General features: G+C 45.7%; 3 protein-coding genes across 4 annotated transcripts; 2 read left to right on the forward strand and 1 right to left on the reverse strand.

Moving 5' to 3' along the window:
* Positions 1–1,196: 1,196 nt before the first annotated feature.
* Positions 1,197–7,568, forward strand: mnx2b (motor neuron and pancreas homeobox 2b). The gene is made up of 3 exons (XM_064970394.1): positions 1,197–2,278; positions 4,153–4,310; positions 5,732–7,568. Exons 1-3 carry the CDS (start codon positions 1,771–1,773, stop codon positions 6,116–6,118), a joined length of 1,053 nt encoding a protein of 350 aa, XP_064826466.1. The 5' UTR covers positions 1,197–1,770; the 3' UTR covers positions 6,119–7,568.
* Positions 7,569–15,305: 7,737 nt separating this feature from the next.
* On the forward strand, positions 15,306–21,480 carry atic (5-aminoimidazole-4-carboxamide ribonucleotide formyltransferase/IMP cyclohydrolase). Its single transcript, XM_064970395.1, has 14 exons — positions 15,306–15,393; positions 15,779–15,905; positions 16,188–16,331; positions 17,109–17,197; positions 17,630–17,781; positions 18,840–18,996; positions 19,186–19,311; positions 19,401–19,594; positions 19,668–19,757; positions 19,878–20,003; positions 20,096–20,188; positions 20,370–20,552; positions 20,726–20,881; positions 21,032–21,480. Exons 1-14 carry the CDS (start codon positions 15,375–15,377, stop codon positions 21,149–21,151), a joined length of 1,776 nt encoding a protein of 591 aa, XP_064826467.1. The 5' UTR covers positions 15,306–15,374; the 3' UTR covers positions 21,152–21,480.
* Positions 21,481–25,074: 3,594 nt separating this feature from the next.
* Positions 25,075–56,915, reverse strand: fn1b (fibronectin 1b). 2 transcript variants are annotated; one of them, XM_064970396.1, is made up of 42 exons: positions 56,562–56,915; positions 56,205–56,327; positions 55,881–56,018; positions 55,654–55,785; positions 54,498–54,635; positions 54,258–54,404; positions 53,501–53,734; positions 53,038–53,220; positions 52,728–52,904; positions 51,941–52,096; positions 50,479–50,607; positions 48,598–48,741; positions 47,100–47,221; positions 45,515–45,683; positions 45,162–45,341; positions 44,503–44,631; positions 41,946–42,230; positions 40,661–40,939; positions 40,167–40,430; positions 38,598–38,861; positions 38,236–38,322; positions 37,532–37,723; positions 35,930–36,211; positions 34,658–34,849; positions 34,401–34,490; positions 33,120–33,386; positions 32,202–32,483; positions 31,668–31,823; positions 31,340–31,456; positions 30,903–31,172; positions 30,636–30,823; positions 30,418–30,505; positions 30,138–30,317; positions 29,588–29,869; positions 29,304–29,393; positions 28,209–28,654; positions 27,520–27,658; positions 27,141–27,305; positions 26,808–26,933; positions 26,237–26,343; positions 26,018–26,119; positions 25,075–25,898 (listed from the first exon to the last, which is right to left on the reverse strand). In XM_064970396.1, the coding sequence occupies exons 1-42, from the start codon at positions 56,707–56,709 to the stop codon at positions 25,809–25,811; spliced, it is 7,479 nt and encodes a 2,492-aa protein (XP_064826468.1). In that variant the 5' UTR covers positions 56,710–56,915; the 3' UTR covers positions 25,075–25,808. The 2 variants fall into 2 exon arrangements, with proteins under 2 accessions (XP_064826468.1, XP_064826469.1); XM_064970397.1 differs by lacking the exon at positions 35,930–36,211.
* Between the last annotated feature and the right edge of the window lie 14,707 nt (positions 56,916–71,622).

The raw sequence follows: 71,622 nt of genomic DNA on the forward strand, positions 1-71,622 counted from the left end.
AGTTAATGCCATGATGACTACGTATTCTGCGTCACCTGCTTGACCTGTTAGAAACGGGATATTTGTTATTTTTTGAAGTGCTTACGGCCCAGCAATGTTCACATGACCTGAGGTGACGACCACCTACAGTAGGACTTTGTCTGCTTTCGTTCACACACCTGCGCGCATTCCTCCTCAGGGGTCAGTCAGATCAGGCAGATTGCGGTTGTTAAAGGTGGGAGACAACAGGGAGATTCCCCATAGTTCACTGACCGGAGCCGGGAGGCAGGACGCAGTGTTGTTGCACCACATACAAACATATAGAGAGCAAAGCAATTGGTATTCTGCTTCTCATTGCTGCATATATCTTAAAACCTTATGACACATACCAATATAAGCCTATTTCTCGTCTAAAACTAACGGTGCTGATTTAAAACGAGTTGTAAAGTCTAACTAGGAATATAACAGACTAATAACTGACAAATTATTATTTTAATCATGTTGTTTTTCTGATTTCCTTAATTTATTATGTTTGTACATGATTACCGATATGCTGTGGGCCTATGTAAATAGGCACAATTACGTAGATGAATAGAAATGAGTCTTGGACATGGAAGATAAGACACCTGGAGTGTGACCTAGCTATTCTATGCTAAATCAACTTTATTAATGGACTATTTTTTTTCCTCTTCGGCTGATGTATAATTCTAGCTCATAAAGATGAATTACATTAGCATTTCAACCTGGAGAAACCCATGGGTTTTAAAATAAGCAAATCGTTAATATTGTGCTAATTGAAATATAAATCTCTTGCCAATATTTCCTCTGAATAGACACGCAGAACAGATAATGATAGCAGGATTTATTTGATTTAGGCTATAAATAGATGTCCAAAATATGGCTTGAGATCCAAATGTGCAAAACCTACAAATCTGTAACATACTTTAATTATTTTCATCATCATTGTTATTATTATAATCACAATGTGGTAAGTTATGTTTAAATAATCATCATCATTATTATAAATATTGTATCAATTTGTACTAATAGCTATGTAATAACTATTACTACAGTATGTGTTCTATTATAGCCTAGACCACTTGTATCTTGTTATCTGATAGAAAAGGCTAATATTGCTACCAGCTCTCACAGTCACACGTCACAATTAAACACAGCAGAAAGTGTTGCTGACAGACAGAGGGAAAGAGGTTGGACATTTCTCACGCAGGAGACGTGTGAGGCGCGTTCAGAGGTTTCTTGAGTCGCGTGGAAATGAGAGAGTAATTAGTTAATTAGAAAACGGTCGACTAAACTCACCCCTCCAGTACCTGCATTAGCCAATCACAGCTCAGACAGCCACAGGGGTGGGGGAGACGGCGTCTGAAGGAGTGAAACACTTGCTTTAGTTGGTTAAATTGCTATTAAACACCAAGACCTGCCTGTTAGTCATCACATGTGATGTGAATACGCGGATAGAGGACTACAGAAACCAAATGGACACTCGGAAAGCATTGCAATTTAATATTTTGTTGTATCATTTTATTTGCTAATAATTTAAGCTCTACAGGGTTCTTCAGAGAATATTTTACCAGAACTGTTACAGGTAGGTGATAGCGAGGGGGTGAGCAAAACTAAGGAGCCTGCTATCGAAACGCATACTAAAAGTACATCCTCTCATGTATCTATCATTGCTCTGACTTATTTTGGTTACGAGAGGGTTGCACTGGCATCCTCAGAGTGACTTTTATAACAAACTGAAACATTTATACAGAAGATTGGAGTTGGAGCTGTATGCGCTCTGACGCACAGAACAAGTGTACATTGGCAGGTCTGACCTTTGAGCAGCTCGCGGCAGTTTTCCTGATGAGAGTCGGTATGGAGAAATCGAATAATTTTCGAATCGATGCTCTGCTGGCGGACGAGACTCACCGGGCGAACCGAGACCTCTCTCCAGGTCTCAGCAGTGACAGCCCTGCGGGCAGCCCTGTGTCCTGTCGGCGAGCGGACACCCCGTCCCCGCGCAGGACGCCCATCCATCTTCAAACCGGGATAATCCCCAAGCCGGGACTGCTGAACCTCCCTCACACGGGACTCGCCTCGCTACCCCAAATGTACCCTGCCCCTATGTACCCAATATCGGCTTTGGGTGGACATCACCCTGCCTTCGCCTACTCCGGCTTCACACACCTTACCCAGTCGTACCCAGACCACCTGAAGGCGGCTGCCATGGCAGGGTCTCTCCCCCTGGAGCACTGGATCCGTGCTGGAATGATGATACCACGTCTTCCAGACTACAGTTGTAAGTATAGTACACATGTGGGCTAGGCAGCACACTCAATAGGCTATACTCTTGTCACAAATATATCAACAAACGAAACATATTTTTAAAAGAGAGGCATTGTGCGCTAGGCCCATGGGGTTTCTTTTAAAATCGGGCATGTAAATGGAGTTGAACTGTCTGTTGGTTATGTGTTTTTGTGCTTGCTCAGAACACATAGGCAATATAATTAATATAGCCAAGCAGACACAAAGCTTAGCCTAATTGCTGTAATCAATCATGTTTTTCAAATAGGTGTGGCGGGTATCAAGCAGAAATGAACTTACGCCCAGATACCGGAGGTTTATTGGTAGGGAAGGGATCGTTTGATCACTTAACAACCACTTCCAAAGCATTGAACCCAACCGCCTAGAGGTGTCGTAAAATCACTTATTGTTCCTCATTGCATGTAATCCAAAGGTGAGGGAAAGCAAATACAGGCACACACACACACACACACACACACACACACACACACACACACACACACACACACACACACACACACACACACACACACACACACACACACACACACACACACACACACACACACACACACACACACACACACACACGGCAAATGTTGTAAACATAATCAAATATATGTTCTAAGATTAGGCTAAATGTTGCAATTAACTTTACCTAGGTGTGCAAAACTTAAACGTATTTGATACCAGTATTGATTACAAAACTCAATATATTATAACATCTCTCATAACACATTTGACAAAAAGTAGAAAATAATAATAATCTGAGGAATAACACCAACAACAACAATAATAACAATAATCATACATTTCAATTTGTAAATAATGAATACATCTAATACGAAGGTTATTGGTTAATAATACGTGTTATTATATATTTATTATAATAATATTGTGTTACTCATTGTATTCATATTATTTATAACTATTGCTAACATTTTTACCAATCAGGAAAGAACAGTTTTATTTAAATATAAGAGCAAGAACAATGGGGATACATACAAGGTATTATCATAGAATTGTAATATTTTCATGTTTATTATATCAAGCTATATATGAATTACATGCTTATATCAATCCACCTTTATTGCAATATTTAAACAAATCTTTTTAACTGCTTTCTGAACAAATAATAGTGCACATTCAATCTTAATGGTAGAACGGTTTTGTTCTTTGTTCAGTCATTAATACACAACGTCTGAAAAATATAGGCTATTTAAGTATCATGCAGAGGTATAGGCCTAAATATTGTCGTCTCGTGAAAAGTCTTCGATCGATTTACTGCTAACTGTAATATCATGTTTTTATTTTTGGCCTTTTCATTTCGCTATAAACGTCAACTCGATGAACATTGTCTTTGTACTGAGGAGCAAACTATAAACAAACACCTAAAACATTCTGCTAGTTCACCAATAAAATCACTAAAGCTTCATCGAATTTTCATTAAGTTAATGGTGCTCGCGCTTTTTATGGTTCTAGCGCCCAGCTTCTGCCGTGTCCTCTCGTCAACAATAAACTGGAGTAAAGCTATTATAGTTAATGATGGCGAGAGAGTGCGGGCATGTGTGTGTGTGTTCCTCCCTCAACATTATATTGGACTTCCTATGTCCTTGGTATTGCAGAAGTAAGACAATTGAAACAGTCTGATCTACTCACATGCATTGTCCAATAGCTTGAATTGACCAGAACACAGGCTTAGTAGCCTACACATCTCATTACATTTGGGAAGAACATAGTTGGGGAGAATTAAGCTATTGCTTAGGCCAGAGTCAGTGTAACTTTCTACCCAGTTGTTCACTAAAAATGATCCACAATGAAGAATATTGTACTGTACTAAGGTCCCCCCCTCTCCCTCTCCCCTCTCAGCACCCCAGGCAGGACTCCTGGGGAAGTGTCGTAGGCCCCGGACAGCTTTCACCAGTCAGCAGCTCCTTGAGCTGGAGAACCAATTTAAACTCAACAAGTACCTGTCCAGACCCAAACGCTTTGAGGTGGCCACCTCTCTCATGCTGACCGAAACACAGGTGAGGGAGAAAAGGTGTCATTCTGTGTGTGTCTGTGTGAGTATGTATATATGTGTCTGTGTGAGCGTGTATATATGTGTCTGTGTGAGCGTGTATATATGTGTCTGTGTGAGCGTGTATATATGTGTCTGTGTGAGCGTGTATATATGTGTCTGTGTGAGCGTGTATATATGTGTCTGTGTGAGCGTGTATATATGTGTCTGTGTGAGTATGTATATATGTGTCTGTGTGAGCGTGTATATATGTGTCTGTGTGAGCGTGTATATATGTGTCTGTGTGAGTGTGTATATATGTGTCTGTGTGAGCGTGTATATATGTGTCTGTGTGAGCATGTATATATGTGTCTGTGTGAGCGTGTATATATGTGTCTGTGTGAGCGTGTAGTGTCGTGTATATATGTGTCTGTGTGAGCGTGTATATATGTGTCTGCGTGAGCGTGTATATATGTGTCTGTGTGAGTGTGTATAGATGTGTCTGCGTGAGCGTGTATATATGTGTCTGTGTGAGTGTGCATATATGTGTCTGTGTGAGCGTGTATATATGTGTCTGTGTGAGCGTGTATATATGTGTCTGTGTGAGCGTGTATATATGTGTCTGTGTGAGCGTGTATATATGTGTCTGTGTGAGCGTGTATATATGTGTCTGTGTGAGCGTGTATATATGTGTCTGTGTGAGTGTGTATATATGTGTCTGTGTGAGCGTGTATATATGTGTCTGTGTGAGCGTGTATATATGTGTATGTGTGTTGATTCCCACCTGGCAGGCTATTCCAGCGCTGGCCTGTTATCCTATGTTCCTCTGGGAAGAACCTGTACAAATGATCCCTGGTGTGTTTGTCCTTGAGATAGACTGTCTGCTATGGGGCGGCAGGGTAGCCTAGTGGTTAGAGTGTTGGACTAGTAACCGGTTCAAATCCCCGAGCTGACAAGGTACACATCTCTTGTTCTGCCCCTGAACAGGCAGTTAACCCACTGTTCCGAGGCCATCATTGAAAATAAGAATTTGTTCTTAACTGACTTGCCTAGTTAAATAAAGGTAAAAAAAAAAGCTCTGTTAGTTACTGGAGAGTAATGTGATGTCAGAAAGGCAGTTCCTTATCTAGCTAATATATTACAGCTCTCTTGTTTCACCTGCCTCATCTAGTCCCAAATACCACCCCTAACGAAGCAGTTGACATGTTGATTTAAAAGATAAACTCCTCTGTGTTGGAACATATTCAGCACGTTTTGGAATGACTTCTTCAGATAAATCTTTCTGCAATTGAGTAACGGTTGTTTTTGACATTTCAGGCCGGTTTAGTAGACAGAAAATGGCATCCCAAATGTACTAAACTGAGTGTGGGATAGAGAGATAGAGACTGCAGGTAAGAGACCTCCTGCATTAGTGTGTGGCTGACAGGCCTGCGTTCTGTCTGTCCTCAGGTGAAGATCTGGTTCCAGAACCGCCGGATGAAGTGGAAGCGCAGCCGCAAGGCCAAGGAGCAGGCATCTGCGTCTGCCCAGTCTGAGGCGGAGCGACTACGCACCGGGGGAAAACCGACCAATGGCAAACCAGCTGAGAATAAACGAGCTTCCACTCAGGATGACGAGGGAGAGCTAGACCTAGAAGAAGCAGAGGAGGAAGAGGAGGAAGAGGAGGAGACGCCACACGAGTTTGATGTTACCATGGGTGGCGCCGTGGGGTTGCAGCGTTCAGCAGACTTTCTGAAGCTGACAGCGGAGCTTGGTTACAACCCTCACAGTCCCTTCTCTGAGGACGATTTAGTGGGGGTGACAGGGGGGGACAGGAAGATAGGCGCAGGGTTGTGAAAAGACAAAGACACACCCAGAAAGGAAAACGCAGGGACACTGCTGCTTGACACTGGCTCTGGGAAAGTGGGGGTCTATAGTGTAAAAAGAGAAAAAAATGGATGTGCCATTTCAAAAGCCTATGACAGTGTTTTCTGTGTACATAATGCTCAACGCAATGTAACATTTCTGTGACCCTGGTGGAGTTGTTTAAGGCAGGAGTTTCCAAACTGTGGGTCGCCCCCCACCCCCAAAAAAATGTTTTAAAGGAACTCAATCCGGCTTTAAACCTATTCTTGAAAGTTGTACTAGTAGAATGCACAAGGTGTAATTTCTATATTGGGTATTGCATCATCAGTTCCTCTTGTCCTGTCAGTCATTACATACCTTAGAGAGCTATTTATAACTTGTTAGAAATGTCCAGATCCACTAGCCCATGTCAGCTAATGTTTTTATTTATTTTGTTTTTCAGCTCATAGATGTTGGAGTCATGTTTTTGTCACCTAAACATCACATGAATACACATTAGGCAAAATGTACAGAATTGCAGGAAATAAGCTTTAAACCTGCAAAATTCTCTCCACCAACAAGAAGGGTGTGAACAGTTTGTCACGAACAGTGCTTGTGCCATAGAAATAGACATGCCGCTCGCGCAGGGGGGTGTGGGATGTTCCCCAATGCTGGAAGGGGTGTTCCCCAATGCTGGTACCCCTGGTTTAAGGTATAGGTGTTCTTTAGGTTGGACTCGCATCTCTAAGGATGAGGGAATATAAAGCATTTTATATTCATCATCACATCAAGTAAGGCTGAATAAGACACTGAACCCTGTCTCTCTCTGCTGTATTTTTTCATGGCATGCAACTCCAAAAAAATGTTTTTACACAGGACATTCACCGGCTGTAAGACTCCTGTGTTTTTCATCCAATTGGACTGAGAAGTATTGTAGCAGCAGTGAAGCAGTGAACACCACTGACCTCTATTACCTTGTCATCCATCTCAGCTAAACCCCGCCCCCTGACAGGCTGACTGACAGATGTGGCTCCTCCCACCAGCAGTGCTAAAGGATGTGATACAACCAAGTTACGTTCAGAACCGTTGGACTGTTGCAAACTGCAACTTACACTGGCAGGAGTGAACAAACCCTGAGCAGTTTGCATTAGCTGAAAATGAAGGGGAAAGTGTTGCAAAGTGTTGCAGAATGTTGCGTGATGTTGTGAATGTGCCCCCATGAATGTCAGATATCTTGGATTTACAGACTTTCTATGATGTCTCATATACTCTATCTTGTGTGTGCAATTGAACATTGTTGTCATGTAAATTCAGATTTCTGTTGTTATTGTTGTTTGTTTGTTTATTGTTGTTATTTAACCACATTTAAATGTATCTAATTTATTTGAATTGAAAAAAGTTAATGTGTTTATCTGAAACTGGTCTGTGTTGATGTCAACTGCGTGAAATAAAAAAACAGAAATGAAAATTGTTCAAATAACTTGAGAAATGTAGGATTTATGCAAAGTTAACTCATTAAAATGAGGGATTGATTTGTGGAGAACATTTAGAACATGTATAAGTAATCTAAAATATTTTAAAAGTGGGTTTAGTGGAGATCAATGAGAGGGAGTTACACAAACACATTGAGCAGGCAAAGCTGAGCATTTCTTTAAGAAAGTTATTAGTGTGTGGAGCCTTCATAATGACCTTGTGAGTCTTCTGCAACCACACAGGGATGGTAACAATAGGGTAGAGAGGTCCAACTATAAATCCAGCTAAAACAGACATATTGGCCAAATTTCTACTTCCAATCCCACTTAATGGAAATCTCTCAAATTGACACACTTTTTTTTCTGTATCACACGTCCTTCCCTTGTTTCGTGTCTATTTCAGCCACCTTGTTGTCACAGATAACAGATGGCAAGATGGCAAAGAGAAAGGAAGATAATCCAACACTGCATATTAAACCAGCAGAGCCCTTTAATTTACAACCCTGGGGCTTTCAAATATGAATTACTCAGGCGGGTTTTACTGATAGTGAAATAATTAAGTTAATGAAGGAGAGGTAAAGGCTTATGTTCCAAGTGGCTCCCTATTACCTATATAGTGCACTACTTTTTAGGGATCTGGTCGTGCACTACATAGGGAATAGGGTGCCATTTGGTGCGCACACAAAGTAATCAGTGCCTGATGGTGATGTCACCCAGGCTACATTTTAATTTGCAAGAAGAAACAGAAGATGATGTGTGTCTGACCGAAACGGGATGTTTTTATTGGCCGTCCAAAGTACGGGCGGTGATTAAAACCGGACTAGAGGACACACGCGGCATAACTCGTGTCCTCCCACCCAGCCGGCCCGCAGGCCCCGGCCCACAACATCATGCTTATATAGTGATTCAATGCATTTTTCACTGGCCGGGTAAGACGCTGGCCTGTCTCTTGAAATGAAGCCGGGATTGTTCTGCTACATGAACTTGAGACAGAAAGGGGCCTTTGTGCACAGCTACAGGTCTGGAGTCAGTTTAGTTTTAATTTTGGTGGTGGTGGATGGCAGTATGGAGTCAAGGGGCACTAGTCCTAGATACGTTTAAGGGTTATTTTCTGTTTGGAGACGGCTGGGTGCTCAGAAACTGAGAGCCGGACAAATGCAGTAATAGATAGTTATGGAACAAGGTGGAAGACAATGATTGGAGTTATTGAATGTGTTTGACAGAGTGGTGGATTGGATTTAGTGTCCAAGGTTTTGCATGTGTTTGACAGTGTGATGGATTGGATTTAGTGTCCAAGGTTTTGCATGTGTTTGACAGTGCAGTGGATTGGATTTAGTGTCCAAGGTTTTGAAAGTGTTTGACAGTGTAGTGGATTGGATTTTAGTGTCCAAGGTTTTGAATGTGTTTGACAGTGTGGTGGATTGGATTTAGTGTCTAAGGTGTTGAATGTGTTTGACAGTGCAGTGGATAGGATTTAGTGTCCAAGGTTTTGAATGTGTTTGACAGTGTGGTGGATAGGATTTAGTGTCTAAGGTTTTGAATGTGTTTGACAGTGTGGTGGATTGGATTTAGTGTTTAAGGTTTTGAATGTGTTTGACAGTGTGGTGGATTGGATTTAGTGTTTAAGGTTTTGAATGTGTTTGACAGTGTGGTGGATAGGATTTAGTGTCCAGGTTTTGCATGTGTTTGACAGTGCAGTGGATTGGATTTAGTGTCCAAGGTTTTGAAAGTGTTTGACAGTGTAGTGGATTGGATTTAGTGTCCAAGGTTTTGAATGTGTTTGACAGTGTGGTGGATTGGATTTAGTGTCTAAGGTGTTGAATGTGTTTGACAGTGCAGTGGATAGGATTTAGTGTCCAAGGTTTTGAATGTGTTTGACAGTGTGGTGGATTGGATTTAGTGTCTAAGGTTTTGAATGTGTTTGACAGTGTGGTGGATTGGATTTAGTGTTTAAAGGTTTGAATGTGTTTGACAGTGTGGTGGATAGGATTTAGTGTCTAGTGACCTCATCCTACTCCTTGTGGCTCACAATCAGGGCCTCAAAAGCAGCTCACTGTAGAGTAAACATTGCTTATAGGCCTTAAAGCACTATGTCTCAGACCTAACCACTATGTATCATACCTAACCACTATGTCTCAGACCTAACCACTATGTCTCAGACCTAACCACTATGTCTCATACCTAACCACTATGTCTCAGACCTAACCACTATGTCTCAGACCTAACCACTATGTCTCAACCACTATGTCTCAGACCTAACCACTATGTCTCAGACCTAACCACTATGTCTCAGACCTAACCACTATGTCTCAGACCTAACCACTATGTCTCATACCTAACCACTATGTCTCAGACCTAACCACTATGTCTCAGACCTAACCACTATGTATCATACCTAACCACTATGTCTCAGACCTAACCACTATGTCTCAGACCTAACCACTATGTCTCAGACCTAACCACTATGTCTCAGACCTAACCACTCATGTCTCAGACCTAACCACTATGTCTCAGACCTAACCACTAGACCTAACCACTATGTCTCAGACCTAACCACTATGTCTCAGACCTAACCACTATGTCTCAGACCTAACCACTATGTCTCAGACCTAACCACTATGTCTCAGACCTAACCACTATGTCTCAGACCTAACCACTATGTCTCAGACCTAACCACTATGTCTCAGACCTAACCACTATGTCTCAGACCTAACCACTATGTCTCAGACCTAACCACTATGTCTCAGACCTAACCACTATGTCTCAGACCTAACCACTATGTCTCAGACCTAACCACTATGTCTCAGACCTAACCACTATGTCTCAGACCTAACCACTATGTCTCAGACCTAACCACTATGTCTCAGACCTAACCACTATGTCTCAGACCTAACCACTATGTCTCAGACCTAACCACTATGTCTCAGACCTAACCACTATGTCTCAGACCTAACCACTATGTCTCAGACCTAACCACTATGTCTCAGACCTAACCACTATGTCTCAGACCTAACCACTATGTCTCAGACCTAACCACTATGTCTCAGACCTAACCACTATGTCTCAGACCTAACCACTATGTCTCAGACCTAACCACTGACCAACCACTATGTCTCAGACCTAACCACTATGTCTCAGACCTAACCACTATGTCTCAGACCTAACCACTGTCTCATGTCTCAGACCTAACCACTATGTCTCAGACCTAACCACTATGTCTCAGACCTAACCACTATGTCTCAGACCTAACCACTATGTCTCAGACCTAACCACTATGTCTCAGACCTAACCACTATGTCTCAGACCTAACCACTATGTCTCAGACCTAACCACTATGTCTCAGACCTAACCACTATGTCTCAGACCTAACCACTATGTCTCAGACCTAACCACTATGTCTCAGACCTAACCACTATGTCTCAGACCTAACCACTATGTCTCAGACCTAACCACTATGTCTCAGACCTAACCACTATGTCTCAGACCTAACCACTATGTCTCAGACCTAACCACTATGTCTCAGACCTAACCACTATGTCTCAGACCTAACCACTATGTCTCAGACCTAACCACTATGTCTCAGACCTAACCACTATGTCTCAGACCTAACCACTATGTCTCAGACCTAACCACTATGTCTCAGACCTAACCACTATGTCTCAGACCTAACCACTATGTCTCAGACCTAACCACTATGTCTCAGACCTAACCACTATGTCTCAGACCTAACCACTATGTCTCAGACCTAACCACTATGTCTCAGACCTAACCACTATGTCTCAGACCTAACAGACCTAACCACTATGTCTCAGACCTAACCACTATGTCTCAGACCTAACCACTATGTCTCAGACCTAACCACTATGTCTCAGACCTAACCACTATGTCTCAGACCTAACCACTATGTCTCAGACCACTATGTCTCAGACCTAACCACTATGTCTCAGACCTAACCACTATGTATCATACCTAACCACTATGTCTCAGACCTAACCACTATGTCTCAGACCTAACCACTATGTCTCAGACCTAACCACTATGTCTCCCTCAATGCAGCATTTAATTTGGCTGATGAAAAATCATATCAATCAATAAGAGTATATTTAGATGTGTGACTAATGCCATTCGGCCTGTTTTATGATACAGGGCCGCCTGACAAACACAACTAAAATCATAGTAAATTGATAAGCAGGCTGAGCGAAATATAGAGATCATTGATTCCGTTTCTCAATTCTAATTTAATCTGAACTCACCTGTCATACGGATAAAAAATGATTGGTGTAAATTCCATCTACTGGTGATAACGCTGTCAATAGTGATTTCTCAACAGCCTGTCAACGCTGTCAATAGTGATTTCTCAACAGCCTGGTCTGACAGAATTGCTGACGGCCCGTATGCTTTTTCTATACCAATAATGTAATCGCCTCATTGTGTGTGTGTTTGTGTGTGTATGTATGTGTGTGTTTGTAAGTGTGTGTGTTTGTGTGTGTGTAAGTGTGTGTGTGTGTATGTGTGTGTGTACATGCATGTCTGTGTGTGCATTCATGTATGTGTGTGTATTTGTGTGTGTGTATGTGTGTGTGTGTGTCTGTGTGTGTATGTGTGTGTGAGTGTGTGTGTGTATGTGTGTGTATGTGTATGTGTGTGAGTGTGTGTGTGTATGTGTGTGAATGTGTATGTGTGTGTGTGTGTGTGTGTGTATATGTGTGTGAATGTGTATGTGTGTGAGTGTGAGTGTGTGTTTATGTATATGTATAACATTTTGTCCTGTCTATTACAGTGTCACAATCACTCAAGCGACTCGCCGAGATATCAGTGCAACCCGCACGAGTCCTCCAATAGGGAAAATGGTTACCAGAAAGGCCCTTTTCATAGTTAAATAAATAAATGCAGTTTTCTTTCACTTTGTCAGATGGTAAATCAGGATCAATAACTTAAGCGGCAAGACCCTGTAAAATATTTACATCCTGTAGTTTAATCAATCAGCAAAATGTCGGCCTCATTACGGAAATATGAACAGATTGTCTGATCTTTTAAAGTAATCACCCATATTGGTTTAGGTTTCCCTTGGCCCTGTCGTGTTACTTAAGCTAATGGGTAGCTAGGTAAGGGAATGAGGGACAGGGGCTGTAAATTCACATCTGTCAGAATTTAACCGCTGTTCAAATGCATGAAAAAGGCCAAGTTTTGGGTAATAAAGTTTATTGAAAAGGGTTGGCCCTCCGTCGGAACAATGGGGAATGTAATCATGAGAGGCTTTTATTGTTGCAGGAAATCTATGTTACAGGTGCTCAGAAAAGCAATGATCGTGACACAACAAAGCTTTGGTAATTGTGCTTGTCCCAATGTCATTCTCCAGACAGACAGACAGACAGACAGACAGACAGACAGACAGACAGACAGACAGACAGACAGACAGACAGACTGTCATGATTACAGACCCGGGGACCTGCCCACCTTTTGAAAAACCAAATTTCAAGGGAAAAAACATGGTCGTGTATATATATAGAACAAACAGCTTAGATAGGCTGGGATCCTATTAATATCTCAAAACATAACCATGCTATAGGCCTACTAAGGCTCCATTATTCAGTACCCCTCCAGTGGCTTGGTGTGTATCAGTACCCCTCCAGTGGCTTGGTGTGTATCAGTACCCCTCCAGTGGCTTGGTGTATGTCAGTACCCTCCAGTGGCTTGGTGTATGTCAGTACCCCTCCAGTGGCTTGGTGTGTATCAGTACCCCTCCAGTGGCTTGGTGTGTGTCAGTACCCCTCCAGTGGCTTGGTGTATGTCAGTACCCCTCCAGTGGCTTGGTGTGTATCAGTATCAGTACCCCTCCAGTGGCTTGGTGTGTATCAGTACCCCTCCAGTGGCATGGTGTGTATCAGTACCCCTCCAGTGGCTTGGTGTATGTCAGTACCCCTCCAGTGGCTTGGTGTATGTCAGTACCCCTCCAGTGGCTTGGTGTGTATCAGTACCCCTCCAGTGGCTTGGTGTGTATCAGTACCCCTCCAGTGGCTTGGTGTGTATCAGTACCCCTCCAGTGGCTTGGTGTGTGTCAGTACCCTTCCAGTGGCTTGGTGTGTGTCAGTACCCCTCCAGTGGCTTGGTGTGTATCAGTACCCCTCCAGTGGCTTGGTGTGTATCAGTACCCCTCCAGTGGCTTGGTGTGTATCAGTACCCCTCCAGTGGCTTGGTGTGTATCAGTACCCCTCCAGTGGCTTGGTGTATGTCAGTACCCCTCCAGTGGCTTGGTGTATGTCAGTACCCCTCTAGTGGCTTGGTGTATGTCAGTACCCCTCCAGTGGCTTGGTGTATGTCAGTACCCCTCCAGTGGCTTGGTGGTGTATGTCAGTACCCCTCCAGTGGCTTGGCGTATGTCAGTACCCCCAGTGGCCCCTCCAGTGGCTTGGCGTATGTCAGTACCCCTCTAGTGGCTTGGTGTGTATCAGTACCCCTCCAGTGGCTTGGTGTATGTCAGTACCCCTCCAGTGGCTTGGCGTATGTCAGTACCCCTCCAGTGGCTTGGCGTATGTCAGTACCCCTCTAGTGGCTTGGTGTATGTCAGTACCCCTCCAGTGGCTTGGTGTATGTCAGTACCCCTCCAGTGGCTTGGTGTATGGTAGTAGTCCACAAATGCTTCTTCACCTTTTCTCCTTTCTTTCATCCCTACTGATCTGTAAATAATGGATTTATTAAAGTAAAATGGTGGATGTCTACTGGGCATTCACTTTAGTGTGTTTAGTTCTCTCAGATCAACAGCACCACTATTTGCCCATATGGTCCTTCTATATTGGTGTAAACTCACCCTCCAGTGGCAGAGCGAGAGTCTAAAATCTCACATTCTTATAATTTCAAATAGCCTAAATCTCTCTGGCCTAATTGTGTGGTGGTGGCATGTGGTCAAGATCATTTGTGGGATCCATTTATACGATCCATAGTCATATCCCCAGCAATTCATTTTTGTCTCAAATGGACATGTGTTTTTGGTCTGTATCTCTAATGCCATACATGCCACTGGGTTAGGTCACGAAGTACATATGAGAGGACATTCTGGGCTTTTCAATGATATCATGTGTGGGGGATGTCACCTTGATAATCAAAATAGCCACCATTCCAATTAGCACATGTTATGGTGTAATTGTGTAATGATCATTTTTAACAGTTTGATATTCAAATAGTTTCTTATAGGTCAATTTTTAGTGTGGTGAGTTTTCAGAGCAGTGTAATAAATACATGAAATAAGAGCTAAATAAAAGCTGGTTAATTACTTGTAATCTGTTATGTTTACTGTAATGTTAACTTTTTATATATTTCCTGTCAACCGAGTTTTAATGGCCACTACAGTCCAGATACAGTCAAAAAAACAATATATGTGTTCACATTTTTTCCTTTGTAACATGTTTTTTTGCACCTCAAACCGTTATCTGATGTTTAAAAAAAAAAAAATATATATATATATAAATAAATAAATATATATATATATATATATATATATATAAGGCAACGAAGAGGTTGTTTGAGGGGTACAAATGGGTCATGGCTAGCAAACCCTAACTATATTTTCTAACCGTAATCTAATTCTAACCTGCACGTTAATTCTCCAAGCCTACTGCGTAAATTCTCCGAGACTGCATCGAAAAGTCACATCTGACAAAAGCTGTATCCCGTTTAGTCAAAACCGGTCAAAGGGGCGGTCCTGTCAAATCACAAAGTTCCCATCATGCCATAAATTGATACAACCATACACATGCTTCTCGTCTCCCATCCCCAGACAGAGAACGTTACCCAAAACCATGGCCTGCTCAGAACTGGGTAAACCTTCTTTAAAAAATATATATATATATATATATTATTTTAACTAGCTTTAGCTAATGTAGTTTAGAGACTGAGTAGTCTATGTTGAAGCATAAGTTTGAGCGTAGTGCTGTATGCTGCGTGGTCAATATCCAATTCAATAGTTTCTTGCGTCGTGCTAGACAGGCTAGGTAGGCTAGCTACAACTAGCATGCCACGAAAAACATGCTTCCATTTTAGTTAGCAACGGGTGGCTACAAAGGAGCAATAACCTATCGATGACGTCTCAGTGGAGTCAACATATTTACCGATATTTGAAAAGCAAGTTTCTTTTCACAGTGGTGCCATTCAATCAATCTCTATAACTTTGTCACCGTTGTGTCTCTTAATTCTACACACACAGCACTGTTGAGTGTGTCCGACAAGTCTGGACTTCTGGACTTTGCCAAAAGGCTGGTGAACGTGGGACTGTCACTCGTTGCATCAGGTGGCACCGCCAAAACCCTGCGCGATGCCGGACTGGCTGTTCGGTAGGTGTAACCGTTTGCATACATTTCCAATATCTCATCTATCCTTGTTGATAGTGTTCAGCCACCAACGTTCTCTTGCGCTAATGCTCAAACGATTCAATGTTATGCTGATAACAATGTATTCCTTTAAGTCACCTTACTGTTTGGAACTTCAAAGAGTAGGTCTGTCTAGTATTCTGCAGTCATTGACCACCTTTCAGATGAGCGGCATTCCCAGCCTCTAAATGCAATTGAGAATGTGTGCCACTGAATCACCTAACATCCATCTCCCTTTTGTTCCAGGGATGTGTCTGAGCTGACTGGCCATCCAGAGATGCTTGGTGGAAGGGTGAAGACCCTGCATCCTGCTGTACACGGGGGCATCCTGGCCCGGCACACCCCTTCGGACAAGGCTGACATGGAGAAACTGGGCTACAGTCTGGTTAGGTAAGAGACCCGGGAAGTGGGTTTAATTTGGTTCTAGACATTGATCTAAGCTCAGATCTGTTTTCCTCAATAGTTTTTTTTTTTAAGAGTAGGACTTGTCCATCTGTCAACCTTTCTATACTTTTTTTCCAGAGCCACTACTGCTTTAATGTGGTTTTTAGGTGTCTTTGAAAAATAGCCTTTTTGTGAACGAGCAGACCTAAAACACAATGCATGTGATCGGGCACAAGACTGTATTAGATTTGGCCCTAATGCAGGGCAGTAAGGTTGTAAAGTGGGGAAACTTCGAAGTATGCGTTGCTAATCTAATAACCGGCTGACTCAAATGCTGCTGCATCTGCACACATCTGATCATGTTACACACTTTACATTTTTTTTTTTTTAGCCCTGGGAGTCTGATTGGCTGTTTAAGCTGCCAATTTGACATTCATGGAATGTGATTGGCTTTGAGGAGAAAGTGTGCAATGCATACAGCCTCTGAAATAAACCATGAATTCTCTTTGGCGCCTATGGGCACGTATGTTTAACAATTTGGGTTCAAGGCTGCAAAATGTGACCTGCTTAATTGACACATGTTCCCATTTACAAAAGTCAAAACTTCATCCTTTTTTCTTTGTAAGATATTGTTTCTCATTGAGTCATCTAGGGCACACGCAATGTGGGGGATTAAACAGCCACGCTACTCATTATTTGAAATTGCCTAGATGGTTAGAGAAACATAGTGACATGCATTGCGTTTCTTGACTTGTATTGCTTTCCTTTGCCGGTCTTTACCAGGGTGGTGGTGTGTAACCTTTACCCGTTTGTGAAGACTATCTCCAACACTAATGTGACTGTGGAAGATGCAGTGGAACAGATTGATATTGGTGAGTGGAATGTTAAAGTTGCAATAACTGACCAAATTCACATAGAATTGTTCTCATTGAAAGCAAGTATAAGAAGCGGTTGATCTGTTCTATGTGCACTATTTCTATGCTTTCTGTGAAGTTTAGTTTTTGCTGCTTTTACTTTCAGTTTTGTACGCCAGCTGAAAATACAATATTTGGGGTTATGGAAAATAATTCACAGCGGTTTAGATGGTACAATGATTCTCTACCATATACTTGCTTGTTTTGGCACACAAACTGAATTCAGGCGAACAAATAGAATTTTAGCCACCAGGAAATGGTGGTGCAATTTATTCATATTGCACCTTTTAAGGTCAGCTCTACATTTTACTTTCTGAAGTCTGTTCTACAACCTGAAATGCTCTAGGTTGCCATGGTGATTACCCGGTTTGACCCTGGCTGTGTCCTCAGGTGGGGTAACCCTGCTCCGAGCAGCGGCCAAAAACCACGCCCGCGTAACCATTGTGTGCGACCCTGCCGACTACCAGCTGGTCGCTGTGGAGATGGAGGGTTCCGAGGGTAAAGACACGACCCTGGACACCCGCAAGACTCTGGCCCTGAAGGTAACTAGGGTGACTTGAAAGCACGGGTTGAAAGTGGACTTTTTTTTAACATGGTCCTTTGTCTCGTGTATATCAATCTACTTTCTGGACAAGTTGGGAATGGTGAGATCTAGTGTAACTTCCATGTGCTCTCCTTCTGCCTTTCTGTTGAGACATGTCTGTCAACCTCAACAGTGAACAGAGAGGATATTGAGTAATAGAGAAATGATGCTATCAGGAACCAAACTGTACATAGACACAACTGAAGTCTTAAGAGATTCTTAATTAGTAGCAAATTGGACAACTGGGGAAGGCCTCATACTGTGTATTTGACAGATTATTAAAAGGATCAATGTGTACAATTGCAGACCAGATACCATGGAGTCTGTATAGTCAAAAAGCACAATTGCAATCAGGTCATTGGGTTTTTGTTTAATTGATTGTTTGTTGGTTAATGCGAGGTAAAGTTCAGAGTCCACTACCTCCCATGTTGCCCTCTCTTGTCCTTGGGGCCATGTTGTTCAGGTCAGCCCACAGTGTTCTATTGATCCAGTATCCCTGGACATTGTAAATATGCTGCTGGAACTGCCCCTTTATATAGTTTGCTTCCTTGATTGTTTTTGTTCTACCTTGTTGTTTTAATATTACATTGTTATTGATTACTGCATTGTTGGTTAGCTTGCAAAAAATAATTTCACTGTACTTGTGCATTTGACATTGAGTCTTGAGACTACATGGAGTAGAATGGGTACATTTAGCACATGTTGTCCCTTGTGAAGGCATTACAAATCTTACAGTGATAGTTTGTATTAAAGCTGCCTCCAGATAAAACTATAGAAGCCCATGTTGGCTTTGATCATGGAATAGGTTACAACGCTGTCTGGTTCAGCTATTTACCCTGGGCTATGTTCATTAGGGCACACTGTAGAAAAACATTTTGCAGCAGTAAAACAGATGTGCATTTCCTATTGGACATCAAGGTTTTCCCTTCCTGTTTCAGTCCCTTTTCTTCCATATGTTGCCTAATGAACGTGATCCTGTTGTCTATGCTATCTAGTTGTCCTCATTCTCTCCCCCAGGCCTTTACTCACACGGCTCAGTATGATGAGGCCATCGCGGACTACTTCCGGGGCCAGTACAGCCGTGGGGTATCCCAGCTGCCCCTGCGCTACGGCATGAACCCCCACCAAGCCCCCGCCCAGCTCTACACCCTGCGCCCCACCCTCCCCCTCACAGGTAGCCCCCCCCCATCGTGTAGCCAGCAGTCTCAGCAATTACAATAGGGAAACATTGTCAACCCTACATTTAATTGGTGTCATATGGTCAACTGAAACCGTCCAGGGGGACTTTGGGGACCTTTTCCTGTCTAGGTAGACTAACTGTATTGATCCTCCCTTCTCTCCATTCCATTTCTGCCTCTGTCAGTGGTAAATGGTTCTCCTGGGTTCATTAACCTTTGTGATGCCCTGAACGCCTGGCAGCTTGTCCGAGAGCTGAAGAGTGCCCTGGGCATGCCCTCTGCCACCTCCTTCAAACACGTCAGCCCTGCAGGTCAGACACACAGAGCTTCCAATGCATATGCCAACAAGATTGCAAGGAATCCCAGTAACATTGACCTAGGCTGTCTTCTCCCTCTCTAGGGGCTGCGGTGGGTGTTCCTCTGAGTGATGAGGAGGCCAAGGTGTGTATGGTGAATGACATGCTGAAGAACCTGACCCCACTGGCTACAGCCTACGCCCGGGCTAGAGGGTCAGACAGGATGTCCTCCTTCGGCGACTTCATCGCTCTGTCTGACGTGTGTGACGTCCCCACTGCAAAGATCATATCCAGAGAGGTAGGGCTTCCCAGGTGTCGTGTGTCTGTCCTGTGTGTTGCCTGCATTTCCAACCCCTGTCTATCATCCTCAGGTCTCTGATGGCATCATCGCCCCTGGTTACGAAGAGGAGGCCCTCAGGATTCTGTCCAAGAAGAAGAATGGAAACTACTGTGTTCTCCAGGTATGGTTGGACATGGAAAAGCAGTTGGTGATCAGCCTATGTTGCAGCCTTTCCTAGAAAAAATAAGTTTGAAGTTGTTTTTCTCACCGGTTGGGGGTGGTGAATGTCTAAATCTGTCAGATGGACCCAGCCTATGAGCCAGATGAGCCAGAGGTCAGAGTTCTCTTTGGCCTCCACCTCAAACAGAAGAGGAATGGAGCTGTCATTGACAAGGATCTCTTCAGCAACGTCGTCTCCAAGGGCGCGGTGAGTCTTTGTGGTTTGTGCTTGAGTGTGTGTGAGATGCTCACTGATGACCTGTTCTGACCTTTTGTCCTCTTGTCGGTCTCCTGTTTAAGCTGTCAGTGGAGGCGCTGCGTGACCTGATCGTGGCCAGCATCACAGTGAAGTACACCCAGTCCAACTCTGTCTGCTACGCCAAGGATGGACAGGTAACCAACCTGGAGAGGGAGGAGACATGGGAGGTTCCTGTTGAAATAGTGTTTGGGCACAGTTTCCCCTTGTTGTCGCCTATATCCTTGTTTACCTTTTTCAGAAGTAGTGTTGAATGTTTCAAAATGATGTAGAGTGTTTTTTCTGGGTCACAATCTGTCTCCTCTCCCTGTGTACCAGGTGATTGGGATCGGTGCGGGTCAGCAGTCTCGTATCCACTGCACACGGCTGGCAGGGGACAAGGCTGATAACTGGTGGCTGAGGCACCACCCGCGGGTGTTGGGCATGAGGTTCAGGAGTGGAGTGAAGCGGGCGGAGATGGCCAATGCCATCGATCAGTACGTCAGCGGCACCATCGGAGAGGTGAGTGGGTCAGAGGTCAATTAGGCACATGCACTCTACGCATCTGAAATGGGTGTTGTCAGATGTACAGTTCTGCTGTATGTTTTGTGTAGGTTCCTACTGTAGGTGTCTGTCTATTTAAAAAATCAAATTCCAGATGAGTCTGTCCTGCTCTCTAACTCCTCTGTGTTCAGGGTCCAGACCTGGCAGTATGGAAGGCCATGTATGAGGAGGTCCCAGAGCCTCTGGATGAGACTGAGAAGAAGAACTGGCTGAGCTCTCTACAGGCTGTAGCGCTCAGCTCTGACGCCTTCTTCCCCTTCAGAGACAACGTGGACCGTGCCAAACGGGTAAACACTGAATTATTACTTTTCACTAGTCTAAGATGGCCGACTTTCTGCTTTTGGTTCTTTAGTTGGTGTCTAGACTTCTAGTGCCTTCCAAGGTCTTTTCTGATGGTCGCCCACATGGACTGATTATTCTGAGGTGTCTCTCTGTAGAGTGGTGTGGAGTACATTGCTGCCCCGGCTGGGTCCACAGCTGACGAGGTGGTGATCAATGCCTGTAATGAGCAGGGCATCACCCTGGTGCACACTAACCTGAGACTCTTCCACCACTGAATACCTGGAGTGGCTGTCATACAACGCTGCCTGACACATTTGACACCACACACCATTATGGCCCTGAGTAACATGTAGCCATGTCTGTCTACATGTTGGAGGTCCAGTAACTGCTCTAGAATAGTGATCAACAAAGGTACTAACATAGTATTATGTACACTGAGACATTCCCGTCCTACGGTTATCATGCATAAACAGCATGAGTCATGCTGAGGATCATTCACATTCCGTTACATTCCGAGCTTTCTTTCATAGTTGTATCTAAGTTACAATGTTACTGTCTGGAAGGTCACGTTTTACCATGAAATAAACTGTTTCTTGAGAAATCCTGTGGAGTGTGTGTGTATGCAAACACTATTTTACGTTATAGCAATATTAAGCTGAAAGTCAGACTGACTACTACACTAACATGGAATTGTTTTATGATGCTCATACCATGGACCATTTAGCTATTTGAATTTTAGAATGCTTCTAGGTATCAAAAATATTTAAAGTTTTGAAATGCCCCTTACTATTATAGCTCACAGAAACACATTGAGTAACACATAAATGGCATAGACGGTCTTAGACCGTTTTCATTGTTGGCCAGAAGACCGTAAAAACACCAGAATCTGCTCCAAGTGATTTTAATCTAAAATGTTTCCAAGTACTCCCACGCAAAATAGAAAAAGGTAAGCTAGGTTTGAAATGGTTTAAGTGGAGAAAATATGTTGGGAGATGAACACCTTTTGTTAAACTACCTCCATACTTTAATTAATTAGAATGGGTTACCTTTAGACAAGTCCTGTGACACTTGTGGGGGTTGTAGAGAACACCTTCCACTGCAGATGCCTTCAGAAAGTATTCCCACCCCTGTACCTTCCCACATTTTGTTACAGCCTGAATTTAAAATGGACGTGGTTTGTCACTGGCCTACACACAATACCCTAAAATGTTGAAGTGGATTTGTTTTTCTACAAATATAAAGAGGAGCGATGTCTTGAGTCAAGTATTCAACAACTTATGGCAAGTTCAGGAGTAAAAATATGCACTAGTGGCATGGACTTTTGAGTGCACTAATAGTGCCTAACATGATTTTTGAATGACTACCTCATCTCTGTACCCCACGTGCAATTACCTCCAAGGTAGCACAGTGAATTTCCAACAGCTTCAACCAGAAAGACCAGGGAGGTTTTCCAATTCTTTGCAAAGGGCACCTATTGGTAAATACAATTCTTAGACCTTGAATATCTCTGAGCATGGTGACGTTCTTAATTACACTTTTGATGGTGTATCAATACACCCAGTCACTACAAAGCTACATACGTCCTTCCTAACTCAGTGACTGGAGAGGAAGGAAACTGCTCAAGATTTCACCAAGGTCAAAGGACTTTTCAACAGTTTATTGGCTGTGATAAGAACTGGGGACGGATCAACATTGATGTGAAAAGGAAGCCTGTACAGGAATATTTAGTTCTCTCCAACATGCATCCTGTTTGCACCAGTAATACTGCAGTAACTTTTGGTCCTGAATACAAAATGCTATATTTGGGGCAAATCCAACACAGAGTACCACTCTCCATATTTTCAAGCATAGTGGTGGCTGCATCATGGTCTGGTTATGCTTGTAATTGTTAAGGACTGGGGAGTTTTTCAGGATAAAGACGCGAGCGAAAGCACAGGGAAAATCCTTAACCTGGTGGTCTGCTTTCCACCAGACACTGGGAGATGAATTCATCTTTCAGCAGGACATTAACCTAAAACACAAGGCCAAGTCTACACTGGAGTTGCTGACCAAGAAGACAGTGAATGTTCCTGAATGATCGAGTTAGTTTTGACATAAATCTACTTGAAGATCTATTTCAAGATGTAAATGGTTGTCTAGCAATGATCAACAACCAACTTGACAGAGCTTGGTGAATAAAAATAAAAAATATGTGCAAATGTCATTACAATCCAGGTGTGGAAAGCACTTACAGCTGTAAATTGCTGCCAAAGGTGATTCTGTGTATTGACTCAGGGGTGTGAATACTTATGTGAAGAAAAAACGTTTTTACTTTGAAGGAATAAGTCCAGGTGGTATGAATACATTCTGAAGGAATAAGTCCAGGGGTATGAATACATTCTGAAGGAATAAGTCCAGGGGTATGAATACATTCTGAAGGAATAAGTCCAGGGGTATGAATACATTCTGAAGGAATAAGTCCAGGGGTATGAATACATTCTGAAGGAATAAGTCCAGGGGTATGAATACATTCTGAAGGAATAAGTCCAGGGGTATGAATACATTCTGAAGGAATAAGTCCAGGGGTATGAATACATTCTGAAGGAATAAGTCCAGGGGTATGAATACATTCTGAAGGAATAAGTCCAGGGGTATGAATACATTCTGAAGGAATAAGTCCAGGGGTATGAATACATTCTGAAGGAATAAGTCCAGGGGTATGAATACATTCTGAAGGAATAAGTCCAGGGGTATGAATACATTCTGAAGGAATAAGTCCAGGGGTATGAATACATTCTGAAGGAATAAGTCCAGGGGTATGAATACATTCTGAAGGAATAAGTCCAGGTGGTATGAATACATTCTGAAGGAATAAGTCCAGGGGTATGAATACATTCTGAAGGAATAAGTCCAGGGGTATGAATACATTCTGAAGGAATAAGTCCAGGGGTATGAATACATTCTGAAGGAATAAGTCCAGGGGTATGAATACATTCTGAAGGAATAAGTCCAGGGGTATGAATACATTCTGAAGGAATAAGTCCAGGGGTATGAATACATTCTGAAGGAATAAGTCCAGGGGTATGAATACATTCTGAAGGAATAAGTCCAGGGGTATGAATACATTCTGAAGGAATAAGTCCAGGGGTATGAATACATTCTGAAGGAATAAGTCCAGGGGTATGATTACATTCTGAAGGAATAAGTCCAGGGGTATGAATACATTCTGAAGGAATAAGTCCAGGGGTATGATTACATTCTGAAGGAATAAGTCCAGGGGTATGATTACATTCTGAAGGAATAAGTCCAGGGGTATGAATACATTCTGAAGGAATAAGTCCAGGGGTATGAATACATTCTGAAGGAATAAGTCCAGGGGTATGATTACATTCTGAAGGAATAAGTCCAGGGGTATGAATACATTCTGAAGGAATAAGTCCAGGGGTATGAATACATTCTGAAGGAATAAGTCCAGGTGGTATGAATACATTCTGAAGGAATAAGTCCAGGGGTATGAATACATTCTGAAGGAATAAGTCCAGGGGTATGAATACATTCTGAAGGAATAAGTCCAGGTGGTATGAATACATTCTGAAGGAATAAGTCCAGGGGTATGAATACATTCTGAAGGAATAAGTCCAGGTGGTATGAATACATTCTGAAGGAATAAGTCCAGGGGTATGAATACATTCTGAAGGAATAAGTCCAGGGGTATGAATACATTCTGAAGGAATAAGTCCAGGTGGTATGAATACATTCTGAAGGAATAAGTCCAGGGGTATGAATACATTCTGAAGGAATAAGTCCAGGGGTATGAATACATTCTGAAGGAATAAGTCCAGGGGTATGAATACATTCTGAAGGAATAAGTCCAGGGGTATGAATACATTCTGAAGGAATAAGTCCAGGGGTATGAATACATTCTAAAGGAATAAGTCCAAGGGTATGAATACATTCTGAAGGAATAAGTCCAGGTGGTATGAATACATTCTGAAGGAATAAGTCCAGGGGTATGAATACATTCTGAAGGAATAAGTCCAGGTGGTATGAATACATTCTGAAGGCACTGCAGGGATTCAGACGCAGCCCACACAAAAACAACTGATCTCTAGTTTATACTGACAGATTTTGATGAGGATTTATTTTATTATGTTACGTAGATTTACACTGGTGCATCAATCTATGTATAAACAGTTATTCAAGAAACAAAGGCAATTCATGAGGTTCTTTTCAACTTTATCAAAACAAGGGAATCTCCATCAAACTTTGGCACCTTTTAGTACAAAAATAAAACCAGAACAATGTCGACACCCCAGGTCTCACATTCACACCAACAATGCTGTGATTAAAGGGATAAATAAAATGCATTAAAGAGTTTCAAAATTACAACAACTCAGTGTCAATCACACAGGCAGTGCTACCCCTGTCTGCACAGAGGCTACAGAAAAAGCAAAATGATTTCAAACACTTGTCGACATGGCAACTACACCAACATTCTCTCAAAACAGTGCTTTTGATTTCAGACGGTTTTAGATTTTATAGAAGTAAAAAAATAATAATAAATGATTAGGACAAACGGTAATACTGGACAGGTAGTCTTGGAAATGTATCATTTGTAAAAGACAAGCACATCTGAACTGTTAACAAGCACTTCAAACACATACCTTCGGGGACAGGGGAAGATTTGAATCTCTTTAAGGAATGTTCCTTTTAACCTTTAAGTGTCTCAAAGAGAAATGACAACAGACAACTTAACCAACATCCTGAAAGTGTGCAGGGGGTTCTCTTAAGACTAGGAAGGCATGGACCTACAGTATGTAGGTGTGTTAGATATGGTTAAGCTGATCAGTAAGGCTCCGATGTGTTAGTTCAGGTCTGTCTCTGACTGGACAGGGCGACCTCCTCTTCAGGGAGACTTGACAGACCATGGGTAAGGAAGAGGAGATTTATCTTTTACTCCAGGGGATTCTGGGGGATGTGTCCTTCTGCCAGTGCGTCTGCCAGTAGTTCAGGTCGAAGGCATTCGATGGGGCACTGGATGTTCTGCAGAAGGAGACAGACAGACACGAGGTCAGTATGGGTCCAACCTCAGCATGGGGATGTCAAGTTCTAATCCAACACATTTTCTCAGTTGTCTTTTGAGAGCGTAGTCTATGACTCACCACTTTGCGTAGTGTGTTGGTGGGGTCCCTGTATCGGACGGGCTGCAGCAGACTAGAGTCAACCTCAGCACCTGGTCTACGACAGTTCTCACAACGCCAGCCCTGAGAGGAGGACAAGCATTACATTTACACACGTTGGTCATTTAGCAGGTGCTCTTGTCCAAGTTGCATTCAACTAATGTCGGTAAGACAAGCATAGCCGTTGCCAGTAAAAGTGACCTGTTGTCCTCCGTAGCAGGTGCAGGTACAGATGGCTCCCAGGTATTCTTTCTGCCACTGGTTACCAATCTGGTACATCTTCCCATCGTCATAGCAGGTGGACTCATCTGTAAACACACACGCAGGAGAGGGAATCACACACAGGCAGACATGGAGGAGGTCACACAGGCAGACATTGTTGAGGTCACACAGGCAGACATTGATGAGGTCACACAGGCAGACATGGAGGAGGTCACACGGACAGACATTGATGAGGTCACACTGGCAGACATGGAGGAGGTCACACAGGCAGACATTGATGAGGTCACACAGGCAGACATTGATGAGGTCACACAGGCAGACATGGAGGAGGTCACACATGCAGACATTGATGAGGTCACACATGCAGACATTGATGAGGTCACACAGGCAGACATAGAGGAGGTCACACAGGCAGACATTGATGAGGTCACACAGGCAGACATTGGAACTGTATTGTGTTGTATTCTGACATGCTGCCAGAGAAGTTCTGTGTTCTTCCTTTAATATCCAAACAAGTGCAGGTGGTGACTGATGTTAAAGTGCTACTTACGTGGTTCACACTTGAACTCTCCCTTCCCGTTGCCCAGGCAGGTGCAGCTCATCATGGGGCCCTTCTCCTCCTGACGCTCCCATTTCTCCCCGATACGGTAGTTGTTACCTCCATCATGACACCACTCTGTTGATGGACAGGGAGCGCGAGAGAGGGGGGAGATATAGAGAACAACAAAAAAGGTCAGACCTGTTGCAAAACATCCGACACTGTCTCCCAGCCCCCAGATCGGATTGGTGTAACCAATATGGCAACCATTACACCCAGCCAGTCAGGTGGCAAGGGATCAATAAAGTTTCTTAAATTGCATTGAGGAGGTAGTTAAATACTCACTAGAGGAGTCACATCGGAAGTGTCCACTGCCTAGTCCCAGACACCTGCACCACAGCTTGAAGCCCGTCTCAGACATGCGCTCCCACTCGGTCCCAACGTCATGGTAGGTCGCTGTGAAGGTGTCGTAGCACGAGTCCTTATCTGTGCCGGTGGAACCCTCTGTCACTACAGGTGGAAGAGAGGGGGTTAATTTCACCACAGAATCACAGGCTAAGCTGTGTAAGTAAACACCTATCTATGAACTTTCTGAACTATATTTTCTGACCGTGGAACAGCATGACTCAAAACAACATCAGGATTCACTCATACCATCTATTCTATAGGTTCAATTTCAGTACTGATCCTAGATCAGTTGTCATAGTCACTGCTGGTTCCTTACGGGTGTTGCCGGCGGTGACAATCTCCTCCAGGATCTTGTGTTTGAGTGCCCCCTTCAGGGCCTCTACGATAACGTTGTAGGAGGCTCCACTGGTCAGGCCGATCAGAGTGGCACTGGTGGAGGTACCAGGCAGACGCATCTGAGACAGGAGGGAGAGAGAGGAGATGGAAGGAGAGGGAGGGAGATGGAGGGAGAGAGAGGGAAGGAGAGGGAGGGAGAGAGAGGGAAGGATAGAGAGAGAGAGATGGAGGGAGAGGGAGGGAGAGAGAGGGAAGGATAGAGAGAGAGATGGAGAGAGAGGGAAGGATAGAGAGAGAGAGATGGAGGGAAGGAGAGGGAAGGAGAGGAGATGGAAGGAGAGAGGGAGAGAGAGGGAGGGAAGGAGAGGAAGGAGAGGGAGAGAGAGAGGGAAGGAGAGGAAAGGAGGGACAGAGAGAGAGATGGAAGGAGAGAGAGAGAGAGAGAGATAAAAGGAAAGAGAGAGATGGAAGGATAGAGAGATTGGGAGAGAGAGAGATGGAAGGATAGAGAGATTGGGAGAGATGAATGGGAATGAGAGGTGTAGACCATCATTATAAATAAGAATTTGTTCTTAACTGACTTGGCTAGTTAAATAAAGATTACACTTTAAAAAAGTGCCTCTTAGATGTGTCTTTATATGTGTGTGTGTGTGTGCCGTGCCCTCTCACCTGGAACATCTTCTCGTTGACGTGTGTCAGAGGGTTGCAGGACACCAGGTACTCTGAACTCTGCTTGTAAGGCTTCCAGGCGATGGTGGTCTGGGTCTGGGCCTCCTGAGGGATTCCTGTGTCCTTCTCTGGAAAACCAAAGGGAGAGCCACCAGGCACGTTCACGCTCACCACCGGCACCCTGCGCCCCTCCGCGTCCGGAAGGGGCACAAACACCAGGGGTGTCTGGCCATTCCCATAGGGTGTCTGGCCGTTCCCATAGGGTGTCTGGGGGTTCTGGTTGTTGTACTCAGTGTACTCCACGTTCTGGCCCTGGCCCCCCAGGGTGTCTAGGCCGTTGTTACCTACTACTGTTGGGACACGGCTCTCCTTTTCTTCAGGCACGTCCAGGTGGTCGTAGCCTCCGGGGCGGTTGGGGAGTGGCAGTGTAAGCAGGGATTCACGTTCTGGCCGGGAGAGAGGGGTTAGGAAGCAAGCGAGTTAGGGAGGGAGTAGGGAGTTAGAGGAGCTGCAGTAGCATGGCGCCGCCAGCAGGGGGTGGCAGTAAGTCTGCATACTAGAGCCACTACTGCATTTAACATTTACATTTAAGTCATTTAGCAGACGCTCTTATCCAGAGCGACTTACAAATTAGTACTGCAAAGCACTGCACTTGAAGTAGAAGTTGCCCCCAAGCACAGATCTAAGATCAGATTACCCTACCCCCGTTTTAGTTTTAACCATTAAGGGGAGTGGAAAAATATCTGACCCTGTATCAGTGGTTTGGGCAAATATCTACTCCAAAGCCTGCCACTGCCGTCAATACCTTTTGAATCGCTTGTTTATTCAAAACGTATTCAAAGTGAGTGAGTAGTATTATTGTTTAAAAAGACATGGCTGTTTGTAACAGATGCTGGCACGACTACAAACCAAATCTAACATCTCGGCCTATGAGTTGCTAGGCTGTTCTTACAATATTCTACTGCAGCTAAGTACATATGCAGGCTTCCCAAACCTTTCTTTGTAACATCACCATTCAGGTACAAAAAAAATCTGGTTTTGGGCCATGTGTGTATGTAGACGTATGTGTAAAGTGTGTGTATGTGCTGTACTCACGAGTCCTGGCCGTGCCCACCAATGGGGTGCTTCTCTGGACATTCTGAAGAGCGATGATCTTGATGATGTACTCGGTACCTGGTCTCAAACCTGAAAACATCCAACAACATCAAGCATCAAACTCTGCTGGAGGAAATCAGATGTCGATTTGAGTCGATTCCGGTGTTTTCCATAAACTGGGCGTGTTGAGAGGCCTGAGCTTTCAGAGGGTGAAGAGGAAGGGGTGGAGTTTAAGAGGGCAGGGTAACTTGAGAGAGAGAGAGAGCGCAGAGTTTGACGTTTACCAGAGATGGTGGCGTAGTTCTGGCCAGCGTGGGGGCGGGGGGTAAGCTCACGGGGCTGCGCCCTGCCTGCCTCCTCGTAGGTAATGTAATATCCTGTGATGCGCGTGGCGGGGGGTTCCCAGCTGAAGGAGATGGAGTTGGGAGTCAGGGAGGTGAACTGGAGGTTGGTGGGGGAATGCACCACTGGTTTGGCTGTGGTGGCCGTGAGGGTGAAGGGGGCGCTGCGTGCATCGCCGTTGATGGTGTAGATGTGGATAGTGTAGGAGGTGCCTGGCTCCAGACCTAAAGGACATCAAACACAACACACTTTCAGTGCATGGGTTATGTGCATGGGTTTACTATAATGATGATAGTTTAGGTGAAAGTGAGGATGGATAATGTAGCTGAATGTAGATTTGGCGATAATAGGTAATGCAGTTCATTTATAGATGAGAGTGGTGAAAGTTGTGTGATGTAGTCTACTGTAGATGAGAGTGGTGATGGGTGGGTAATGTAGTTGACGGTAGATGAGAGTGGTGATAGCTGGGTAATGTAGTCTACTGTACAGTACCAGTGATGGTGTAGGTGCGCTGCTCTCCGGGGATTGTCTTCTTGATGGCGGGGCGGCTGCCGCCGAGGGGCTGGGCTTCGATGAGGTACCCGGTGATGGTCTCAACCTTAGCACGCCAGGTCAGCGTGATGGCCGAGTCCTTCACGTCAGAGATACGCACACGCCGAGGAGGACTGATGTCTGGGAGAGAGAGAGGAAGGAAGAGGGAGAAAGAGAGGGTGAGTTTACAGTGAGTAAACCAGTGGGCGAGTAGAGTTAAAACTCTGTGAAAGCTGCTTACTGTCCAGCGTGGTGACCTCTCCCTCCAGGGGTCGGCTGGTCACAGAGTTCTTCAGGGCGTAAACGTGCACTGTGTACAGAGTGGCCACCTACACAGGTAACACACGTTGACAGACACATAAATACAGTGACAATACATGACCTGAATTTAGACCTTTAACAGACACCTTTATCTAGAACACAGTTATGACACATTCAGAATACTGGTCTGTTATTTACCATGAGTCCTGGGACCACGGCGCGCGTGGTGTCTGGGGCGATGGTCATCTCCTTGGTGGGTCCATTGTTGTTCTTGGGGTTCACAACCACACGGTACCCAGACAGCCCGGAGCTGGGGGAGCGCCACGAGACAATGAAGGAGGTGTCACCAACCTCAGAGATGTCCAGATTGGTGGGAGCAGGGATAGCTGGGGGTAGAGATGGACATTAACTATTTGCGTGTGTGTGTGCGTGTCTGTATGTGTGTGTGTGTCTGGTATCTCCTACCTGTGGCCTGTGTGCCCACCAGTGGGGTGCTGGGGGTGCGTCCGTGCAGAGCGATGACCTTAACAGTGTACTCTGTGCCAGGGCGGAGATTCCTCAGCACCACGGTATCGTCTGTCCCTCTGGGCGCCGGGCGCAGCTCTCTCTCGCCCTCCTCAGGGCTGGAGTACATCACGCGGTATGATGTCACTGTGCCGTCCGGACTGTCCCATGTGATCCTCAGGGAGGTGGAGTCCACCTCAGAGAAGGACAGGGCCTTGGGACGGTCCATTGCTGCAAGGAAATGGGGGGGGGGGAATGAAGGCCAGAAAGAAGGGAACATCAGAATAACATACATTTGAACATTTCTGTCCTCTGTTATCATGACAGATCAATGTTTTAAATCTTTTACAATCTGAATGCATGCATACACGCATGTACACACACACACACACACACACCTGTGATGGCGTTCTCTACCAGAGGTGTGGAAGGTTCTCCATCAGTTCCCAGAGCGGTCACACTCAGAACGTACTCCACCGTGGGCATCAAGCCAGTAAACGTAATCTCAGTCTGATCTAGATCCACGGCAAGAGAAAGAGAGAGAGACAGAGAGAGAGAGAGAGAGAGAGAGAGAGAGAGATAGGTTGAGCACAGGAGTATAGCTGTAGAACAATAGAGGCTAAAGCTCCTTTTTATCAATGTCTCACAACACAGTCACAAAATGTCTGCCGTACATATGATCACAGACGGGCAGAGGGCAGGGGAGAGAGCAGGGGCAGGTCTTACCAGGGGCCACCACCTCAGAGAAAGAGGGGCCCTGTCCATTCTTGGGGACGCTGGTGACCCTGTAGCCCTTGATGGGGCCCTGGGCCGCGGACCAGCGCACTGTGATGGTGTTGTCCTTCACATCTGTCACGTCCATGTTGGTGGGGCCCTCCACGTCTACGGAGGGAGGGAGAGAGGGGGGAGGGAGTGAAAGAGGGTGATATGGGAGGATTACAAATGATCTACACATGAATCTAAAACTGTTTTCTTCCTCTGATCATTCCTCTCTACTGGTAGATCAAGGCATCATTTCCAGATAACCAAATACATGTGAAATCTGTAATTGTAATAATGGACACTAGATGGCGACACCAGATCAGAGCCTGTCCTGTCCCAGACATGAACATGTCTATAAATATGTAGTTGATCACGTGTAATTAATATGAGCATGACACTTAATCCAAACTGCTCCTGTAAGTCTCTCTGGATAATTGTGTCTGCTAAATGACCAACATGTTGATGTAATAAAGGTGTATTAAACCATCAGCCCCGTACCAGTCTTGTGACTGATGTAGATGGGTGTGCTGGAGGCCGGGCTGTCCCCTCTCCCTGTCACAGCGTAGACGGTGATGGTGTAGTCTGTCCCTGGGTTCAGGTTAGAGATGGTGGCCTCGGACTGGGAGCCGGGGACAGTGAACTCCTTAGCAGGGCTTTCTCCACCTGTCTCTCCGTGGGTGATCCTGTAGTACCTCACGGTGACAGAGGGGGCGTCCCAGCGGATGGTGATGCTGGTGGGGCTGGTTGAGGTCACTTCCAGGTCGGTGGGGGCGTCAGAGACTAGTGGAGAGAGGAGATCAGGAAATAAGACTAGACAGATTAGAAAGAACAAAGAGAAGGGAGGATGAAGAGGAGGAGGGAGAGAGACAGACAGAGCGAGAGAGACAGACAGACAAAGAGAGACAGACAGAGAGCAAGAGAGCTTGACAGAAAGGCAGACAGAGAGCGAGCGAGACAGACAGACAGACAGAGAGACAGACAGACCGACAGAGAGCGAGAGAGAGACAGAGAGAGAGGCAGAGCGAAACAGAGAGAGAGACAGAGCGAGACAGAAAGAGACAGAGAAAGAGAGAGACAGACAGAGAGCGAGCGAGCGAGACAGACAGAGACAGACCGACAGAGAGTGAGAGAGCAAGAGAGAGAGAGTGAGTGAGAAAGACAGACAGAGAGCGACAGACAGACAGACAGAGAGAGAGACTGAAAGCATAGAACGATAACAGATAAAGACAGAGACATGAGGCTGTATCACAACCGGCTGTGATTGGGAGTCCGATAGGGCGGCGCACAACTGACTCAGCATCGTCTGGGTTAGGGTTTGGCCGGGTTGGCCGTCATTGTAAATAAGATTTTTCCTTAACTGACTTGCCTAGTTAAATAAAGGTTCATTAAAAAATGAAACCAGTCAATACTACTCACTAGTAGCCTGAGTGCCAGTGAGAGGCAGACTCTCCTGGTTCCCGCTGACAGCGTAGACCTCAACACTGTACTCTGTCTCGGGAGCCAGGCCAGTCAGGGTGAAGTGGCTCCTGGTCGGGGGCAGTCTCTCGTCCTTGGCCCTGCCTCCACTGGTCATCTGGTAATGGATACGGTAGCCGGTGATCACGGCGCCGGGGGCCAGCCAGTGGATGGTGAAGGAGTTGGTCAGGACGTCAGCAAAGTCCAGGCCAGTGGGAGAGTCCAGGGCTACGGAGGAGAACAGAGACACACAGCCATGATCTACATGATACACACGCTGTAGGCATACATATCACTTACTACATCCTGTAGGCATACATATCACTTACTACATCCTGTAGGCATACATATCACTTACTACATCCTGTAGGCATACACATCGCTTACTACATCCTGTAGGCATACACATCGCTTACTACATCCTGTAGGCATACATATCACTTACTACATCCTGTAGGCATACATATCACATCCTGTATGCATACATATCACTTACTACATCCTGTAGGCATACATATCACTTACTACATCCTGTAGGCATACATATCACTTACTACATCCTGTAGGCATACATATCACTTACTACATCCTGTAGGCATACACACTTACTCATCCTGTAGGCATACACACTTACATCCTGTAGGCATACACATACATCCTGTAGGCATACATACTACATCCTGTAGGCATACATATCACTTACTACATCCTGTAGGCATACATATCACATCCTGTATGCATACATATCACTTACTACATCCCGTAGGCATACATATCACTTACTACATCCTGTAGGCATACATATCACTTACTACATCCTGTAGGCATACATATCACTTACTACATCCTGTAGGCATACATATCACCTACTACATCCTGTAGGCATATCACTTACTACATCCTGTAGGCATACACATATCACTTACTACATCCTGTAGGCATACATATCACTTACTACATCCTGTAGGCATACATATCACTTACTACATCCTGTAGGCATACATATCACTTACTACATCCTGTAGGCATACATATCACTTACTACATCCTGTAGGCATACATATCACTTACTACATCCTGTAGGCATACATATCACTTACTACATCCTGTAGGCATACATATCACTTACTACATCCTGTAGGCATACATATCACTTACTATTAGTGCAAAACTACATGTGCATTTATGTCTCTTTTGAATCCATTTATCCTGACAAACTGTCCTGTGTCTGTCCATACTCACTTGTTCTCTGAGTGCCAGTGACTGGTGCGCTTTCTCTCTCCTCGTAAACACACACCACGCTCACCCTGTACTCTGTGTTGGGCAGCAGGTCTGGAGGAGAGATGGACAGGAAAACACACGTTCGTTACCTCATAGTTAGTCCGACGCCACAATACACTGCATGAACCAGTGAGGTTTATGACACAATACATACAATGGTAATAGTACTGTTCTATTTAGTTCAGGGGTAGGTCATAGGTCATGATGATGTCACTCACTCTGCAGCAGGAAGGTGTTGGTGGCTCCGCCCACGTTGAGCTCCTTGACATCGTCGTCGTTGCTGCTGGGGTGATAGCGGATGACGAAGCGTGTGATGTCACTGGGCGTGGGGACGTTGGGGACGGTCCAGCTGACCCTCATGTGATCGGGGCCCACCCCTCCGAAGTTCAGGTTGGTGGGGGCGGGGACGGCTGGGTGGGAGAGGGGAGATAATTAGGATACTAACTAGGAAATTATGTGGTAACAATAGATACCTTTAACCTTTAATAGATTGCTTCTATTCCCAAGAAGACCAAAATTAAAGTATTTGATAATGATTCATTATTTTATGACAATTTTAACATGCAATGTCCAGGTTATTATCATCTGACCATGTAATAACCAGGTTATTACCATCTGAGCACGTAATGACCAGGTTATTACCATCTGACCATGTAATGACCAGGTTATTACCATCTAACCACGTAATGACCAGGTTATTACCATCTGACCATGTAATGACCAGGTTATTACCATCTAACCACGTAATGACCAGGTTATTACCATCTGAGCACGTAATGACCAGGTTATCACCATCTGACCACGTAATGACCAGGTTATCACCATCTGACCATGTAATGACCAGGTTATCACCATCTGACCATGTAATGACCAGGTTATTACCATCTGACCATGTAATGACCAGGTTATTACCATCTGACCATGTAATGACCAGGTTATTACCATCTGACCACGTAATGACCAGGTTATTACCATCTAACCACATAATGACCAGGTTATTACCATCTGACCATGTAATGACCAGGTTATTACCATCTGACCATGTAATGACCAGGTTATTACCATCTGACCACGTAATGACCAGGTTATTACCATCTGACCATGTAATGTATAGCTGACTGTAAAGTAAAGCATAACCAACAGGTATTTACAATGAGAAGTATTATAAGAGCATGCCAAGGAGAGGGGAGCTCCACACAGTTACCTCCAGGCCTTCTGTGGCATGTCCAGATGGGACAAGTCAACCAGACAAGAGAGGACACACTAGAGAGCATGGCAGGTATGAAAGAAAAACCTGGACGCAATCAACAATGACATTACTGCTATGATCAGAGAATATATCTACAACATGGTGAGTATGTACGGTGAGTATGTAAGGTGAGTATGTAAGGTTTGTGAGGCAGTATATTCAGTATTTAGCTTCTCTCATAGCCCCCCACCCGCCCTGTCTAACGACCCCCTCCCCTTGTAAAGTTGAAGGTTCAAATCACCAGTCTGGGTTTGCGTTCTGCGTGTGGCCGGCTCGCTCTCCCCTTCCTCTGTTATCGTAGTGACACTGATGTCATAATCCACACCGGGCTCCAGCCCGCGCACCGTATAATGGCCCGTCGACGAGTCCACCGTATCCATGATGATGGGCAAACTCTCGCCCGACGCCATAACCGTTACCCGGTAACTGGTGATGGCGGTAACGTTTACCAGGGCGGTCCAGCGCAGGCCCACAGTGGTGTCGGTGACGTCGACAAAGTCCAGGTCGTTTAGCTTGGGCACGTCTGAGAGGTTTGAGTGCAGAGCGAGGCGCAGGCAGAATAAGACATACAGACACAGAAACCATAGCAGACAGACAGAATCAAAGCAGATGAATGAACGTTCCCGGTGATGCAGAGCCAAACACAGTGGGACAGACAGCACAACACCCTGTAGCAGAACGACAGTAGCCATGCTGGTAAGAGTTAGATTATCAGACCCATGAATTATGTCGACTAGATCAATGACAGGGAAGGATGCTCATGGGTTTTCACAGAAATGGTTTTTCAACCGGCATATTCAACTGATATCCTCAATGAATTAAGAGCTCTACCTTCTCCATGCATATCTTACAAACAAACAGCCATGGAACATAATTACAGTTCAGCCAATGACCATGTTAGCCGGACAGTGTGCAATTGAGGCATCACAACGGACAAAAGACAAACATGTACTGCAATGGTAATACAGAATGAACAACTGGGGATTTCTACTGAAATTAAGAGTGATTTTAGGAATTATCCTTCAGTGAAAAGTGCTTTCAGCGTGATCAGCCGTGACAGTGTGTTTTGCTGGCAGGGAGATTCCGTACTTCAGAGAGAAGCCAGACTGGGACGTTTAGGGGAAGTTGGGCCTGTCCAGGTTTACCACTTTTATGGAACGTGTACCGGAGTGTGACGTGGGAATAAATCGGCGTTGGGAACCGTGAATATAAGAAGGGGTGGCAGAAGTATCCAATCGTACTTCAACCTTTCCTGGCCACGGATTGAGAAGGAAAGCTATCCAATACACACACACACACACACACACACACACACACACACACACACACACACACACACACACACACACACACACACACACACACACACACACACAGAGGTGTGCAACACACCATAGTGAACACACACACACACACATTCAAACACTCCCCTTAAAATCAACCAATAGCGAAGACAAAACCATTGAATGTGTGTATCTGTGTGTTGAATCTGTGTGTGTGTTTATGTGTTGAATCTGTGTTTTATGTGTTGTATCCCTGTGTGTGTGTGTGTGTGTTGAATCTGTCTGTGTGTGTGTGTGTTTATGTTTTGTATCCCTGTGTGTGTGTGTGTGTGTGTTTGTTCTGTGTCTGTGTTTATGTGTTGAATCTGTGTGTGTGTTGATATGTTTGTGTGTCTTTCTATCTGTTGGAGCAACAGAACCACCAGCTCCACAGCAAACAGACACTACCTGATCCAGAATCAGTCTAACCCTTCAACACTGCACAGCTCAACCTCAGCCCATGCTCAGGTCCACTGATCTGAAATCAGCTGTGTGTAGCTGGGTGAGACAGCCAGTCCTACCTTGGGTGACAGTGGTGGACACAGGGACACTCTCCAGGTTGTCTTTGACAGTGTAGACAGAGACGTTGTACTCCACTCCTGGACTCAGGTTCTCCAGGATTAACTGGTTCTGGACCGGCTGGACTAACTCCTCCAGGGAGTTTCCTCGCTGCCCATTGGTCGGGGTGCATGTCACTCTGTAGCCTGTGATGTCTGTAATAATAATTATAATTATAATAATAATAACAACAACAATCCAAATAACAATAATCATCGAAATAACAATAATAACAACAATAATACAATTATAATTTGGTGGGTGCTTATATTTCATATATGTATAAGTACGAATTATACGCATGTGTGAATTGGAAATGTGTTTTTTGCATATCCCATCTCCCCCTGAGACAACCTCAGAGAGTGGGGTCATGGCCAGGGTCTGTTGGGGGAGGGGACAGGAGGGCAGAGGAGACAGGGAAGTGAGCAGCGGAGTTAACCAACCTAGATCTGCCAGGATTTCATGGAAGTACTTGTAACCATTCAAAAGAGAGAGAGAGACAGAGACACAGACAGAGAGAAGCCTTGTTCCTGCTGGCACAACGTTCTGAGGAAAGACAAGGTCCAGACAGAGTGATCCAGAGCCACAGTGAGCCTGTCCTGGTTCCTGGGCCTTGGGCAGTGTGTCTGTGGCGTGTGCTGTAGGAGGGAGCAGAGTCAATATTTACCTGGAGTGTTGGCGCCGCCCCACAGGACAGTCAGCTCACCCGTGTCCGCGTTGGACTGCGTACTGAGGTCAGTGGGGGGAGACAGTTCTGGAGGGGAAGAAACATCACCTAAGTCTATACGTGGTAAAAGAACACCCTGTGGCACATTTAAAAAACCACAGACTACCTTACATGGTTTAAGTAAACTGACTGCAGAAACCTTGAAACAACTCATTACTCCCTAACTGTACAACATCTATATAGATTTGTTTTTTACCCCAAAATGCCTACAGCAACAACACGTCTTCCTTGGAAAAAAGGCATTCTGACCTCAATAAAATAAATAGTTGACCGGAGTCTCTCTCTCTTTCTTGGTTACTTACGAGTGACAACGTTTTTAGTGATGGGGTTGCCGCGGTCACGTCCGTTGATAATGGGCTGTACACTGTAAGTGTACTCAGTCCCAGGGGTCAGGCCTGACACAAAGATACTTCCTGAGTCAGAGGTCACATCCCTGGGTGACTCTCCTCCCTGACTGGGTCTCACAGACAGCCTGAAGCTGAACCTGCTAACAGGGGTCCAGGAGATGATGATGGAGGTATCGGTCACATCAGTGGTGAAGCGAGGGGCATTACCCATCTTTGGGGCTGAGGGGAGGAGAGAGAGAGTGAGAGAGAGGGGGAGTGAGAGACAGCAAAAGAGGGAGAGAGAGAAAGAGAAAGAGAGATAGAAAAAAGAGAGAGATGGGGAGGTGGAGAGAGAGAGGGTGGGTGGAGAGAGACAGGGGGTGGAGAGAGACAGAGGGGGGGTGGAGAGAGACAGAGGGGGTGGAGAGAGACAGAGGGGGTGGAGAGAGACAGAGGGGGTGGAGAGAGACAGAGGGGGGGGTGGAGAGAGACAGAGGAGACAGGGGGGTGGAGGGGGGTGGAGAGACAGAGGGGGGTGGAGAGAGACAGAGGGGGGTGGAGAGAGACAGAGGGGGGTGGGGTGGAGAGAGACAGAGGGGGTGGAGAGAGACAGAGGGGGGGAGGAGAGAGAGAGACAGAGGGGTGGATAGAGACAGAGAGACAGAGGGGGTGGAGAGAGACAGAGGGGGTGGAGAGAGACAGGGGGGTGGAGAGAGACAGAGGGGGGGAAGAGAGACAGAGGGGGTGGAGAGAGACAGAGGGGGTGGAGAGAGACAGAGGGGGGTGGAGAGAGACAGGGGGGGGGTGGAGAGAATATAACATCAGTGTCTTTCCTTTTTCTGCTTCATAATTCAAATAAACTCAAATCTGGAGTTGAATTGATCAATACCATTTAAACACCTTGCCACAAGCTCAGCAGAACAGAAGACTACAGTACTCAACAGAAGACTACAGTACTCAACAGAAGACTACAGTACTCAACAGAAGACTACAGTACTCAACAGAAGACTACAGTCCTCAACAGAAGACTACAGTACTCAACAGAAGACGACAGTCCTCAACAGAAGACTACAGTCCTCAACAGAAGACTACAGTACTCAACAGAAGACTACAGTCCTCAACAGAAGACGACAGTCCTCAACAGAAGACTACAGTACTCAACAGAAGACTACAGTCCTCAACAGAAGACTACAGTACTCAACAGAAGACTACAGTCCTCAACAGAAGACTACAGTCCTCAACAGAAGACGACAGTCCTCAACAGAAGACTACAGTACTCAACAGAAGACTACAGTACTCAACAGAAGACTACAGTACTCAACAGAAGACCTCACAGAAGACTACAGTACTCAACAGAAGACTCAACAGAAGACTACAGTCCTCAACAGAAGACTACAGTCCTCAACAGAAGACTACAGTCCTCAACAGAAGACGACAGTCCTCAACAGAAGACTACAGTACTCAACAGAAGACTACAGTACTCAACAGAAGACTACAGTACTCAACAGAAGACTACAGTACTCAACAGAAGACTACAGTACTCACAGGTGGTGAAGATGCCATTGACTTCCTCACTCAACACGTTGTCCTGCTCAGAGTGCAGTTTGACGGTGTAGTCTGTGTCGGGGCGGAGGCCTCGCAGGGGGAACTGTGTCTGCCCGCCGGGGATTCTCTTCTGGGTTGGGCTGGAGCCCTCCACGCTCAGGAACAGACGGTAGCCGCTGATGCTAGCCCTGGGAGCCTCCCAGATCACTATCACACTGTCCTCGCCGATGTCAGTGAAACGCAGGTTGGTGGGGGCGTCGGGCTCTGACAGGGGTAACACACGTAGGGTCACAACATGGGTACAACCACAGTATATCTATGAGAATCTCAGTCTATCTGCAGGTTTGAAATGAACGACACTGCAGTCGGACTGCTCAGCATCACTGATCTACCAACCCTTCTCACATAGAGTAACTACTTAGAACGTGATGCACCTCGACTTACTCAAACGGATCCCCTCAACACGCTGTTAGTGTCTGCACATGTATACTCACTGGTGGCTCTCTCTCCCGTCAGCGGCTCGCTCTCCACTCCTCCGTTGATGGCGTAGATGTTGAAGCGGTACAGGGTTCCGGGCTGCAGGTGGGTGATCTCTGCGTACGCGTTGGCCGTCATGGGCAGCTGCAGGGGCCTCTGGGGCGTGTCACCGGGGGTAACGGGGGCGAAGGTCACGCGGTAACCCGACACCTCGCTGGGAGGGCCGGTCCAGGTGATGATGATTTTCACGTCAGACACCTCGTAGAACTGCAGGTCGGTCGGGGAGCGGACTTCCTCTGTGGACAGGAAGTAGGAAGTAGGTCATCTTGTGTGTTGATGGCATATTGCCTTGTGTTGCGGTGCAAGAAAAGGAGTCAGATGAAGTTGAAACTATACGCTGATCTAAGGTCAGTGTTGGATTGTAATGTGGAACATATTTCTACTTTACCAGCTGAGAGGACGTTGAAAAGACAATGCCAGACAGGAAATTGAAAATGGAGAAACTCTGCTGTCAAGATGAGAAGGATTTAGAGCTGAAGGGAGGATAAGACATCAACAAGAATGACCCAGATAGTGAGTGTGTGTGTTTTTTTGTGTGTGTCTGTGCGCGTGAAAGTGTGTGAGTCTGTATCTTTCTTGTGTGAAAGTACTTAAGTCAGTGAGGGAGTTGAGAGAACCAGTCTGACAGGCCCAGTCCAGAACCAAACAGAGGAGAAACCCTACCCCAGGTTCCATCTGGCCCTACATGGCTAGCCCAGAGCCCTAGGCTCCTCCAAGCTCACACTCTACCAACTGTCACTCACAGCAGGGACTGACTCCACCCGAGAGAGAGAGAGAGAGAGAGAGAGAGAGAGAGAGAGAGAGAGAGAGAGAGAGAGAGAGAAGCACTCCCCTAGAAGGTACAATGAAATGGCTCCATGGCTTCAAACTATAATTTTACTGCCTGGGCCAACACTCTCCGAAGAAAAGATGCGATCTAGAACCTAAAAGGGTTCTCCGGCTGTCCCCATAGGAGAACCCTTTGAATAGGAATGTAGCTGTATAGGAAATGATTGACTCTAATGTTGGAAGGGTGATAAAGTGCATGCCAAAATCAACTCAAAGTCAGTTCAAACCAAGTCTGAGGTAGAAATGACTGCAAGCCAATTCAACTGAAGGACATTGGTCAATGGCCTATGCTCCTTATAGGAGCCATGGGCTGAAGTCAAGTAAGTCAAGTCTGAGGTTTTGTTATGGTTAGAGTGTGTGTAGGGTTAGGGTCATGTTTGGTTCTGTTGTTCTGTATGCTGTCCAGTTCTCTACCTGGTGCTGGCTCTCCGGCCGTGTTGACCTGGACGAAGATGGGCTCGCTCTCCTGGTTCTCCTCCACAGCGTAAATGCTGATGTTGTAGAGCAGGCCAGGTCGAAGGTCAACCAGGGTCACGGAGGTCTCAGTGTCTGGGAGGATGAGCTCGGTGCTGCTGCCCTCTACTGACGGGGTGAAGACCAAACGGTAGCCTGTGATGGGGGCCTGGGGCTTGGACCAGCTGATGGAGATAGAGGTTTCTCCCACCTGGTTGATCTGATGTTCAGCAGGGGCATCAGGAGCTGAGGGGGGATAAGGAGCACTGGATTTTTATTTATTTATCTTTTATTTCACCTTTATTTAACCAGGTAGGCCAGTTGAGAACAAGTTCTCATTTACAATTGCGACCTGGCCACGATAAAGCAAAGCAGTTCAACACATACAACAACACAGAGTTACACATGGAGTAAAACAAACATACAGACAATAATACAGTAGAAACATAAGTCTATATATGATGTGAGCAAATGAGGTGAGATAAGGGAGGTAAAGGCAAAAAAAAGGCCATGGTGGCGAAGTAAATACAATATATATATATATATATATATATAGGAAGTAAAACACTGGAATGGTAGATTTGCAGTGGAAGAATGTGCAGTAGAAATAACAAATAATTAGATTAGAGAAGAGGTCAATGTATTCCTGTCAGAGAGTGAATTATGATGGTGAAGGGTGAGGGTGATAAAAGGTGAGGGTTATGAAGGGTGAAGGTTAAGGGGATGAAGAGTAAAGGTGATGAAGGGTGAGGGTTATGAAGGGTGAGGGTGATGAAGAGTAACGGTGATGAAGGGTGAGGGTTATGAAGGGTGAGGGTGATGAAGAGTAATGGTGATGAAGGGTGAGGGTTATGAAGGGTGAAGGTTAAGGGGATGAAGAGTAACGGTGATGAAGGGTGAGGGTTATGAAGGGTGAGGGTGATGAAGAGTAACGGTGATGAAGGGTGAGGGTTATGAAGGGTGAGGGTGATGAAGAGTAACGGTGATGAAGGGTGAGGGTTATGAAGGGTGAGGGTGATGAAGAGTAACGGTGATGAAGGGTGAGGGTTATGAAGGGTGAGGGTTATGAAGGTTAAGGGGATGAAGAGTAACGGTGATGAAGGGTGAGGGTTATGAAGGGTAAAGGGGATGAAGGGTGAGGGTTATGAAGGGTGAAGGTTAAGGGGATGAAGAGTAACGGTGATGAAGGGTGAGGGTTATGAAGGGTGAGGGTGATGAAGAGTAACGGTGATGAAGGGTGAGGGTTATGAAGGGTAAAGGTGATGAAGGGTGAGGGTTATGAAGGGTGAGGGTGATGAAGAGTAACGGTGATGAAGGGTGAGGGTTATGAAGGTTGAGGGTGATGAAGAGTAACGGTGATGAAGGGTGAGGGTTATGAAGGGTAAAGGGGATGAAGGGTGAGGGTTATGAAGGTTAAGTGAAGGGGTGATGAAGGGTGAGGGTTATGAAGGGTAAAGGGGATGAAGGGTGAGGGTTATGAAGGGTAAAGGGGATGAAGGGTGAGGGTTATGAAGGGTAAAGGGGATGAAGGGTGAGGGTTATGAAGGGTGAAGGGAATGAAGAGTAACGGTGATGAAGGGTGAGGGTGATGAAGGGTGAAGGTTAAGGGGATGAAGAGTAAAGGTGATGAAGGGTGAGGGTTATGAAGGGTGAAGGTTAAGGGGATGAAGAGTAAAGGTGATGAAGGGTGAGGGTTATGAAGGGTGAGGGTGATGAAGAGTAACGGTGATGAAGGGTGAGGGTTATGAAGGGTAAAGGGGATGAAGGGTGAGAGTTATGAAGGGTAAAGGGGATGAAGGGTGAGGGTTATGAAGGTTAAGGGGATGAAGAGTAACGGTGATGAAGGGTGAGGGTTATGAAGGGTAAAGGGGATGAAGAGTAACGGTGATGAAGGGTGAGGGGGATGAAGAGTAACGGTGATGAAGGGTGAGGGTTATGAAGGTTAAGGGGATGAAGAGTAACAGTGATGAAGGGTGAGGGTGATGAAGAGTAACGGTGATGAAGGGTGAGGGTTATGAAGGGTAAGGGGATGAAGGTTAAGGGGATGAAGAGTAACAGTGATGAAGGGTGAGGGTGATGAAGAGTAACGGTGATGAAGGGTGAGGGTTATGAAGGTTAAGGGGATGAAGAGTAACAGTGATGAAGGGTGAGGGTGATGAAGAGTAACGGTGATGAAGGGTGAGGGTTATGAAGAGTAACGGTGATGAAGGGTGAGGGTTATGAAGGGTGAGGGTTATGAAGGGTAAGGGTTATGAAGGTTAAGGGGATGAAGAGTAACAGTGATGAAGGGTGAGGGTGATGAAGAGTAACGGTGATGAAGGGTGAGGGTTATGAAGGTTAAGGGGATGAAGAGTAACAGTGATGAAGGGTGAGGGTGATGAAGAGTAACGGTGATGAAGGGTGAGGGTTATGAAGGTTAAGGGGATGAAGAGTAACGGTGATGAAGGGTGAGGGTTATGAAGGGTAAAGGGGATGAAGAGTAATGGTGATGAAGGGTGTGTGAAAGCTGGTATAATACCTGTGGTCTGAGAGGTGGTGAGGATGAGGGTGGGTTCTCCCTGAGGGGAAACCTCATACACGTTGACGTTGTATCTACGGCCAGGCAGGAGGTCACTGATGCTCACAGAGGTGGTGGTACGGGGCAGGTCTGATGGACAGAGACAATCAATCATTCAATTAAAACATCAATCAACCAATCGAGACAATCAATCATTCAATTAAAACATAAACTAGAAAACTCTTCTGGATGTTCTAATCAGGACTGGAATAAACAAAAACTCGGATGTTCTATACTAAGTAAGACTGGAATAAACTATCTTCTGGATGTTCTATACTGCAGGAGTAAGACTGGAATAAACTAGAAAACTCTTCTGGATGTTCTATACTGCAGGAGTAAGACTGGAATAAACTGGAAACCTCTTCTGGATGGTCTATACTGCAGGAGTAAGACTGGAATAAACTAGAAAACTCTTCTGGATGGTCTATACTGCAGGAGTAAGACTGGAATAAACTAGAAAACTCTTCTGGATGTTCTATACTGCAGGAGTAAGACTGGAATAAACTGGAAACCTCTTCTGGATGGTCTATACTGCAGGAGTAAGACTGGAATAAACTGGAAACCTCTTCTGGATGGTCTATACTGCAGGAGTTAGTCCAGTAAATGTTGGAGCTACTCACCCAGGACCTGAGGTTTGGCTCCGTCCTCACTCAGCTCATACTCCACTCTGAAGCCTGACACGGTGTCGGAGGCTGACACCCAGGAGATGATGAAGCTGCTGGACGTGATCTCTGTCACCGACTCAGAAGTGTCCACCACGGGAGGAGGCTGGGTCGTCTCACCCTCAGAGGTCACCCCAACTGGACAAGGGTGGTAATAACACATTAATAACACTTAAGATTTTTAGGAGAGAAAAAGAGACAGGTTTGTGAAAGTGTAGCTATATAGAGGAACCAAAGAGACGGACACAGTGGAATCAACGGTCGGTGTAACATTAATACACTCAAAACACACACACAGTTGGGAGACTTACGGGAGCCGTAGGTGGTGGTGAAGTCAAAGCGGGTGACCTCGCGGCGTCCATAGCGCAGGATGCTGATCAGCTGACCCTCATAGGTAATACCTGGCCGCAGCCCAGCGATGGTGTACGAGTTCAGGTTACCTGGGATGGTGGCCTCTCTCCAGGGGGCACGGGTGTTTTTCTACCAGGGGTCAAAGGGCAGAGAACAGAAGGGAGAGGTCAGGGAGTGAACTTCAAAGATAGCAAGGGTCAAAGTGCTGAAAACATCATGGTGATACGAACCAATTTCTATCTGACGTACTGTATATATATATACACACACACACATTACTTCAGATACAAATGGGTACAAATATAGATATATATATTTAACCTACAGTGTCAGGACTATGAATGAATGAGATGATATGGAATGAAAAACGGTGGGCAACATTTACAGTCTGCACTACTAACACTCATTCCAACACTCTCCAAGCCCAGCCTATTGCCAATGTGGTCACTGGCATTGACTCTCTGGCACCCTGTCTCTCTGCCCCTCCCTGCTTCTGGGGATATTCAACTTGGCTTCGGACGATCGGAAAACTACAGATTCTTCACAACACGAGAGAGAAAGAGAGAGAGAGAGGGAGAGTGAGAGAGTGAGAGAGAGAGAGAGAGAGAGAGAGAGAGAGAGAGAGAGAGAGAGAGAGAGAGATGGAGAGAGAGAGAGAGAGAGAGAGAGAGAGAGAGAGAGAGAGAGAGAGGACCCCCATCCAAAACATACAAACCACTACCACTTAGCAGGAAATATGTTTGAATTAAATAAAGGGTAACAGCTTGGCAGATCAGGGCCCCTTCAGAGAGAGTGTGAGACGAGAGGAAACTGGATTTTTCCTTTAGGAGAGAAACACACAGCATTTGTACTGTAGCTGGATGTTGAGGGTTGTTTGTGACCGTCCGATACAATTTGGATCTATGTGTATGTGAGTGTGTGTTTTTCAGGCGAGTTCAAGAACCCCCCACAACCTTGTTTTTCTGTGCTCAAAACCTGTCCTCTTCTTCAGAGTTGACACAGAGACAACTAAATGTTGCAACCTCCTGTTTGGGCACTGGTTTACTCATTACTTTTCAGCAACACTTTCAGGAATGGAATAGGAACATTCACTTTAAGTGATTCAGGATTTTTTTTAAAGAACGTCATGTGAAAAACAGTACCTGGAATAACTTGTTTCCACTTTGGATATCGGAGAATTAAAAACAGGTAGAGTACTTCAAGAGAGTATGTTCACCTCTTGTGGTACTGCTTCCTATAAGACAGTCAGTCCACCTCTAGTGGCATAGGGCTTCAAGGGCTATCGAGTGGTGCAGCGGTCTAAGGCACTGCCTCGCAGTGCTAGAGGCGTCATGACAGACTCAGGATTGATCCTGGGCTGTATCACAGCCGGCCGGGATCGGGAGTCTCATAGGGCGGGGCACAACTGGCTGAGCGCTGTGAAGGGGTAGGCCGTCACTGTAAATAAGACTTTATTCTTAACTGACCTGCCTCGTTAAATAAAAGAGTGTGGCTGCACTACCACCAATGACCAGTATCTAGGATGAGCAGTAGAGAGCCACTTACCACTCTCCACTTGAGGATATACTGGGTGATGTGTGAGGAGGCTGGGGCGTTCCACTGGATGGGGTGGGAGTCAGGCTGCTTCCCTGCCTCTGTGATAATCACCTGGACTGGGCGGTGGCCACCTGGGGAGAGAGGAGGAGGAAGAAGAGAGAGTATATTATTACAAGTCTGTAGTCTACGATCAAGCCAAATGTCACAGACAAGATGGTACTGAACAAATGCTACTCCGTGAACAACTTTATATTAAGGTTCTGTAAATAAACACACAATTGTTAAAAGTCACATTCGCTTTTCAGTGTCAATTGGTTCACAGTTCACACCAGACAGACCTGGTGTGACCAAAAAAGGTCCTAGACTAACTTGTCAGTACAGTGGGTTGGATGGAAACTAGTCCGAACCAGAAGTCTCTCCACTCTCTGGTCTCAACCAACTATGACACCCACTGGGCCTGTAAATCACTAGGTGTCTTCAGTGTCTGAAATCGCACCAGGGCAATATGTCCACCCCCACTGACTCACACTCACTCACACACACCATACATACAAACACCTCCCTGTCACAGGTGAGCAACTCGCAGCAACAGCAGGGAGTCATTTGACCTGCACTCTTAAGGTCCCTGGCCTGCACCAAACATAACTCTAAACAATCAAAACATACATTTATTCCTCTGTATCTGTAACAGGCCACATGGCAAAACTAGGGCAGGATAACAGGGTGCAGGATTCAGAACTTAGACTGGGCTCAAAGTGTTTCAGAACACTGCATCAAAGTGGCCAGTTGGTAACTCCTGGTTGGTGTGGTCTGAACACAGCTCAGCTGAGCTTTTCTGATTGACACAGTCCCCTATAGAGCACGGGCTCAGTGCAGGACGAGCCAGTGCTGTGAGGGGCCTCTTAGGAGGTGGAGTTGGGACTGTTTCGCCCAAAGCGTGTTACCACCCAGTGGTTTGAGAGAGAGACAGGAAGTGTGCGCAGGTAATTAAGTCCCCCAACCTCTCGGCCCTCCCTGCCCAGCTGGGTAGAACAACAATACTCAGCCTCTCAGTAGGGGAGAGCCAACAAAGACCTCCGAAACTACAAAGACCCACGGAGGGAGGGGGGGCGAGAAAGGTGGACGGACGCACCCCTCTCCATTTGCCCCACATCAATGTTTAGCAGTCCCCTCCCCCCTCCCTGCAGAGGTGGTGAAGGGGTGACACACCGCCCCCTCGTTTAATTTGAAAGGGCCTTTCGATAGAGGGGGGATGGAGGGTATTGAAAGGAGGGAGTGAATGGGACAGTTAAAAAGAAGAGCTAACAACGATTAACTCCCAGCAGGTGTCCAAGGCGTAAAGAGAAGGGGGTGGGGCATGGATGGCGAGGGAGGGGTAATGTCCTTGATCAACACCCCACTGAAGACAGCCCTGACCTGGGTTATCTGCCCAGAGGACACACTCAGACAGTTCCACTTATGCTTCACTGGTCACACTTCTGTTAGCCAATCAGACTTCTCTCCTTACCTGGGAAGGTCTGCTGTGGCTCGCAGCTCATCTCACCAATACCGTTGCCGTAGCAATAGCAGCGGTAGAGGACTTGGTGGATGGTTTTGTCCCAGGTCTCTCCAATCTGATAGAACGCCCTGCTCTCAGGCTCCTGGCACTGGTCTGGAGGGAGAGAGAGGAGGAGAGAGATAAACTCCCATATCTATGGGGTGAAATACCACAGTGTGACATCACAGCAGCAAGATTTGTGACCTGTTCCCAAAAGAAAAGGGCAACCAGTGAAGAACAAACACCATTGTAAATACAACCTATATTTATGTTGATTTATTTTCCCTTTTGTACTTTAACTATTTGTACATAATATGACATTTGTAATGTCTTTATTCCTTTGTAACTTTTGTGTAATGTTTACTGTACATGTAATATTTATTTCACTTTTGTTTGTTATCTATTTCACTTGCTTTGGCAATGTAAACATATGTTTCCATGCCAATAAAGCCCTTACATTTAAATTAAATGGAGAGAGAGGAGGGGAGAGAGAGACAGAGAGAGACAGAGAGAGGAGGGGAGAGAGAGACAGAGAGAGACAGAGAGAGGAGGGGAGAGAGAGACAGGGAGAGGAGGGAGAGAGAGAGAGAGAGACAGAGAGAGGAGGGGAGAGAGAGACAGAGAGAGGAGGGGAGAGAGAGAGAGACAGAGAGACAGAGATAGGAGGGGAGAGAGAGACAGAGAGAGACAGGGAGAGGAGGGGAGAGAGAGACAGGGAGAGGAGGGGAGAGAGAGACAGAGAGAGACAGAGAGAGGAGGGGAGAGAGAGACAGAGAGACAGAGAGAGGAGGGGAGAGAGAGACAGAGAGAGACAGGGAGAGGAGGGGAGAGAGAGACAGAGAGAGACAGAGAGAGGAGGGGAGAGGAGGGGAGAGAGAGACAGGGAGAGGAGGGGAGAGAGAGACAGAGAGAGACAGAGAGAGGAGGGGAGAGAGAGACAGAGAGAGACAGAGAGAGGAGGGGAGAGAGACAGAGAGAGACAGGGAGAGGAGGGGAGAGAGAGACAGAGAGAGACAGAGAGAGGAGGGGAGAGGAGGGGAGAGAGAGACAGAGAGAGACAGAGAGAGGAGGGGAGAGAGAGACAGGGAGAGGAGAGAGAGACAGAGAGACAGAGAGGAGGGGAGAGAGAGACAGAGAGAGGAGGGGAGAGAGAGACAGAGAGAGACAGAGAGAGGAGGGGAGAGAGAGAGACAGAGAGACAGAGAGAGGAGGGGAGAGAGAGACAGAGAGAGACAGGGAGAGGAGGGGAGAGAGACAGAGAGAGGAGGGGAGAGAGAGACAGAGAGAGGAGGGGAGAGAGAGACAGAGAGAGGAGGGGAGAGAGAGACAGAGAGAGACAGAGAGAGGAGGGGAGAGAGAGACAGAGAGAGATAGAGAGAGAGAGGGGGGAGAGAGAGACAGAGAGAGACAGGGAGAGGAGGGGAGAGAGAGACAGAGAGAGTAGGGGAGAGAGAGACAGAGAGAGACAAAGAGAGGAGGGGAGAGAGAGACAGAGAGAGGAGGGGAGAGAGAGACAGAGAGAGGAGGGGAGAGAGAGACAGAGAGAGACAGAGAGAGGAGGGGAGGGGAGAGAGAGACAGAGAGAGACAGAGAGAGGAGGGGAGGGGAGAGAGAGACAGAGAGAGACAGAGAGAGGAGGGGAGGGGAGAGAGAGACAGAGAGAGACAGAGAGAGGAGGGGAGGGGGGGGAGAGAGAGACAGAGAGAGACAGAGAGAGGAGGGGAAGGAAAGCGATTCAAATTCCTGCTGCCAAAAATCTCTTTAGAATGTCAGCCTCCTCTTAGATAGAAAGGGCCAGAGGTGTGATAAGGCTTTATTGGAGTTCTGAAGAGAAACCAGAGAGAAACTCACCGATGGCGTCGCACTTCCAGCGCCCGCGTCCCTGTCCATAGCAGGTGCAATTCATCATGTAGCCCTGGTCATGGCGCTTGGTGAAGGTCTGGCTCACCTCATAGGTCAGCCCATCCACAATGCACTGGTCTGGAGGAGGAAGGAGACTAGATGTTTTAATGACGTACTGGTCTGGGGTAGGAAGGAGACAAGGGGTTTTAATGATGTACTAGTCTGGGGTAGGAAGGAGAGGAGACAATGGGTTTTAATGATGTACTGGTCTGGGGTAGGAAGGAGACAAGGGGTTTTAATGATGTACTGGTCTGGGGTAGGAAGGAGACAAGGGGTTTTAATGATGCACTGGTCTGGGGTAGGAAGGAGACAAGGGGTTTTAATGATGTACTGGTCTGGGGTAGGAAGGAGAGGAGACAAGGGGTTTTAATGATGTACTGGTCTGGGGTACGAAGGAGACGAGGGGTTTTAATGATGTACTGGTCTGGGGAAGGAAGGAGACAAGGGGTTTTAATAATGTACTGGTCTGGGGGAGACAGGGGTTTTAATGATGTACTGGTCTGGGGTAGGAGACAAGGGGTTTTAATAATGTACTGGTCTGGGGTACGAAGGAGACAAGGAGTTTTAATGATGTACTGGTCTGGGGTAGTTAGGTGAGGAGACAAGGGGTTTTAATAATGTACTGGTCTGGGGTGCGAAGGAGACAAGGGGTTTTAATGATGTACTGGTCTGGGGTAGGAAGGAGACAAGGGGTTTTAATGATGTACTGGTCTGGGGTAGGAAGGAGAGGAGACAATGGGTTTTAATGATGTACTGGTCTGGGGTAGGAAGGAGACAAGGGGTTTTAATGATGTACTGGTCTGGGGTAGGAAGGAGAGGAGACAAGGGTTTTAATGATGTACTGGTCTGGGGTAGGAAGGAGGAGACAAGGGGTTTTAATGATGTACTGGTCTGGGGTAGGAAGGAGACAAGGGGTTTTAATGATGTACTGGTCTGGGGTAGGAAGGTGAGGAGACAAGGGGTTTTAATAATGTACTGGTCTGGGGTACGAAGGAGACAAGGGGTTTTAATGATGTACTGGTCTGGGGTAGTTAAGGAGACAAGGAGTTTTAATGATGTACTGGTCTGGGGTAGTTAGGTGAGGAGACAAGGGGTTTTAATAATGTACTGGTCTGGGGTGCGAAGGAGATAAGGGGTTTTAATGATGTACTGGTCTGGGATACGAAGGAGACAAGGAGTTTTAATGATGTACTGGTCTGGGGTACGAAGGAGACAAGGGGTTTTAATAATGTACTGGTCTGGGGTAGGAAGGTGAGGAGACAAGGGGTTTAAATGCTGGTTGATCCTTTCAGTTCATTCTACATTCCAGTTGTCAAGGCTACTGGGTCTAGAACCAGGTAATGACAGTACAACTCCTATGACTGTTGTCTAACAACACATAAGAGAACAGGTGCTAGTAAGGCGGTAGGACCTTTGAGTTGGGAGTAGGCGATGCAGCTCCACTCTCCGCGGTTGTTGCCCAAGCAGGTACACTGCATCATGTGACCCAGGACCTCGTGGCGTTTGTCCCACTGGTCTCCCACACGGTACATGACCCCGTCGTTGGTGGTGCAGGCCTCCTCGTGGGCTGGACGGAGGAAGAGAGGGGTCAGTGAGGGGCTGTGTGCGCGTGTGTAGGTGGCATGGATCATCTCTTTTGGAACTGAGACAGATTTAGTTTCCAGACAGACTCTGGACCCATGCCAGGGTGTGGGTCCTATCCTCTGCCCAGTGGAGCCAAGAGTCATTCATAATCATTCTAACAGGCTCTTATAGAGGCATTACTCAGCCCTCTTCATGGCCGTCCACTCTCACTTAATAGCGTTTAAAGACCAACTCATTAACTGCCCATTGAACCTCTGACGGCTCTGTAGACCGTAAGTAACCCTTTCAGTTAAACAGTCATTCTTACCATCTGTAAGGGCAACATCAGACGGATGAAGACAAGCCTAGTACATTTATCTTGATAAGACCTCTGTCAAATAGAGGAATTCAGTGACTGTTGAAGACAGTAGCCCAGCAGACCTTCCCACGCCCACCATACAGAGCCAGAATGACCTTTCAAAAGAGCGATCTTACCTAACAATAGTCTGGTTTGCATGCCAGTAAAGATGGGCTAGACAATGTGCCTGACTGCTCCTGTGATATTGTTTATTGTTTGGTGTGAGGGCCTGAGACGGGAAGAGACATGTGAATTGACAAATCACACACACACTCACCAGCCATGGGGCAGAATCCGTAGCGCTGCTCTCCTTCGTAGTCGGTTGTGGTACCGCACCACCTCATGCCGTCGCGGCGCCCATCGGCGGTACAGTCAGTGTAGTTACGCCCGTTGTAGAGGAAGGGGAACTGGCACAGGGCACCATTGGAGTTACCCCCTCGGGTCGACACCAGGGCTACAGAGCAGATCAAACTTTCAACAGTTAGATATGCTGCTATCTATCTTGCTAGCTACAGTATATATCTATCTATCCATCCACCCACCCACCCATCCATCCATCCATCCATCCATCCATCTCCCAGACTCACAGTTCTTCTCGGTACAGAAGGAGTACTGCTGGTCTCTATGGTAGTCAGAGGTGGTGCTGCACCACAGCTGTCCATCAGTACGTCCCTCTGAGGTACAGGAGTAGTAGGTCTTATCCATGAACACAAAGGGGAACACACAGGCCTGGCCTTCTGAGTTCCCACCGTACACCTGGCTCTGGCCCTCTGGAGGGTAGGGAGAGAGAAGGGGAGGCAGGTTTAGACCAAGTTAGGTGAGGTGAGACAGGTTAAGACTAGGTTAGATGAGGTGAGACAGGTTTAGACCAGGTGAGACAGGTTTAGACCAGGCTAGATGAGGTGAGACAGGTTTAGACCACATTAGGTGAGGTGAGACAGGTTTAGACCAGATTAGATGAGGTGAGACAAGAGGTAAGACAGGCCTTGACTATGGAAATATACTTGTTTGAGACACAACCTTGTACTTTTAGTCTGAGTTAAGACTCACCCTTCTCCTCACAGCTGACGGCGCCAGTACCCTGGCAGGTACACAGCATCTGCTTGCTGCCCTGGGTCCTGATCCAGCGCATGCCCACGTGGAAGGTGGCGCCCGAGTCCGTGCGGCAAGCCCCCTCCTGGGGGGGTTCGGGGAGGGTGGAGGGCTGGTGGAGCTCCGTCTGGATGGTCACACGAGTACTTCCTGTACCTGTTCCTACACCTGTTCCTGTACTAACACCTGTGCCTGCGCACCAGGAAGACAAAGAGACATGTATTTACCAAGGTGGAAACTTAATCGGGGAGGACGGGCTCATTGTAGTTGCTGGAACAGAATTTATGGAATGGGTTTGATACCATTCCATTCACTCCATCCCGGCCATTATTATGAGCCGTCCTCCTCCCACCAGCCTCCTCTGTTACCTATATATTAATTTATAACCTGTATGTCAGTGTATAACCTGTTCATTTAATTATGTATGCATTTAAATATATATATTTTTTTATTTTTTTAACCTTTATTAAACTAGGAAAGTCAGTTCTTATTCTTATTTACAATGACGGACTACCCCGGCCAAACCCGGACGACGCTGGGCCCATTGTTCTCCGCCCTATGGGACTCTCAATCACGTCCGGATGTGATACCATCTGGATTCAAACCAGGGACTGTAGTGACGCCTCTTGCACTGAGATGCAGTGCCTTAGAACGCAGCGGTAATCTTGTAATATTTTACAAAGAGTGTGTGTAAAACACAAGAGGGCTGACTCACCGGTAGTGGCAGAGTGTCTCTCACACTTCCACTCTCCTCTGCCATTTCCTGTACACAGACACTGGAGTTGGTGCCTGTTAGCATCTGTCTTGGTCCATGTGTCTCCGATGCGGTAGGAGGTCTTGGTGTCCTGGTCATTACAACGGTCTAAAGAAATAAGGAAAGGAATGATGAGTGTGTGTTTAAGTGTGTTTGCGTTTACATGAGTGTGTATATATGTGCTTGCGTGTGTGTACTTACTCCTAGAGGTACAGGTGATGCGTCCGTTGCCCTCCCCCAGACAGGTGCAGTCGATCATCATCCAGCCTTGGTACGGCTTCTCCCAGGTCTGCCCCACCACGTAGGATGCTCCGCCCGTGTTGTCATAGCAACGCTCCGCTGCACAAAAACAAGTTCCAAAAATGTTGTTATTATTGTAACCTAATTATTTGAACTTAATTATCCATTACCTTCTCCAAAGGGCCTGTGGGTTTGATGATGGAGTTACAATCAAGTTATTTTCTAGTGGAACAACAGGTTACATCTCCATCACTTCCCTTCTCTGTCCCACATCTCTCCTGTGAATCCTCCTCACGCGCAGGTGAATCTTGGAAAGGTATTTTCAGAATAAGATTTATTTCGACAGAGTGCATATCTCCATCTCTTCCAGAATAAGAGTCCCAACAAAAAATCTAAATGGCAATGCCATAATAAAAGTCTCAGATACACATGACATATTTCTGATGATAGAAGATATATTTCTAATTCCAAAACCATGCCTACATTATCACCAAATCATCTTCACCATTAGGGCCTACCTCCATATGAGTCACCTCACCTAACGTTCCATGAAAACACTCAACTGAGCTAAATCAACAGTTATGGGGCAACGTTTGGGACAGAGATGACTGTTATGGCCTTCAAATATTTACAATGACATCTAGCACTATTTCCAATAAATGACTCGAAGAAGGACTTTGAACTGTGGTTTGATTGGTTTAAGGACATCCCCATATTAAGAAAAACGTTGATCCCAACAACCCACAGGCCACACATTCATTCCTTTCAGATTACACCTAGTCTCTCCTACTCAAAGGACTCAGACAGACAGACCCTCACACACCGGTGTGCAGGTCCTCAGACAGACAGACACTCACACACCGGTGTGCAGGTCCTCAGACAGACAGACACTCACACAAGGGTTTGCAGGTCCTCAGACAGACAGACACATACGGGGTTTACAGGTCCTCAGACAGACAGACACTCACACACCGGTGTGCAGGTCCTCAGACAGACAGACACTCACACAAGGGTTTGCAGGTCCTCAGACAGACAGACCCTCACACACCGGTGTGCAGGTCCTCAGACAGACAGACACATACAGGGTTTACAGGTCCTCAGACAGACAGACACTCACACACGGGTTTGCAGGTCCACTCTCCCTTGCCGTTTCCCAGACAGACGCAATCCAGCATGTAGTCTCCGGTCTCGTGGGGCCTTCTCCAAGTGTCCCCGATTTTGTAGGATCTGCCTCCCTCGTGGCAGCGGTCTGGAAACGAAAATACCAATCATTATTCATAAACACCAACGTAATACATAAGTACACAAATAATGCTTTATGGGTTGCTGGGAAGGGCAACTCACTTCCGATTGTGCAGCTGATTTTGCCGCGGGCGGAACCGATGCAGGTGCAGTCCCACATCATGCCGTCCTTCGCCCTCTCGTAGGTCGCACCCACAGGGTACGTCTGGTCGTTGTATTTGTCATAGCAGGTCTCCTCCCCTGCAGAATGCACCAGAGAAGACTTTCAACATGTGGCCTAAACGTTTGAGATAAACGAAGCGACTTCTGTGCGCAATGGCAAAAGTGCCAAAAAGGGAACACGCTCTAGAGCGCACGGATGTTGTGCAAAAAAAACGAAGAAATTGCCTACTTCATTATACATTCAAGTCTGGTGCTCCAGCTCACCTTGGGGTTTTGTTTTACATTTGATACCTGCCGCTCCGTTGCAGGTACAAAGCAGCGTACTCCCGCGGTAAGCCTTCTCCCATTGATCGTTTAGTCTGTAAGAATGTCCGTTCTCATCGCAGCCTGCAAGATGATGGAGACACACACAAAAGAGCCATGAGTCCTGAGCAAATTCGGCGCATGATAGATTAGCTAAACACCCATATTCAATACATGTACAGTAGTGGTTAAAAAAAAAATCTAAGATTCATAAACGGAATTGTAACTACAGTTGTTAATTACAAGATGTGGGTTCAAGGTGCATTCAAATGCTTTATCTAAGGGACAAAATATGACATTAAGAGCAAGTCTACATACCTTGAGCAAGGGGTACTGTGTCTGCGAGTTCGGGGTAAACTTGTTCCTGAGCTTGTCTCTTGTTTTTCCCTTGGTTCTTTGGCATACAATGGACCGCGCTGCTTACGCACAGCGCAACCAGCAGCCCTGTCACTGGGCTACCAGTCATTTTGGTCAAGTTAAAAAGAGAAAAAAACAAGACACTTTTACGTTTCCAGTTATGTCCTAAGTAAAAATAAGAACGATCCAGGTGCGGTGAAGTTGACCGTCAGGAGCGGATAGTATTCTCTCCCCTTGCTTTCCAAATATTACCCAGTGCTGCTTCTCCCAGCGCCTACTTTGACCGCCTTTCCTGCAGCAGATGCGATAGACAGACTGGGGGATGCAGACCGTTTTTATATGTGAGCACAAAGGCACCGTTTGGGGAGGGGCAATGTGCGTCTGGGTCCAGGGGAGCAACACAGACTCGTCACTTACCAACCATCCTAAACCGCAGACCCAGACCAAGAATGAAACCTCACAAACAGAGTACAGCACTAACATTCTGAGGCTGGGCTGGGTTGTGCAACCTGGACTCAGACGTCGACATAACACAGTAAAAAGTAAACCTGTGAAACTCAAATGAGTATATGTTACATTTAGTATGGTATTTATTCATTTGTGGATGTCCATGATCCATTTTGTAGGATATGTTATGAATTACAATACATATGATATGTTACGAATTGCAATTCATACAATATCTTGCGCATTCCAATTTGTTGTGACTAACTAACATTAGCTACATGGCTAACGTTAGCTAGGGTTATGGTTAAGGTTAGGGTTAAGGTTAGCGTTAGGAGTTAAGGTTAGGGGAAGGGTTAGCTAACCTACTAAGTAGTTGCAACATAGAGACATTCCTCCTTTCATTTTTGACTTAAGTAACCTTCTGTCTTATGTAACCATACAAAACGTAACACATCATACTAATTAGAGCATCACATATTTACATTTACTATGTAATGTCTTTGAGGCCAGGCTGGATAAATAGGCCCACTACAAAATTAACCAGAGTTATTTTATTCACATATTTTACCAAATGTATATGAATCGAATCCGTTAGATCTGAAATAGACTGCTTACAGGGTAAGGAAACCCATGTGTCATTTTGTAATTTGGGTGAACTATCCCTTTCACACAAAATGCCTACCCTCAGACAAAATGCCTACCCTCAGACAAAATGCCTACCCTCAGACAAAATGCCTACCCTCAGACATAATGCCTACCCTCAGACATAATGCCTACCCTCAGACATAATGCCTACCCTCAGACAAAATGCCTACCCTCAGACAAAATACCTACCCTCAGACATAATGCATACCCTCAGACATAATGCCTACCCTCAGACATGAATGCAAAATACTACCTCAGACATAATACCTACCCTCAGACATAATGCCTATCACCCTCAGACATAATGCCTACCCTCAGACAAAATGCCTACCCTCAGACATAATGCCTACCCTCAGACATAATGCTACCCTCAGACAAAATGCCTACCCTCAGACAAATGCCTACCCTCAGACATAATGCCTACCCTCAGACATAATGCCTACCCTCAGACATAATGCCTACCCTCAGACATAATGCCTACCCTCAGACATAATGCCTACCCTCAGACATAATGCCTACCCTCAGACAAAATGCCTACCCTCAGACAAAATGCCTACCCTCAGACATAATGCCTACCCTCAGACATAATGCCTACCCTCAGACATAATGCCTACCCTCAGACATAATGCCTACCCTCAGACAAAATGCCTACCCTCAGACATAATGCCTACCCTCAGACAAAATGCCTACCCTCAGACATAATGCCTACCCTCAGACAAAATGCCTACCCTCAGACATAATGCCTACCCTCAGACATAATGCCTACCCTCAGACATAATGCCTACCCTCAGACATAATGCCTACCCTCAGACATAATGCCTACCCTCAGACAAAATAATCAGACAAAATGCCTACCCTCAGACATAATGCCTACCCTCAGACAAAATGCCTACCCTCAAAATGCCTACCCTCAGACATAATGCCTACCCTCAGACAAAATGCCTACCCTCAGACAAAATGCCTACCCTCAGACAAAATGCCCCTACCCTCAGACATAAATGCCTACCCTCAGACATAATGCCTACCCATAATGCCTACCCTCAGACATAATGCCTCAGACATAATGCCTACCCTCAGACATAATGCCTACCCTCAGACATAATGCCTACCCTCAGACATAATGCCTACCCTCAGACATAATGCCTACCCTCAGACATAATGCCTACCCTCAGACAAAATGCCTACCCTCAGACATAATGCCTCAGACATACCCTCAGACAAAATACCTACCCTCAGACATAATGCCTCAGACATAATGCCTACCCTCAGACAAAATACCAACCCTCAGACATAATGCCTACCCTCAGACAAAATGCCTACCCTCAGACATAATGCCTACCCTCAGACAAAATGCCTACCCTCAGACAAAATGCCTACCCTCAGACAAAATGCCTACCCTCAGACAAAATACCTACCCTCAGACATAATGCCTACCCTCAGACAAAATGCCTACCCTCAGACAAAATGCCTACCCTCAGACAAAATGCCTACCCTCAGACAAAATGCCTACCCTCAGACAAAATACCAAGACATAATGCCTTACCCTCAGACATAATGCCTACCCTCAGACATAATACCTACCCTCAGACATAATGCCTACCCTCAGACAAATGCCTATCCTCAGACAAAATACCAACCCTCAGGCAAACTTCAATTTATAGGCCTAATGATAATGACAGCCTAATGTTGATAGGCTAATCATGCTAAACTGGTCCTTTATAGAATAGTCAATGTGACCCACAATGACTTAGCTATCAAACATGGGCAATTCAACCGTTAAACGAAAAACAACAACAGAATAAAAGTATAACGATAAAACGAGGCCTGCACGATTGCAGTCTCATTTCTGTTTGGACTTAAGAATGACATGTTTTGGTAGGTCGATGGGGGATGAGGGGGTTACTGACAGCTCACCCCGACGTTCCATCACTGTTTAGAGGGGAAAAGTTGACCCTAATGCACTGTTAGGGAGGAACCCAACAGTTTTCATTTTATCTACACATTAAACAGAACCCGTTTTAGTGCTATTAGTTACATTTATATTGATTGCGTAAGAGAAATTATCCAAACATTATTTGGATGGAGAACTGTTTTGATATTGGCTCATTCTGTTGAATTATTGTATACAGTTCTATCAGTACATTTGAGATGTTATGAATTGTGAAACATCACCCTCCCTTCCTCCCTCCATCATCCCATCCCTCCTCCTGTTGCTCCTCCCCATCCCACTCTTCTCTCTTTCTTGCCCGCCTTCCAACACTTGTTTTTTCCCTCTTCTCCTCTTCAGTATGTGTGTGTATTTGTGTATGTGTGCTCGCTTGCATGTGTGTTTGTTTGTGTGTGTGTGTGTTTGTTCATGCGTGTGAGAAAGCAACAGAGCAAGAGGTGTTCTTGCATTTTTCTTTGCATATTTTTGTCTGCCTCCTGCCCTTACCAAATAAATCAATGCTAATAGCAGATTTTATACTCTCAACGACAGAAAATAAACCCCTCTTTTCATGAGTCATGTTTGGTTGTCTGTGGTTGAGGTAACTTTCTCCCCAAATATTGTGTCACACCGATTAATCCCTCAGCTGAGGAAGGTAATGTTTTCCCAATGAGAGGAAGAAAAAGAGGACAGCTGGAGATGACAGATGATATGACTCCTGGTTGTGGCAGTGGACTGTCAACCTGGGAAAACCTCAAACGGATGTCTTCTGGTTTAACTGAGATTAGTCACGGTCCAGGTCTGGTCTGGTCTGGACGGTGGCTTCAGTACGGTAAGTCAGATCCGTGGTTGGGCGGGTTCCTGTAAGTGTCCACTTGGCACAAACCTGGTACCAAATCCCGGTTCTGAAACACACAAAAACCGAAACACTTCCTTGTTTTTTATACGGATGGTGAATCACTGAACCTTTCACATGTGGAGAAAGGTGTATGCCAGAAGTATCACATATTTTCCACAGAAGTCCAAACTCACATAACTTCAGAACAACCCAAACTGAATCAACTCCAGAACAACCAGGAGAGGGTCAAAACTGAACAGAACAACCAGTCAAAACTGACATGAACTCCAGAACAACCAGGAGAGGGTCTAAACTGAAACTGACATGTAAGAACAACCAGGAGAGGGTCTGAACTCCAGAACAACCAGGAGAGGGTCCTGAACTCCAGAACAACCAGGAAAACTGACATGTAAGGCTGAACTCCAGAACAACCAGGAGAGGGTCTAAACTGACATGTAAGGCTGAACTCCAGAACAACCAGGAGAGGGTCCAAACTGACATGAACAACCAGGAGAGGGTCTAAACTGACATGTAAGGCTGAACTCCAGAACAACCAGGAGAGGGTCTAAACTGACATGTAACAACCAGGCTGAACTCCAGAACAACCAGGAGAGGGTCTAAACTGACATGTAAGGCTGAACTCCAGAACAACCAGGAGAGGGTCTAAACTGACATGTAAGGCTGAACTCCAGAACAACCAGGAGAGGGTCTAAACTGACATGTAAGGCTGAACTCCAGAACAACCAGGAGAGGGTCTAAACTGACATGTAAGGCTGAACTCCAGAACAACCAGGAGAGGGTCTAAACTGACATGTAAGGCTGAACTCCAGAACAACCAGGAGAGGGTCTAAACTGACATGTAAGGCTGAACTCCAGAACAACCAGGAGAGGGTCTAAACTGAACAACCAGGAGAGGGTCTAAACTGACATGTAAGGCTGAACTCCAGAACAACCAGGAGAGGGTCTAAACTGACATGTAAGGCTGAACTCCAGAACATTTCATAAAAAGGGATCAAAACAATCTTCTGTGTGGTGTATGTATAGACCTATAAACTCAGGATGAATCACCTTCAGCTCCCATTGGGTCATTCAACCCTCATCTCCAACCCAGTAGCATCAATATCATGTCCCCTGTTAACTATCCCCCCAGGTGACAGGCTGTCGATGGAGATAACGTAGGCTGTACTGGGGTCAGGGTTAGGGTACTCCCTATACATACTTCTGGTCTCCCCTGAGTAGGACTTCATTTCCTGTGCTGGAGGTTGTAACCCAAAACCCGATATGTCAGATTTATGACCAGTCTCTCTCCATAGCCCTGAAAAGCAGCCTGGATTGTGTCACAACTCTCCCCCACCACGTCAACTCTGAGCCCAGACAGAAACCCAGGTACGGTAGATCAGAATTTGCACTCACTCTTTAGTTAGTCTCTGGTTCATCTTTAGATATGTTTTTGCAGTCATTTAGGGCCAGTTTTCCAGACACAAATATCCTCGTCCTGGTAATAGTTAGTAGTTAGAGACATAGAACCTGAAGAATAACTATGATGTCATGCTAGGGACAAATTGTTCTATCAATCTCTCTTCTTCTCTTCTAGCCTCACTGTGTTCCTGTGCCTGTAGTCCTGGGAGGCCTTGTTGTTAACCTGTGGTTTCCTGACCCTGCCCGAGCAAACTGAGGACAGACGGCTTGGGGAGCGTCCGTCTGTCCCAGAGCCTGTTGCCAGTTGGCCCAGGGACAGAAGGGCTGGAGAGGTGACACGACAGCTCACACCCACATCTGCCTCGGGGGCTCTAGCCAGAAGGCTCGGGGTATTCAATCAAAATGTGCATCAGGAAGTCTTCTAAGAGAGAGCATGCCAGTTTATGCATTATGGTTTTATCTGGAATGCTTGAAAGCATGTCTTGTTCCCATGTTACAAAACAGTTGACACAAGACACAGAACTCAGTGGCATTTTGCAAAACAGTAAATGTATTTTCAAAAGGAGAATGATGAAAGCAACTTCAAAAGAAACCTAACACCTTTTTTGCACTATTGGTTAGAGCCTGTAAGTAAGCATTTCCCTCTAAGGTCTACACCTGTTGTATTCGGCGCACGTGACAAATAAACTTTGATTTGATTTGATTGATGGGCTCATCAGTCCACATTCACCCTTCAGCGTCATAGTTGTTGGCTGGATCAGCAAAGAGAGGACTGCACTTCTGCACAGGATGTGAAATACGTGCGGTGGTTTGGCGTGACGAAGGCCAGAGGTGGCTGGGAGAGGAGGACCCTGTCAGACACAGTGAGACTCTTCTGACCAGGCATTCCTCAAGATTCCGCAACACAGTGCCACAAGGGCAGCGTTTCCGTGGTTACAGAGGGGCCGCTGGAGTTCTAGGATGACGGGGTCATCTTGACTTGAGAGAGTGAGTGATTGGAACTGGGAAATGGAGCTTCGCTGACTGAGAGTGTTGAGTTACACTAGCCAGGTGGGTTTTCAGTTAGTGAAGAGGTGTACTAATGGGAAGACTAGCAGAGGGACACAAGGGAGACACACACACACAGCGTGCTCCACAGCCCTTTCCACCCACACCTTGGTGATGAGGTAACATCCACATAAAGAGCCCAGTGGGAGGGAGGAAAGTCTAAACACATGTTCTGTTCTGACCCGTGCCTTCTTTTACTAGCTATTTAAGACCACCGTAACTCCTCTCCCTGCAGAGTAGGGTCACTGTCCAAAATAAAGGAAAGGTTTGTGTGCTTCTTATGTTACAGGCTTTCTCAAACCGTTTTAGGCTGATGTGGTGTCTCTTTCAGTGTCTTGAACACCTCCCCAGTTACCCTACCCTCAGCCAGGTCACCCACGATACAAGTCAGTATTCAACGTCCATCCATGTCTGAGGACGTTGGGGGAAGAAGTGGGAACTGGCCACTAGGGGCTACGGTACGTGCAGTTACCTTCAAGTAGGTTTCGGTTCTGCTAGGGTGCTGGGGATGGGGATGGCGGATGGGCGTAAGCATCCTCCTCTGATTCCAAACGTTGCACGTTTCAATCCAGCCATAGAACATTTAAAAATATATATTTTTGTTTAAATCCTATCCTAAACCTGAACCCTTACCTTCACCATTCAGAGTTAATGCTTGAACTTAACCCTTACCTTTAACATTTGGAGTTAATGCCTAAATTTAACCTCAAACACTTTTGAAATTTGACGTTTGGAACAACTTCGAAATTTGACATTTGAGAAACATGGATGAACGTTCAATTTGGACGCGAGACTGTGAGGCCTGGTAGCCTACCCACCCCACCGAGACACACTCACTTCATTTCTTAATTGTTCCTCTAATTTTGGGCCTTCCTCTAATTCACCAAACAATGCGATGTGATGCCTCAGAGCTGGTTTGTCATAATTTCCCCTTTCAGTAAGCAGACTTTACATTAGTACATTAACCTCTAGCATCAGCAGTCGGGCTGTGAGACCTCTCTGTCACCGCTGTGCTGCTTACTGTCCAAACTGGCTGTGTTTACACACCACTGGCCTGGTTGGCTCGAGTCGATGTGCTCTTAAAAGGTGTGTGCTGTTTCCGCTCTCTCTGGAAGTGGCTGACTTGATCAAAGACTAGTGGCTCATAGTGTGTGTGTGTGTGTGTGTGTGTGTGTGCTTGCATGAACGTGTGTCTGTGCCGGTGGTGTGGGGGATGGGGGAGGGGCACTAACGTGTGTTGTTGTGGTGTGTGTGCGTGTCTGTTGGAGTTCAAGAGGTGTCAAGGACTTCCTTGAACCCCCCCCCCCCCACACACACCTTCTCACCCTCCTAAACAAACACTGATGCATCGTGCCTGCGGGGTCTAGTCTGGGTTAGGTCACAGTGAATGCCCACTGAGTGAAAAGGGAAAACACTGGCCTCATCAGACAGAATATCGAGCCAGTCTGTCTGTCCTCATGGTTTAAAGTCAAGGGAAAAGCTGAGTGGGCACGTCTGCATCTTGTTTACCCTTCAGAGAGAAAAAATAGACCCTTTGTCTGTACTGGAACTACCCTTCACAGACATGCACAGAATTTGGGATCCATGTGAAAGTGTCTGTGCTGGTTCCTCATGTCACACCACTGATTCAGATGAAGATTGATTAGCTGGTCAGGAAGTGACTGACCACAATCTATCACTTTAATTCATCCTTAATGAAAGTGAAAAGGTGATGATATTCACACTGAGGAGATACATGGCTTCCTGTATACTGACAACATGGGAGCATGGCCGAAAGAAAGGGAACATGGTCAAACACTACTGTGTGTGTGTATGTGTGTATGTGTTGACTCCGGTGAAAGAGAGAGAGAGTGTGGGTGTGTGGTGTGTTGACTCTGGTGAGAGAATTTATCTGTGTGTGTGTGTGTGTGTGCGTCGTTGTCTCTTACTCATGCTGGTGTGTGCTGGGACGTGCATTTGAACAAGGCCCCTTCTCTACAAATATCTGCTTCGTCATCTCTCACTGAAAAAGCGGTATATGGAGTGAGAGAAAGAGAGAGAGTTAAAGAGAGTGTAAGAGAGAGAGACATATATATATATATGGAGAGAGAAAGAGAGAGAGAGAGAGGGGCAAAGACAGTGTTTTCAGTGGTTAGACCTTGTATTGGACACCCAGGAGCACAGGGATAGGTAACATGAAACACACTCATATACTCACCATATACACACAGAACACACACAGCATTGTAGAGAACTTACAGTCATTTACTTTAAGTCCAGAATCAGTATTTTATGGATCTCCCTTTTGAATGGCTATGAATGTGAATGGCTATGAATGTGAATGGCTATGAATGTGAATGGCTATGAATGTAAATGGCTATGAATGTGAATGGCTATGAATGTGAATGGCTATGAATGTGAATGGCTATGAATGAATGTAAATGGCTATGAATGTGAATGGCTATGAATGTAAATGGCTATGAATGTGAATGGCTATGAATGTAAATGGCTATGAATGTGAATGGCTATGAATGTGAATGGCTATGAATGTGAATGGCTATGAATGTGAATGGCTATGAATGTGAATGGCTATGAATGTGAATGGCTATGAATGTGAATGGCTATGCTTTTCTTAAGCTGAAACTAGTGTTTGTTTCTCACTAAACCAGGCAATTAAATAGCTAGTTTCCCAGCATTATTTTTCTATTTTCTGCTGTCATGACAAGAAGTTTCCCCCAAAGTGCTACTATTTCTTTTAGCAGAGCTTGCGAAAAGGACAGTGGTTGGATTCACTATAGCGCCTCTCCAAAACATGTCAAATAGAACAGGGTATGTTCCAGCAAAGCTCAGGAAATCTTACAGCCCTGTCTGCCTCCTAAAACTTGTCAATGACATCATTACTGAGTGTTTCACATTGAATTCCCTTGGAGGAATATAATCTAGGTTTACAAGCTCTCAGCAAATGTTCATCTCTATTACTCTTGCTCTCCCTTCCTCTCTCAGTCAGAGCTAACATGGACTTTTAAGACCAAAAGCCAGGGCGGAAATACATAGTTCACCCAATGCCAGCCATGCACACACATGAGCGCATACACACACAGCCAGTAAAGTGAATCATCCACGTCCTGAATATTGTCCAACACGGACTGGGAGGAAGCTGAAATACAGCCCCAGTAAAGAGCAGCTCCAGGGCTGTGAATGTACATCCACGCTCTCAACCAGTGAAGGAAATGCCATTAACTGTACGATGGCCATCAGCATTACTCATTCCCGTCTAGACTCTCTGAGCCTGTCTGTTCTACCTGCCTCCTCAGTCACCCCAGGTGAGGTGGGCCATTTAAGGGGGAGGAATTCCCCGACGAGGGTCTGGTTCTTCCCTGGTTGTGTAAATGTTGTGTGTTACCACGGGATGAGGGTTCAGGCTACAATAATGAATCAAGTCATTTGATATACACGGTTCAGAACCATAGATTAAATGCTTGTTCATGCCTGGGCTGTGTGAGTATTACACAGATAAACTCACTCCAATAACATCACCTTTAACATCACCACACACACACACACACACACACACACACACACACACACACACACACACACACACACACACACACACACACACACACACACACACAGGTGGGAAAGGGTGAGGACAGAAACATCAGGGAACTATCCGACTGTATTTGCTGAGTTGTCTGCCTGGGTGTGTGTGTGTGGGCTGGTGTATGTGCGTCTGTGTGTGTTTGCGTAGATGTCTGAGTGTGTGTGTGTGCAGGGTAGACTGTGGTAAGGGCCTTCCTACCACACCTGGAAGAGTGACACGGAGATTGTAGTTCTGAATCTGCTCTTATTAGTTACAGTGTCAGTCAGTAGGCTTTCACGACCTGTCTCTATTCACCTCACCTAAACCTCACAGTGTGGGACACAAATACTGTTGGACTGTAAATATGCAAATTACTCTTTTCAAAGGGTTCTAAAATAAACTTTTTGAGCTACTTGAACCGTTTTGTCCCAGCTTTATACTTCTGGAACCAAACTAACCCACTTCTGAGCACAAAACTGACAAAACCCTTGCCAGTGTCCGTCTGTAGGGGTGGCAGGTAGCCTAGTGGTTAAGAGCGCTGGGTAACCGAAAGGTCGCTGAATCCCCAAGCCGGCGAGGTGGAAAAATCTGCCGTTCTGCCTTTGATCAAGGCAGTTAACCCCTAACAACAACTGCACGCCGATGACATGGACATCTATTATGGCAGCCTCCACACCTCTCTGATTCAGAGGGGTTGGGTTAAAATGAGGAAGACACATTTTGGTTGAATGCATTCAGTTGTACAACTGAGGTATCCACTTTACCCTGTTATCACCACACAATCAGCCCCACAGGAGCTCAACATGACACTTACATCACATCCTCTGGGAATATCGTCATGTTCCAAGCTGAGTACAAATAAACCTGTGAAAACAAATGTAAACATTTTAGGCGGTATGGGGATGATTTTATAGGGTAGCTGAGTGTCCCTTTTCTAGCTGCCACATTTTTCAGCCTTTCGTTGTTTTTCCTGTCTGTCCTGTCCTGCTCCCATCTCTCTGCAGACATTGCTGTGGTTGGTCTCTGTTTGGACACCGAGACATCCAGACCCCCATGTCAGGACCAGGGCCAGGCCACCACCACATGCCCAGGGAGAGTTGACTTAGTGGGGAGGGCCGGAGGAGACGACTGGGACCATGGAAGAAAGGTGTTTGTCTGTCTGTCTGTCTGTCTGCAGTAGTGCTGAGTAAAGCTTAGTTCACATCACACACAGCTGATTCTTTTGCCATATGGTGAGTCAGTCTAGGGGGGAGGAGGGGTGAGGAGGATGTCATTTCTGTAAGTTTGTCTGTATTTCATCTTAATCAGACAACATCAACATAGTGATGACGGGAATAAAGGACAAGGCAATAATGTGTCCACAGTGTCATGGTGGGAGGATGATCACAAGAGCAGTTCAGTTGAACTCTGCTGAGGACGCTCTAGTCTCTGTCTCATCAGGTCTCCTTTCAGTGTGTACTGTATCTCTCCCTCTGATCCTCAAACACACACATTACTCCTCCCTCCCTCTCTCTCTCTCACGCTCTCCTCCCTCACTCCCCCTCTCTCTCTCTCACTCTCTCCTCCCTCACTCCCCCTCTCTCTCTCTCACTCTCTCCTCCCTCACTCCCCCTCTTTCTCTATCCCTCTTTCCACTACCTTGTTTGGTCCCAGTCATAAATAAAATCTCTCTGGCCACATGTGAGGGGAAGTGAGACTGGCTCTCAGTATTTCTCAGGCCACTTAAAGGGCCGGCGCTGTTTTTGGGGGGAATACCAGGGTTAGTTAATGACTACGCCACAGAGAACCACACTAGAACCAGTCTGCTGAAAGACCGAGGGCCAGAAAGTTCTAGATAGTCTTCCCATTTAGGCCAAATGGTCTTGGTATTTTGTCCTGCCGTTCTGACTGTGTGAATGATATGTTTTAACTGAAAATCAGCTTTGGATTTAGCAGTTTGGTGAAGTCACTGGACTTGGAGAGACAGACAGCCTCACCCATGCATGCACACGCACGCACACACACACACACACACACACACACACACACACACACACACACACACACACACACACACACACACACACACACACACACACACACACACACACACACACACACACACACACAGTCTCTCTCTCTCTTTAACATTGGATCTGTAACAGGAGATGCTAGAATAGATACGGTCTCTGTCTTTGTCCCAGCCTGCTGCCAGCCTGCACTAACTAACTGTAATCACATACACTACTGTTGATTATCTATCCTGTTGCCAAGTCACTTTATCCCTACCTACAGTATATTTATTTATACAGTATATTTATTTATGCAGTTTATCACAGTGCCATCCGTTTTGTCACTAAAGCACCTTATACCACCCACCACTGCGACTTGTATGCTCTAGTCGGCTGGCCCTCGCTACATATTCGTCGCCAGACCCACTGGCTCCAGGTCATCTACAAGTCCATGCTAGGTAAAGCTCCGCCTTATCTCAGTTCACTGGTCACGATGGCAACACCCATCTGTAGCACGCGCTCCAGCAGGTGTATCTCACTGAGCATCCTTAAAGCCAACACCTCATTTGGCCGCCTTTCGTTCCAGTACTCTGCTGCCTGTGACTGGAACGAATTGCAAAAATCGCTGAAGTTGGAGACTTTTATCTCACTCACCAACTTCAAACATCTGCTATCTGAGCAGCTAACCGATCACTGCAGCTGTACATAGTCTATTGAGAAACAGTCACCCATTTTCACCTACTGATCCCCATTATTTATTTATTTTTCTGCTCTTTTGCACACCAATATCTCTACATGTATTTAATGACCATCTGATCATTTATCACTCCAAAAATGTTAATCTGCAAAATTGTAGGATTATTCAAAAACAAAAACAGAATTCTACCTCCTGCCTTTTGCACACAATGTATATAGACTCCCCCAGAGCACTACTGTGTTATTGACTTGTTAATTGTTTACTCCATGTGTAACTCTGTGTTGTCTGTTCACACTGCAAACTTTATCTTGGCCAGGTCGCAGGGCAAATGAGAACTTGTTCTCAAAACTAGCCTACCTAGTTAAATAAAGGTGAAAAAAAAAATAAAAAAAAACAAATAAGAACATATCTACCTCAATGACCTCGTTATCATTGTTAGTTATCATTGAGTCAGTACTGATACCCCATGTATATAGCCAGGTTATTATTGACTCAGTACTGGTTCCTGTGTATATATCCTAGTTATCATTGACTCGGTACTGATACCCCATGTATATAGCCAAGTTATCATTGACTCAGTACTCATACCCCATGTATATAGCCAAGTTATCATTGACTCAGTACTGATACCCCATGTATATTGCCTGGTTGTCATTGACTCAGTACTGATACCCTATGTTATATAGCCTGAGTAATATAATAAAAGTTATCATTGACTCAGTACATGATACCCCATGACCTATTATCATTGTTATCATTGACTCAGTACTGATACCCCATGTATATAGCCTAGTTATCATTGACTCAGTACTGATACCCCATGTATATAGCCTAGTTATCATTGACTCAGTACTGATACCCGATGTATATAGCCTAGTTATCATTGACTCAGTACTGATACCCCATGTATATAGCCTAGTTATCATTGACTCTGTACTGTTCCTGTGTATATATCCTAGTTATCATTGACTCAGTACTGATACCCCATGTATATATCCTAGTTATCATTGACTCAGTACTGATACCTGTGTATATAGCCTAGTTATCATTGACTCTGTACTGGTTCCTGTGTATATATCCTAGTTATCATTGACTCTGTACTGATACCCCATGCATATATCCTAGTTATCATTGACTCTGTACTGTTCCTGTGTATATAGCCAAGTTATCATTGACTCAGTACTGATACCCCATGTATATATCCTGAGTTAGTTATACCCCATGTATATTGTTATCTTGACTCTGTTGTCATTGACTCAGTACTGATACCCCATGCATATAGCATTGACTCTGTACTGGTTCCTGTGTATATATCCTAGTTATCATTGACTCAGTACTGGTTCCTGTGTATATATCCTAAGTATCATTGACTCAGTACTGGTTCCTGTGTATATAGCCAAGTTATCATTGACTCTGTACTGGTTCCTGTGTATATAGCCAAGTTTTCATTGACTCAGTACTGGTTCCTGTGTATATATCCTAGTTATCATTGACTCAGTACTGGTTCCTGTGTATATAGCCTAGTTATCATTGACTCTGTACTGGTTCCTGTGTATATAGCCTAGTTATCATTGACTCTGTACTGGTTCCTGTGTATATATCCTAGTTATCATTGACTCTGTACTGGTTCCTGTGTATATATCCTAGTTATCATTGACTCTGTACTGGTTCCTGTGTATATAGCCAAGTTATCATTGACTCTGTACTGGTTCCTGTGTATATATCCTAGTTATCATTGACTCTGTACTGGTTCCTGTGTATATATCCTAGTTATCATTGACTCGCTGTGTATTTATTCCTTGTGTTATTGTCTTTCTATCATGTTTCTATTTCTCTCTGCATTGTTTGGAAGTAACCATTTCACTGTTAGTCTACCAAGCATGTGACAAATTACCCCCTTTTTCTTCCCAATTTCATAATATCCAATTATTAGTTACTATCTTGTCTCATCGCTACAACTCCCATACGGGCTCGGGAGAGACAAGGATATCCCTACCTGCCAAACCCTCCCTAACGACGCTAGGCCAATTATGCGTCGCCCCACGGACCTCCCAGTCGCGACCGGCTGCGACATAGCCTGGGCGCGAACCCAGAGTCTCTGGTGACACAGCTAGCGCTGCGATGCAGTGCACCTAGACCACTGCGCCCCCTGGGCTGCATGTGACAAATTTGATTTGATATACAGAATTTACATTCTCCAACTGTGCCTTCTCTGTTGCCTCCATTGTTGGCTCCCCTCCTTCTCCTCCCCTCCTACTCTCCTCCCCCTCCTCCACCTCCTCCTCCTGTGACAAATAACATTTGATTTGATTTAGTCTAGCTCGATCTCAAACCCACAGTCTACAGCCTGCCAAGTGACTCACGCAGTCTGTCTGCCTCCCAAATGGCACCCTATTCCCTATTCAGTGCACTACTTTTGACCAGGGCCCTAAACAGGCTGCCGACCAAG

Source organism: Oncorhynchus masou, chromosome 7 (genome assembly GCF_036934945.1).
Source record: "Oncorhynchus masou masou isolate Uvic2021 chromosome 7, UVic_Omas_1.1, whole genome shotgun sequence".
Classification (NCBI taxonomy): domain Eukaryota; kingdom Metazoa; phylum Chordata; class Actinopteri; order Salmoniformes; family Salmonidae; genus Oncorhynchus; species Oncorhynchus masou.

What these genes read in the sequence shown, in the direction of transcription:
- atic (XM_064970395.1), top strand. An exon ending in GATGCCGGACTGGCTGTTCG is followed by an intron (nt 15,906 to 16,187) that starts GTAGGTGTAACC and finishes CTTTTGTTCCAG; the next exon opens with GGATGTGTCTGAGCTGACTG. An exon ending in CCCCACCCTCCCCCTCACAG is followed by an intron (nt 18,997 to 19,185) that starts GTAGCCCCCCCC and finishes TGCCTCTGTCAG; the next exon opens with TGGTAAATGGTTCTCCTGGG.
- fn1b (XM_064970396.1), bottom strand. Translation starts at nt 56,709, where the DNA reads ATGACTGGTAGCCCAGTGACAGGGCTGCTGGTTGCGCTGTGCGTAAGC. An exon ending in CTTCTGTACCGAGAAGAACT is followed by an intron (nt 52,905 to 53,037) that starts GTGAGTCTGGGA and finishes TCTGCTCTGTAG; the next exon opens with CCCTGGTGTCGACCCGAGGG. An exon ending in CTACATCAGTCACAAGACTG is followed by an intron (nt 31,824 to 32,201) that starts GTACGGGGCTGA and finishes CTCCCTCCGTAG; the next exon opens with ACGTGGAGGGCCCCACCAAC.
- mnx2b (XM_064970394.1), top strand. Translation starts at nt 1,771, where the DNA reads ATGCGCTCTGACGCACAGAACAAGTGTACATTGGCAGGTCTGACCTTT. An exon ending in ACGTCTTCCAGACTACAGTT is followed by an intron (nt 2,279 to 4,152) that starts GTAAGTATAGTA and finishes CTCCCCTCTCAG; the next exon opens with CACCCCAGGCAGGACTCCTG. An exon ending in TCATGCTGACCGAAACACAG is followed by an intron (nt 4,311 to 5,731) that starts GTGAGGGAGAAA and finishes GTCTGTCCTCAG; the next exon opens with GTGAAGATCTGGTTCCAGAA.